The sequence below is a fragment of the Dendrobates tinctorius genome, unplaced genomic scaffold (genome assembly GCF_039654945.1).
Source record: "Dendrobates tinctorius isolate UK_male_01 unplaced genomic scaffold, ASM3965494v1 ptg000007l, whole genome shotgun sequence".
Classification (NCBI taxonomy): domain Eukaryota; kingdom Metazoa; phylum Chordata; class Amphibia; order Anura; family Dendrobatidae; genus Dendrobates; species Dendrobates tinctorius.
Window position 1 is genome coordinate 7,815,372 of NW_027361675.1, and position 72,089 is coordinate 7,887,460.

Consider the following 72,089-nt stretch of genomic DNA (forward strand, 5'->3'; position numbering starts at 1 on the left):
TTTAAAATTTTTGTGAAATTATTACGAATAAATATATTGATTTGATAGAATATATAAAAATATACAAAAATATTCAACCTAACAAAAATATTCAACCTCTCACTCTCTTCCAGTATCTTTCCTTCCTCATTTAAGCATGCCATTTAAAAAACCATCCCTCAACCAAAACTGTGCAGCCAACTATAGACCTGTCTCTAATCTTCCCTTCATCTCTAAACTCCTGGAACGCCAGGTCCACATCTGTCTTATCCACTATCTTTCAGATAACTCTCTCCTCAACCCTCTACAATCCAGTTTCCACTCTCTAAACTCTACTGAAACTGCCCTCACTAAAGTCTCTTATGATCTTCTAACAGCTAAATATACTGGTGACTACTCCATGCTAATTCTCTTGGATTTCTCCGCAGTTTTCGACACTGTGGATCATCAGCCTCTCCTCACTATGCTCAGTTCCATTGGCCTCCAGGACACCGTTCTCTCTTGGTTCTTCTCCTATCTCTCTGACTGCTCCTTTACTGTATCTTTTGCTGGTTCCTCCTCCTCTCATCTTCCCCTTACTGTTGGGGTTCCTCAAGGATCAGTCCTAGGCCCCCTCCTCTTCTCTTTGCATACTGCCCCTATTGGTCAAGCAATCAGTAGATTTGGGTTCCAGTACCATCTCTATGCTGATGACACTCAATTATACACTTCTCCTGATATCACGCCTACCTTTTTGGAAAACACCAGTGATTGTCTTACCACTGTCTCTAACATCATGTCCTCCCTCTATCTGAAACTGAACCTGTCAAAAACCGAACTCCTTGTGTTTCCTCCCTCTACTAACCTACCTATGCCCGACATTGCCATTTCCGTGTGTGGTTCCACCATTACTCCCCAGCAACATGCCGGCTGTCTTGGGGTCATACTTGATTCAGAGCTTTTATTCACCCCCACACATCCGATCATTGGCTTGCTCTTGTTATCTGCACCTCAAAAACATTTCTAGAATTCGACCCTTTCTTACTTTCGACTCTGCAAAAACTCTTACTGTTTCTCTTATTCATTCTTGTCTTGACTATTGTAACTCTTTACTAATCAGTCTCCCTCTTACCAAACTCTCCTCTCTCCAATCGGTCCTGAATGCTGCGGTTAGGATCATATTTCTCACCAATCGTTATACTGATGCCTCTACCTTGTGCCAGTCCTTAGACTGGCTACCCATCCACTTCAGAATTCAGTATAAACTTATTACCCACAAAGCTCTCCATGGCTCAGCATCACCCTACAGCTCCTCCCTCATCTCAGCCTACCTTCCTATCCATGCCCTCCGCTCTGCTAATGACCTGAGGTTAACATCCTCATTAATCAGAACCTCCCACTCCTATCTCCAAGGCTTTTCACGTGCCTTGCCAATTCTTTGGAATGCACTACCCAGGCTAATACAATTAATCCCTAATCCCCACAGTTTTAAGTGTGCCTTAAAAACGCATTTGTTCAGACTGGCTTATCGCCTCAACGCATTAACCTAAATATTCCTGTGTGGCTCATTTCAACATTTTTTTACCATAACCAGGTTCCTTGCATCATGTTCTCACATGCTTTTTGTATTTAATAGCCCTCTGTGTCTGTACTTTTACATATTTAGACTGTTAACTGGTTCATGCAGCAACGGAACACCTGATTCTTACACTAGGGATGGTCCAAACAATAAAAGCAATAAAAGCAATTGTTACCATCCACCTTTCGTGTCTCCCCTTTTTCCTTATAGATTGTAAGCTTGCGAGCAGGGCCTGTTGTGAGTTCATTTTCCCCTTCACCGTCGATGTCTGATGAACTCCCTCTTCTGGTGAAGGAAGGTAGTGAGGCTGATTACCAAACACCTGATCTGGTAGATGATGACTGGGTTACAGGAACTGCTGACTGGATATAAGGCAGCCGACGCCCTTCTGAGTCACTGGTGATTTCTCTGCTGGATTCTTGGAGACCAGCCTGATTCCTGCTTCCCAAAGATAAGTTTTTGCTCTGCTATTGAACTTATTAGTTTTGTTTTGTTTACCTTGTTTTTTGGAGTTCAGCCATCCCCGGTCAGGGGTGTGCTGAGTTCCATTTTTGTCTCTGATCAGTTTGTCTCTTTGCTCTGTCTTCAGAATTTACCTGAGTGCTGATATAGTCTTTTTTGAAGTCCTAGCGACTTCAGGGCCTGTTTTTCCTATCAGACGGTTGGGACATTTTTTGGTAGGGTTTTTTGCGGATTGCAGACAGCAGCTTTTCTATCCTGTCCTTTTTAGTTAGCTTGGGCCCCATCGTTTGCTCAACCTACCTTTCTATCTGTGTTAGTGTTTTCATCTTGCTTCACCGTCATTATATGTTGGGGGCTGCCTATTGCTTTGGGGTCTGCTCTGGGGCAGTTTAGATTTCCCCTTTCTTTCTTTAGGCCTATTTAGTTCTCCGGCTGTGATCGAGGGGTCTAGGGCATCGTAGGAACCCCCCACGGCTACTGTTAGTTGTTGTGGATAGGATCAGGGGTTTGCAATCCAATAGCTATCAACCTCTCTGGTTTTCAGGGCTTAGCTTGTAATTTTGTTTTTTCCTCCTTCGGTGACTCATTCATAACAAGGGCCCTCATTCCTCTTGGTATCTGTTAATCTATGTGTTTATTGTTATGCAGTAATGTCTATTGTCTGTACACGTCTCCTCTATAATGTAAAGTGCTACAGAAAATGTTGGCGCCATAGAAATAAAATTATTATTATTATTAATATACAATGTTATTATGAAATAGATTATAGTAATAATTCCATTTGTGTACATTTAAAAGCTTTGAACATATAAAATGCTAACATTAATATCTAGGTTGCAGTGCACTACTGAATTACTACAGTATTTTCTTTAGAAATGTCATCTACACATTTGTTTCCTCACATGAGTGGTTAAACCGGATTTATCGAAAGAGCCAAGCAGTCGTCTTGTTACACATGCTCCACAAGCTTCCCTTTGGGGCACCTGTCTTATTTAAATCATCCATACTCATTTAATGTCACTAGCGGAGGTCACATTGGGGCTAATGTCACAGCATTCCATTACTGTCATTCAGAAAGCATGGGGCAATTTTGGTGCAAAGGGAGTAACCTCTAAAAGGTCTCGAGTTGTGACAAAGGAAACAGATATCGTATTGATGTTCCCATTACAAGCTACAATAAACCTGTGAAGACTCAGAGAAATGGGAGAGAATGAGGTCAGAGGTGAAGCACACAGAAAGGTAGGATATGATATACATTAATATTGGAACTTGATGGCAGTGTGATGATGCTATTAATTCACTATGATCTTCTGTGTCCGTGACAGTTATGTCCTAGTTCGGCTCATAAACAAAATCAGAGCTGTGTCAGAAAAAGAAAATCATTTAATATTATTACATATGTGACATGTTTTTTTTCCCAGCATGATGATCTTGGAAGGTTTGCAGTATTTTACTTTGCATATGTATTAATTTATATCAGTTTCCTCATTTATAGTAATCCAAGAACTGGTAAATACTAACTTGTCCAACACCCTTCATTTCTCCCACTTTAGTGGTTTATCATCGATTGCTCCTTTTTGCTGCCATCTATATGAAATGTCAGAATTAATAAATAATGACTGCTATTAACTAGTACACTTACTCACTCGACATGTCTGTAGACTTCACTTCCTCATTATAGATCCTCTATCCCCTCCACCTCCTTCTCTCTTCCTATGCCTATAGTTTTGATCGTGTCCTGAAATAAGCTGCGTAGGAGGCAACGGAGTGATACAGTGAGATGCTGTCAAATATTTCACTTTAAACCTTCCCTCCTGCTGCTCCTCGAGTTTTACTTTGAATTCTGGAACTTCTAAATGCTGAAAAATAAATCATTTGTTAGAGCACTTTGCTACAGTGTGACATCCTATGTGAAATTTATATGCAGTCTCTTTACAGCCAAGTAAAAATGCATGACCCCAACCTGTCCCACTGTGACTTCTGCAACCTAATGCTTGCTGCCCTCTAGGCACTCCAGTTATCTACTCCAAAATATGCTCGGGATCATTATTGTACTTGCTGATGGGTACCATTCATCTTCAGATATAAGGAAGTTAAGCACACCATCCCCTTTGTTTTCCCACTGTGTCCTACTAAGCAATAAATAAATTAACAGCAAGCACGCATCAGCTTGTAGCTTGTTTATGCTCTGATAAAAGTCTCCATTTTCCATCTAACATGGCAAGCTTGGAGAAAGAAATTCTGCACTTAGCCGGCTGGAAAAAAAGAATATAGTCTGCTACAGACTACTACTGATATGCTAAAAGTAAGAAAAGTATTGGGAAACTATTTTTTTGCAAGCCCTTATTTACATTTGAAGTAGTTTACATTGATACATAATTTATGTTATGTTCGAGTCAAGGGAAGTGAGAAATCTGCAATATTTATATGTATGTGTGGAAATATATACGCTTATGTGATATGTGTAGACAGGGCCGGACTGGCCATCTGGCAATTCTGGCAAATGCCAGAAGGGCCTGTCTGGTTATGGGCCACCCTGTCTGCTATGTTGTTAACCGAATTGGTGTTCTCAAGACACCCATATTGTTAAGAGTTTGATGGAGCACAAAGTTGCTGACTCCAATACTTACACCAGCATTCCACAGGTATCACCAGAAATATTGGTCTTGTAATAAATCTTGCTTTCCTCCATCCAAGGTAATAGTAATATATCCCCATCTGGTGCTTGGAGATGGGGTCAGCATAGGCCCATGTGATTGCAAATGCCAGGGCTGAATTTCAGTCCCAGTCCATACCTGTGTGTAGATATCGATGTGTACTAAATGTACGAATGTACAGAATACAGTTATTTGTCCTCATGTCCTTGCAGCTAACATTTTACGCCACCTGGAAGATGTTCGTTTAGTTCTTGCTTGTTCAACTTACCTCAGTGAATTCCAATGGTATTCCTACATTTGTCCCAGGAAGAAGGATGGTCAGATAATGATGGTATTAGGGATTTATATGTAGGGACATTATGCCAATGACTTACAACACAACCAGCAAATTGTTAGGCCTGTTTCACACTTCCGTTTTTGACCATCAGTCAAAATCCGCCGTTTTTGCAAAAAAACGGATCCGCCATTTTTTTGGCGGATCCATTTTTTTCCCCATTGACTTGCATTACCGGCGGATCTTGACAGATGGCCATCCGTTGGATCTGTTTTTGTGCGGATCCGTCAATTTTTTTGCGTCCACCGAGATGCCTGGACAGACCATGTAACGCTTTTTTACTGCAGGATCCGCATTTTTATACAGCGCATGCCCGGAGGAATGAAGTCAGGAGGAAATTTAACCCTGAAATCATTTCTGGCGGACAGAGAAAAAAGTCTCTCTCTCCTTCTCCTTCCCGGACAGCGGTTCCTTTAAAATTCTTCATTCAGCTGATCCGTCAAAAAAAACGGATCCGGTGGCATCCGTTCACATCAGTTAGGAACGGATTCGCTTTCCGCCTTTTTGGCGGATTTTAACTGAAACAAAAAACTGAAGTGTGAAACAGGCCTTAGATCCACAGCTAGATAGTTTCATCACAGCCCTCGGAAGTAAAGATACCTATCAGATAGCTGCGATGGAATATACAGTGGGGGAAATAAGTATTTGATCCCTTGCTGATTTTGTAAGTTTGCCCACTGACAAATACATGAGCAGTCTATAATTTTTAGTAAGTTCATTTTAACACTGAGAGCTAGAATATCAAAAATAACATCCAGAAAATCACATTGTATAAATTATATAAATGTATTTGCATTTTGCAGTGAGAAATAAGTATTTGATCCCTCTCACAAACAAGACTTAATACTTGGTGGCAAAACCATTGTTGGCAAGCACAGCAGTCAAACGTCTTTTGTAGTTGATGATGAGGTTTGCGCACATGTCAGGAGGAATTTTGGCCCACTCCTCTTTGCAGATCATCTCTAAATCATTAAGATTTTGAGGCTGTTACTTGGCAACTCGGAGCTTCAACTCTCTCCACAAGTTTTCAATAGGATTAAAGTCTGAAGACTGGCTAGGTCACTCCATGACCTTAATGTGCTTCTTTTTGAGCCACTCCTTTGTTGTCTTAGTTGTATGTTTTGGGTCATTTTCTTGCTGGAAGACCCAGCCTCGACCCTTTTTTAACTTCCAGGTGGAGGGAAGGAGGTTGTCACTCAGGATTATACGGTACATGGCTATGTGGGGAGGTTGAGCTGATGGATAGATCTGTCTGTAGCAAGAGACAGAGCGCTAATGAAAAGAGTGTCATGTGGCAGTTTGACCATTAGAGGGCAGTGGGGAGTATAGGAGAGGGTGATTGTGTAACTGCCCTGGGTCAAGGTAACTGCCATTGGTCAAAGGTAACTGTCAGGTGATTGTGGGCAGGGCTACAGGGACTGGGAGTATAAGTGGTCAGGGAAGATCTGGAAAGTCCAGTCAGCCAAGGGAGCTCACTAGAGAGGAGGACCTGCTGTAGGGAGGAAGGTGGAAAAAAACTACAGATAGTAACTGACATTGGAGACGGTCACGGGGGGTGACCCAAAAGGACAGTAGCCGCGGACAGAGATGGTCTGTGAGTACCAAGTGTTCAGTGTACTTTGAAGGGTGAAACGCCGTGGTGAATGTGCCTGGGGCAGCCACGGTGGGAAGAGCCACGAAGGACACCATGACGGTGATGATCAAGAAGTGAAGGTACCCGGGTCTGTGAGCAAGAGAACAGTGGAAAATTCCTGTGAAAAATTGTGCTGGTCGTCAGAAAGGCGGCCAATAAAAGCAGAACCTGTTGAATATAACTCTTGTCTCTGTCTCGTGTCTGTCGGCGCCAAGAAGTGGGTCACCCCCCATTCCTGTTGGATCAGCACCCCCCTCGCCTATCCTACAGCTACATCCATTCTCCCATTGATACAGTGAAGTAGTCCTGTGCCCTTAGCAAAAACACACCTCCAAAACATGATGTTTCCACCTCCATGCTTGACAGTGGGGACAGTGTTCTTTAGATCATAGGCAACATTTCTCTTCCTCCAAACACTGCGAGTTGAGTTAATGCCAAAGAGCTCAATTTTTGTCTCATCTGACCACAGCACCTTTCCCAGTCACTCACAGAATCATCCAGGTGTTCACTGGCAAACTTCAGATGGGCCTGCACATGTGCCTTCTTGAGCAGGGGGAACCTTGCGGGCACTGCAAGATTTTAAACCTTTATGGCGTAATGTGTTACCAATGGTTTTCTTGGTGACTGTGGTCCCTGCTGCCTTGAGATTATTAATAAGTTCCCCCCATGTAGTTTTAGGTTGATCTCTCGCCTTGCTCATGATCAAGGATACCCCATGAGGTGAGATTTTGCATGGTGCCCCAGATCGATGTCGATTGACAGTCATTTTCTATTTCTTCCATTTTCTTACTATTGCATCAACAGTTGTCTCCTTCTCACCCAGCATCTTACTTAACGTTTTGTAGCCCATTCCAGCTTTGTGCAGGTCTATGATTTTGTCCCTGACAAACTTATAAAACTCTGTGGTCTTGCCCATGTTGTAGAGGTTAGAGTCTGACTGATTAATTGAGTCTGTGGACTGGAGTCTTTTATAAAGGTGACAGTGTAAGACAGCTGTCTTTAATGCAGGTAAAGAGTGGATTAGGAGCGTCTAACTGGTCTGTTGGAGCGAGTACTCTAAATGTTTGGTAGGGGATCAAATACTTATTTCTTACTGCAAGAGGCAAAAAAAAAATATATAATTTGTACAATGTGATTTTCTGGATTTTATTTTTGATATTCTATCACTCAATGTTAAAATTAATCTACCCTTAAAATTTTAGACTGTTCATTTCTTTGTCAGTGAGCAAACTTACAAAATCAGCAAGGGATCAAATACTTATTTCCTCCACTGTAGAAAGAGATGATCATTGACATTCACAAAACCCGTTTTTTGTATACCCATATCATAACGGATGGTAGCGGCCTGGGGACAGCCATAAATGCTTGAATACAATGATGGCATATTACAATTTTCCTTATTTGGAAATACACAAAGCCATTTCATCAGAATTAGGTGAGGACTAGAGATGAGCGACTTTGCCTTTTTTTGGGTCGAGTCGGGTTTCATGAAACCCGACTTTCTCAAAAGTTGAGTCGAACGAAATCGGCCAATTATCATGAAAAGTCGAAGGCCGACTGAAACACGAAACCCAATGCAAGTCAATGGGGAAGAAAAGTTGGCATTGAGTGGAGGACAGGAAACACAACTACAGCGCCCATTTTAATGCCAAAAACATCAATTCTTATTACTTAGGCTTGTCAACCTTAATTTACTTTATAATAATAGTTAGGCAATGAAAACTGGGGGTTATTTGGCTAAAGTTGTGGGGGGGGGGTAGGGCTGGCTCCAGAATTTCGTGGGCTCAGGGCCAAAGAGTGTCAATGGGCTCCTTTAACACATGCCACAATTCATGATCCTCTGATACGGCAGAGAAATAGCGGTATAGTACAATGAAAAATACTTCACTTCTTACATCTCATGACTGATATCCATTTTAAATTCTCCAATAGCTCCAAAAACGGACAGTATATTACTCCATACAGTATTATGGCCACCGCATAGTGCGCTATACAGAGTAATAAGGTCCATATATTTCGCCATACAGAATCATTGGTCCCATATAATGTTTGAAGCAGTATATGATGAGCTCCACATAATGCTACAGTATATGTTGGTCCCCATGGATGAAGCTCCACTGTGTTATGGGCCCAAATAATGCTCCATATATAATGGACCCAATTTCTAATGCTCCAGTGCATAATGGGCTCTGTAAATGCTGCTCCAGTGTCTGATGTCCACCTTTGGAATGTTCCAGTGTATGGTGGGCCTCATATATCATTCTCCAGAGTATAGTGCTCCCCAAAAATAGCTGTCCCAACACTGAAAACAATTAAATAAGTTTCCTCGCTAGGGAATCCCTATAGTAGTCTGGACTCCTCGTCATCCCCATCTTCCATCTCACTGCATTTGGACTGTTTAGGCAGTGGGTGTACAGACGTGATGTCATCGCGCTCTCTGACCAGAATGTCACTGTCAGGAAACACGGAAGGCGTCACGGCAGTGGAGCGGGGAGAGGTAAGTATTTCAACTTTGCAAGTGCTGTGATCCTGAGCAAGCAGGGGAGGCTCACTCGTTGGCGACGGCACTGGCACAGGGCCCCTCATAGTACGCTGGTGTGTCTGATGGCGGGTGTGCACCCCCACCGTCAGAGACACTTGATTCTACTATGAGGGACCTTGTGCCAGTGCCGTTCCCAAACAGTGTGCCCACCCACCTGTCCAGGACAGCGGCACTCGCACGGGTGCGTGCACCAGGTGGTGACCCCGGCCCTGTGGGGGAGGCAGCCCAGTTAGGGAGGTGGAAAAAATGGCATATGTTGATGTTGGACATTCAGCAGCTGCAAATGGAGTAATTGGAGTAGTCTGCGGAAGAGGAGGACAAAAGCAAGCCATTTTTCTGGCAACCTACATGTCAGCAGGGGAGGGTGGGACAAAATCCTTTGAAACCCCCTGCATGGTTCATTTTAATGAAGGTTAAATCATCAACATTTTGGGTCGACAGACGGGTCCTTTTTTCTGTCAGGATTGATCCAGCAGCACTGAAGACTCAATCAGATGACACACTAGCAGCAGGGCAAGCGAGCTCCTGTAAGGCATATTGTGCCAATTCAGGCCAGGTGTCAAGCTTACTGGCCCAATAGTCAAAGGGGAATGACCGGTGAGGGAGAACATCGATATGGGAGGAGAAGTAGTTTGTTACCATAGTTGACAACTGCTGTCTCCTGTCACTTTCGAACGATGCAGTATTACCAGTCGTGTGAGCGGTACTTGAAAAATCAGTCCACAACATGGTCATGAAACCCCTGTGTCCAACGCCACTTCGGCTGTGTGCACCACAAACACCTCTTTCATGTTGCCACCTACGGCTTGTTGGAAAAACATCACTGCCGCTGTGTGCTGGGAATGCCTCAAACAAACGGTTTACCAGAGTTGCTTGGTTGTTAGCCAATATTAGCTCTAGGTTCTCCTGTGGCATGATGTTTTGGAATTTGTCTTTATAGCGTGGATCCAGGATGCTGGCCAACCAGTAGTCGTCATTGTTCATCATTTTGGCAATGTGGGGGTCCCTTTTTAGGATCTGCAAGGCATAATCACACATGTGGGCCAATGTTCCAGGTGTCAATGATGCACTGCGAGTGCTGGGTGGAGGAGCACTTTCTGGCAAATCCACATCCCTCCAGTCACACACAGACCCTGTACCTGATCTTGCCACGCCAACATTTTTTCTTGACCCCTGAGAAGCATCCTCCTACCCAAAATAATCATCCCCATCATCCTCCTCTTCCTCCGCCTCATCCATGAGACTTCCCTGACCAGAAAATGGCTGACTGTCATCAAGGCTTCCCTCCTCCTTTTCCTCCTCGGCTGCAGACGCCTGCTCCTTAATGTGCGTCAAAGTTTGCATGAGTAGACGCATAAGTGGGATGCTCATGCTTATGATGGCGTCGTCTGCGCTTACCAGCCGAGTGTATTCCTCAATAGAGTTGAGCGAAACTGGTCGAAAAAATTCAAAAGTCGCCGACTTTTGGCAAAGTCGGGTTTCATGAAACGAAACCCGACCCTAGGATGAGGTCGGCAACGAGGTCGGCGACTTACGCGCCAAAGTCGCGTTTCAAAAGTTTGTTTTGCGCTCTTTTTCAGCCAATCAGGATCCACGGACACTGTGGGCAACGTGATGACATAGGCACGGGTCACCACCATCTTTCAGAAGGGCATGCAAGTGATTGGCTTGCTTTGGTGGGCGTCACAGGGGGTATAAAAGGGCGTGCACGCCGACCGCCATCTTACTTCTGCCGATCTTAGTATAGGGAGAGGTTGCTGCTGATTCTGTAGGGAGAGCGTTAGGCAGGGAAGAAGACAAAAAAACTGCTTCTGCTGCTAGCGATTTGGCCTGCACAACACACAAGTCACTGTGAGTGCAGTGCAAGGGGAGGCTATATTGTGGTGTATCAGTGGTGTTGGTTGTTGGGCTGCCTTTTAAGGCTTCCTGACACGCTGGCATTGCTGTTTACCCACTGCTCCGCAAACTGCTTTTTTAAAAGCAATCCAATTTCCCTTATCCTCTCGTCACTTTGGTCACAGGCAGCTGTGCCATCGAGCGTGTCACATAGCGCTCAGATATCAGTGGGCCGCACACAATCCACAAGTGTCCACTGTCCACAAGTGTACGCAGAGATTCAAAATCTCCATTATCCTCTCGTCACTTTGGTCACAGGCAGCTGTGCCATCGAGCGTGTCACATAGCGCTCAGATATCAGTGGGCCGCACACAATCCACAAGTGTCCAGTGTCCAAAAGTGTACGCAGAGATTCAAAATCTCCATTATCCTCTCGTCACTTTGGTCACAGGCAGCTGTGCCATTGAGCGTGTCACAAAGCGCTCAGATATCAGTGGGCCGCACACAATCCACAAGTGTCCAGTGTCCAAAAGTGTACGCAGAGATTCAAAATCTCCATTATCCTCTCGTCACTTTGGTCACAGGCAGCTGTGCCATCGAGCGTGTCACATAGCGCTCAGATATCAGTGGGCCGCACACAATCCACAAGTGTCCACTGTCCACAAGTGTACGCAGAGATTCAAAATCTCCATTATCCTCTCGTCACTTTGGTCACAGGCAGCTGTGCCATCGAGCGTGTCACATAGCGCTCAGATATCAGTGGGCCGCACACAATCCACAAGTGTCCAGTGTCCAAAAGTGTACGCAGAGATTCAAAATCTCCATTATCCTCTCGTCACTTTGGTCACAGGCAGCTGTGCCATCGAGCGTGTCACATAGCGCTCAGATATCAGTGGGCCGCACACAATCCACAAGTGTCCACTGTCCACAAGTGTACGCAGAGATTCAAAATCTCCATTATCCTCTCGTCACTTTGGTCACAGGCAGCTGTGCCATCGAGCGTGTCACATAGCGCTCAGATATCAGTGGGCCGCACACAATCCACAAGTGTCCACTGTCCAAAAGTGTACGCAGAGATTCAAAATCTCCATTATCCTCTCGTCACTTTGGTCACAGGCAGCTGTGCCATCGAGCGTGTCACATAGCGCTCAGATATCAGTGGGCCGCACACAATCCACAAGTGTCCACTGTCCAAAAGTGTACGCAGAGATTCAAAATCTCCATTATCCTCTCGTCACTTTGGTCACAGGCAGCTGTGCCATCGAGCGTGTCACATAGCGCTCAGATATCAGTGGGCCGCACAAAATCCACAAGTGTCCACTGTCCACAAGTGTACGCAGAGATTCAAAATCTCCATTATCCTCTCGTCACTTTGGTCACAGGCAGCTGTGCCATCGAGCGTGTCACATAGCGCTCAGATATCAGTGGGCCGCACACAATCCACAAGTGTCCAGTGTCCAAAAGTGTACGCAGAGATTCAAAATCTCCATTATCCTCTCGTCACTTTGGTCACAGGCAGCTGTGCCATCGAGCGTGTCACATAGCGCTCAGATATCAGTGGGCCGCACACAATCCACAAGTGTCCAGTGTCCAAAAGTGTACGCAGAGATTCAAAATCTCCATTATCCTCTCGTCACTTTGGTCACAGGCAGCTGTGCCATCGAGCGTGTCACATAGCGCTCAGATATCAGTGGGCCGCACACAATCCACAAGTGTCCACTGTCCAAAAGTGTACGCAGAGATTCAAAATCTCCATTATCCTCTCGTCACTTTGGTCACAGGCAGCTGTGCCATCGAGCGTGTCACATAGCGCTCAGATATCAGTGGGCCGCACACAATCCACAAGTGTCCAGTGTCCAAAAGTGTACGCAGAGATTCAAAATCTCCATTATCCTCTCGTCACTTTGGTCACAGGCAGCTGTGCCATCGAGCGTGTCACATAGCGCTCAGATATCAGTGGGCCGCACACAATCCACAAGTGTACAGTGTCCAAAAGTGTACGCAGAGATTCAAAATCTCCATTATCCTCTCGTCACTTTGGTCACAGGCAGCTGTGCCATCGAGCGTGTCACATAGCGCTCAGATATCAGTGGGCCGCACACAATCCACAAGTGTCCACTGTCCACAAGTGTACGCAGAGATTCAAAATCTCCATTATCCTCTCGTCACTTTGGTCACAGGCAGCTGTGCCATCGAGCGTGTCACATAGCGCTCAGATATCAGTGGGCCGCACACAATCCACAAGTGTCCAGTGTCCAAAAGTGTACGCAGAGATTCAAAATCTCCATTATCCTCTCGTCACTTTGGTCACAGGCAGCTGTGCCATCGAGCGTGTCACATAGCGCTCAGATATCAGTGGGCCGCACACAATCCACAAGTGTCCACTGTCCACAAGTGTACGCAGAGATTCAAAATCTCCATTATCCTCTCGTCACTTTGGTCACAGGCAGCTGTGCCATCGAGCGTGTCACATAGCGCTCAGATATCAGTGGGCCGCACACAATCCACAAGTGTCCAGTGTCCAAAAGTGTACGCAGAGATTCAAAATCTCCATTATCCTCTCGTCACTTTGGTCACAGGCAGCTGTGCCATCGAGCGTGTCACATAGCGCTCAGATATCAGTGGGCCGCACACAATCCACAAGTGTCCACTGTCCAAAACTGTACGCAGAGATTCAAAATCTCCATTATCCTTTCGTCACTTTGGTCACAGGCAGCTGTGCCATCGAGCGTGTCACATAGCGCTCAGATATCAGTGGGCCGCACACAATCCACAAGTGTCCACTGTCCACAAGTGTACGCAGAGATTCAAAATCTCCATTATCCTCTCGTCACTTTGGTCACAGGCAGCTGTGCCATCGAGCGTGTCACATAGCGCTCAGATATCAGTGGGCCGCACACAATCCACAAGTGTCCACTGTCCACAAGTGTACGCAGAGATTCAAAATCTCCATTATCCTCTCGTCACTTTGGTCACAGGCAGCTGTGCCATCGAGTGTGTCACATAGCGCTCAGATATCAGTGGGCCGCAAACAATCCACAAGTGTCCAGTGTCCAAAAGTGTACGCAGAGATTCAAAATCTCCATTATCCTCTCGTCACTTTGGTCACAGGCAGCTGTGCCATCGAGCGTGTCACATAGCGCTCAGATATCAGTGGGCCGCACACAATCCACAAGTGTCCAGTGTCCAAAAGTGTACGCAGAGATTCAAAATCTCCATTATCCTCTCGTCACTTTGGTCACAGGCAGCTGTGCCATCGAGCGTGTCACATAGCGCTCAGATATCAGTGGGCCGCACACAATCCACAAGTGTCCAGTGTCCAAAAGTGTACGCAGAGATTCAAAATCTCCATTATTCTCTCGTCACTTTGGTCACAGGCAGCTGTGCCATCGAGCGTGTCACATAGCGCTCAGATATCAGTGGGCCGCACACAATCCACAAGTGTCCAGTGTCCAAAAGTGTACGCAGAGATTCAAAATCTCCATTATCCTCTCGTCACTTTGGTCACAGGCAGCTGTGCCATCGAGCGTGTCACATAGCGCTCAGATATCAGTGGGCCGCACACAATCCACAAGTGTCCAGTGTCCAAAAGTGTACGCAGAGATTCAAAATCTCCATTATCCTCTCGTCACTTTGGTCACAGGCAGCTGTGCCATCGAGCGTGTCACATAGCGCTCAGATATCAGTGGGCCGCACACAATCCACAAGTGTCCAGTGTCCAAAAGTGTACGCAGAGATTCAAAATCTCCATTATCCTCTCGTCACTTTGGTCACAGGCAGCTGTGCCATCGAGCGTGTCACATAGCGCTCAGATATCAGTGGGCCGCACACAATCCACAAGTGTCCACTGTCCACAAGTGTACGCAGAGATTCAAAATCTCCATTATCCTCTCGTCACTTTGGTCACAGGCAGCTGTGCCATCGAGCGTGTCACATAGCGCTCAGATATCAGTGGGCCGCACACAATCCACAAGTGTCCACTGTCCAAAAGTGTACGCAGAGATTCAAAATCTCCATTATCCTCTCGTCACTTTGGTCACAGGCAGCTGTGCCATCGAGCGTGTCGCATAGCGCTCAGATATCAGTGGGCCGCACACAATCCACAAGTGTCCAGTGTCCAAAAGTGTACGCAGAGATTCAAAATCTCCATTATCCTCTCGTCACTTTGGTCACAGGCAGCTGTGCCATCGAGCGTGTCACATAGCGCTCAGATATCAGTGGGCCGCACACAATCCACAAGTGTCCACTGTCCACAAGTGTACGCAGAGATTCAAAATCTCCATTATCCTCTCGTCACTTTGGTCACAGGCAGCTGTGCCATCGAGCGTGTCACATAGCGCTCAGATATCAGTGGGCCGCACACAATCCACAAGTGTCCACTGTCCAAAAGTGTACGCAGAGATTCAAAATCTCCATTATCCTCTCGTCACTTTGGTCACAGGCAGCTGTGCCATCGAGCGTGTCACATAGCGCTCAGATATCAGTGGGCCGCACACAATCCACAAGTGTCCACTGTCCACAAGTGTACGCAGAGATTCAAAATCTCCATTATCCTCTCGTCACTTTGGTCACAGGCAGCTGTGCCATCGAGCGTGTCACATAGCGCTCAGATATCAGTGGGCCGCACACAATCCACAAGTGTCCAGTGTTCACAAGTGTGTGCAGAAATTCTAAAACTCCCCTGTCCTATAGACACCTTGTACCTTGTTTTACATTACTATATAGTTTGTTGGATTTTGTCTACATTTCTACCAAAAATGAGGAAGGCTGGTGGAAGAGGCCGTGGAATTGGGTGGGGGTTGGCAGCTGGTAATGATGGTGTTGGTGGTGGATCTGATGGTAGTGGCAAGAGCAAAATAGGACCGAATGCAGGAGGTGCTGACCCTGCGTCATCGTCTGGCTACATAAGGCCTCGAACGCTTAGTTTTCTAGGAGTTGGCAAACCGCTTTTAAAGGCAGAGCATCAGGAAAAAGTTTTGTCTTACATTGCTGACTCAGCCTCCAGCTCTATCGCCTCCTCTTCTTCAGTTGTAAAAAGTAAAAGCACTGAGTCGTCATTGGAGGCTCATGTTCATGAACCACACCTTTCCTTGTGTCCTTCACCCCAACCAAGATTGAAGGATGACGCAGGCCATACTACTGATTACTCCATGGATCTGTTTTCACATACCATGCCTGGATTATCAAGTCAAATGGTGAATTACCCAGGCCAAGATGAATCTGACATGGAGTGCACTGATGCACAGCCGCTGATGGATGATTCTGCTGGTATATTCACTCAGAGCACTACATTGTCCTCGCAGTGTACAGAGCCAGATTTTGACCCTGATGAGACTCAGGTGCCCCTTCCCGCACACTATACCACCATACACGGTGACACAGAGAAAGGTGCACATGACATAGAAGAGGAGGTGATGGATGACCCAATTGTTGACCCAGATTGGCATCCATTGGGGGAAGAGGGTGCTGCTTCCAATAGCTCAGATGAGGAGCATCCACAGCAGACATCAACATCGCAACAGCTGTTATCTGGCAGGCCCAGAGCACTCCAAAGACAGGTTCCAAACATCAAAAGAGTTGCTGGACAGCTTGTCCAGAGGGTCAAAAGATCACAGCGTGCTAGGCCGCAAAATGTCTGCCAAAGTAGGAAGAGTGCAGTGTGGCACTTTTTTGAACAAAATCCTCATGATCAGGCCAAGGTTATCTGTAAGAAGTGCGCAAAGACCTTTAGCCGAGGGAAAAATCTGAAAAATTTGAATACCAGTTGCATGCTTAGACATTTAACCAGCATGCACTTGCAAGCGTGGACACAACACCAAACCTCAAGTGCCACATGTGCAACTGATCACAACGAAGGTAGTCAGCAACGCTACATTGTTTCCCCCACTGTAAGCCCACCGGTTAGCACAGCAGCAAATGTTGAGGTGTCGTTGCAAGGCCACAGCAGTCAGGGAATCCCACTGTTATATCAACGAAAGACTGATTCTAGGCCATCAGAAAGAACACCAACTCCATCGCCATCATCAACCCTCTGTCAGTCCGCCCTGTCCACCGCTACTCCCACCATATGCAGCTCTCAAGTCCAGCTCACCCTCCCAGACACTATGAGTAGGTCAAGAAAGTACTCAGTCTCTCATCCGCGTACACTGGGTTTGAACGCCCACATTGCCAAACTAATCTCGTTTGAGATGATGCCCTTTCGGTTGGTGGAAAGCACAGCTTTCCGCGAACTCATGGCCTATGCAGTACCACGCTATGACCTACCCAGTCGCCACTTCTTCTCTCGCAAAGCCATCCCAGCCCTCCACCATCATGTGAAAGACCGCATTGTCCATGCACTCAAGCAGTCAGTGAGCGGAAAGGTGCACCTCACAACTGATGCATGGTCCAGTCGGCATGGCCAGGGCCGTTACGTGTCCATCACTGTGCACTGGGTTAATGTGGTGGATGCAGGGTCCACAGGGGACAGCGGTGGTGGGACAGTGCTGCCTAGCCCACGGTATAGGAAACAGTTGGCTGTAGGCGTTCGACCCTCCTCCTCCTCCTCCTCCTCCAGAAGCGACAGCTCGTCCACAGAGCACAGTCGTACGAGCACTCCATCTGCAGCTGCCACTGTTGCACACGATGTGTCCCCCTATCGAGCAGCTAGTGGGAAGCGTCAGCAGGCTGTGTTGCAGATGATGTGTTTGGGCGACAGACACACCGCCGAGGTGCTGGCCGAGTACTTGAAGCGACAAACTGAGTCATGGCTGGGCAGTGTACATCTTGAGGCAGGCAAGGTAGTTAGTGATAACGGCCGTAATTTTGTGGCAGCCATAGCCCTTTCAAAACTCAGCCACATACCTTGCTTGGCTCACACCTTGAACCTGGTGGTGCAGTGCTTCCTCAAAAATTATCCGGAGTTAACAGCCCTGCTCCAGAAGGTGCGAAGACTGTGCGCGCACATCCGCCGGTCGCCTGTACACTCCGTTCGTATGCAGAAGCTGCAGCGATTGCTCCACCTTCCCAACCACCGCCTCATTATCGACATTGCAACAAGGTGGAACTCCACCCTGCACATGGTGGAGCGGCTGTGCGAGCAGAGGCAGGCCATAATGCATTTGTGGGAGGATACACGGCCAGGCACTTTGAGAGCAGACATGGAGTTGACAGGCGTGCAGTGGTCGAAGCTGAAAGACCTTTGTAAAGTCCTTCAGTGTTTTGAGGAATGCACACGGCTGGTAAGCGCAGACGACGCCATCCTAAGCATGAGCATCCCACTTATGCGTCTGCTCATGCAAACTTTGACGCACCTTAAGGAGCAGGCGTCTGCAGCCAATGTTGATGAGGAGGAAGAGGAGGAGGGAATCCTTGATGACATTCAGCCATTGTCTGCTCAGGGACCTCTCCTGGACGAGGTGGAGGAAGAAGAGGAGGAGGAGGAGGAGGATGATGGGGATGATTACTTAGGGGAGGAGGATGCATCTCGTGGGGCAAGTGAAAATGTTGGCGTGGCAAGGTCTGGTACAGGGTTTGTGCGTGACTGGAGGGATGTGGATTTGCCAGAAAGTGCTCCTCCACCCAGCACTCGCAGTGCATCATTGACACCGGGAACATTGGCCCACATGTCAGATTATGCCTTGCGGATCCTAAAAAGGGACCCCCGCATTGCCAAAATGATGAACGATGACGACTACTGGTTGGCCAGCATCCTGGATCCACGCTATAAAGGCAAATTACAAAACATCATGCCACAGGAGAACCTTGCCCTAATATTGGCTAATAAACAAGCAACTCTGGTAAATCGGTTGCTTGAGGTATTCCCAGCACACAGCAGCGGTGATGGTTCTCACACGAGCCGTACGGGCCGGGGGCAGCTTGGCAGAGGTGTTCGTGGTGCACACAGCAGAAGTGGCGTTGGAGACAGGGGTTTCATGACAATGTTGTGGACTGATTTTTCAAATACCGCTCACACAACTGGTAATACTGCATCGATGGAAAGTGACAGGAGACAGCAGTTGTCAACTATGGTTACAAACTACTTTTCCTCCCATATCGATGTTCTCCCACACAGGTCATTCCCCTTTGACTATTGGGCCGCTAAACTGGACACCTGGCCTGAATTGGCACAATATGCCTTACAGGAGCTCGCTTGCCCAGCTGCAAGTGTGCTATCGGAAAGAGTCTTCAGTGCAGCTGGATCAATCCTGACAGAAAAAAGGACCCGTCTGTCAACCCAAAATGTGGATGATCTAACCTTCATTAAAATGAACCACGCATGGGTTTCCAAGGATTTTGTCCCACCTTCCCCTGATGACACATAGGGTGACAGAAAAATGGCTTGCTTTGGTCCACCTCTTCCTGGTACTTCACCTGTTTCACCTTTTGCATCAGTTGAATGTCCAACATCAACATATGCCACTTTCTAAAACTCCCTAACTGTGCTGCCTCCCCCCCATGGCTGGGGTCACCACCTAGCGCACGACACCGTGCGAGTGCCGTTGCCCTGGACAGGTGGGTAGGCCGACTCTTGGGCGCGGGCACTGGCACAGGGTCCCTCATAGTGCAATCAAGTGTCTCTGACGGTGGTGGTGCACACCCGCCGTCAGACACACCGCTGTACTATGAGGGGCCCAGTGCCAGTACTGACGCCCACGAGTGGGCCCCCCTTGCTTGGCCAGGGCCCCAGCATTTGCAATCTTTACCTCTCCCTGCTCCTCCGCTGTGTAATCTGGGCCGTCAAATCCATACTGTGCCTGACACCGTCTGAGCCTGCCTCCTGAGACATATATTTTGAATGTGTACGCTATCCATACATGTTATCCGGGGATACGGTACCCTTTCTAACCTTTGTGCAATGACGTGCAATCCATACTGGGCCTAACACCGTCTGAGCCTGCCTCATGCTGTATAGACATATATTTTGAATGTGTACGCTATCCATACATGTTATCCGGGGATACGGTAGCCCTTCTAACCTTTGTGCAATGACGTGCAATCCATACTGGGCCTAACACCGTCTGAGCCTGCCTCATGCTGTATAGACATATATTTTGAATGTGTACGCTATCCATACATGTTATCCGGGGATACGGTACCCCTTCTAACCTTTGTGCAATCACGTGCAATCCATACTGGGCCTAACACCGTCTGAGCCTGCCTCATGCTGTATAGACATATATTTTGAATGTGTACGCTATCCATACATGTTATCCGGGGATACGGTACCCCTTCTAACCTTTGTGCAATGACGTGCAATCCATACTGGGCCTAACACCGTCTGAGCCTGCCTCATGCTGTATAGACATATATTTTGAATGTGTACGCTATCCATACATGTTATCCGGGGATACGGTACCCCTTCTAACCTTTGTGCAATGACGTGCAATCCATACTGGGCCTAACACCGTCTGAGCCTGCCTCATGCTGTATAGACATATATTTTGAATGTGTACGCTATCCATACATGTTATCCGGGGATACGGTACCCCTTCTAACCTTTGTGCAATCACGTGCAATCCATACTGGGCCTAACACCGTCTGAGCCTGCCTCATGCTGTATAGACATATATTTTGAATGTGTACGCTATCCATACATGTTATCCGGGGATACGGTACCCCTTCTAACCTTTGTGCAATGATGTGCAATCCATACTGGGCCTAACACCGTCTGAGCCTGCCTCATGCTGTATAGACATATATTTTGAATGTGTACGCTATCCATACATGTTATCCGGGGATACGGTACCCCTTCTAACCTTTGTGCAATGACGTGCAATCCATACTGGGCCTAACACCGTCTGAGCCTGCCTCATGCTGTATAGACATATATTTTGAATGTGTACGCTATCCATGCATGTTATCCGGGGATACGGTACCCCTTCTAACCTTTGTGCAATGACGTGCAATCCATACTGGGCCTAACACCGTCTGAGCCTGCCTCATGCTGTATAGACATATATTTTGAATGTGTACGCTATCCATACATGTTATCCGGGGATACGGTACCCCTTCTAACCTTTGTGCAATGACGTGCAATCCATACTGGGCCTAACACCGTCTGAGCCTGCCTCATGCTGTATAGACATATATTTTGAATGTGTACGCTATCCATACATGTTATCCGGGGATACGGTACCCCTTCTAACCTTTGTGCAATCACGTGCAATCCATACTGGGCCTAACACCGTCTGAGCCTGCCTCATGCTGTATAGACATATATTTTGAATGTGTACGCTATCCATACATGTTATCCGGGGATACGGGACCCCTTCTAACCTTTGTGCAATGATGTGCAATCCATACTGGGCCTAACACCGTCTGAGCCTGCCTCATGCTGTATAGACATATATTTTGAATGTGTACGCTATCCATACATGTTATCCGGGGATACGGTACCCCTTCTAACCTTTGTGCAATGACGTGCAATCCATACTGGGCCTAACACCATCTGAGCCTGCCTCATGCTGTATAGACATATATTTTGAATGTGTACGCTATCCATGCATGTTATCCGGGGATACGGTACCCCTTCTAACCTTTGTGCAATGACGTGCAATCCATACTGGGCCTAACACCGTCTGAGCCTGCCTCATGCTGTATAGACATATATTTTGAATGTGTACGCTATCCATACATGTTATCCGGGGATACGGTACCCCTTCTAACCTTTGTGCAATGACGTGCAATCCATACTGGGCCTAACACCGTCTGAGCCTGCCTCATGCTGAATAGACATATATTTTGAATGTGTACGCTATCCATACATGTTATCCGGGGATACGGTACCCCTTCTAACCTTTGTGCAATCACGTGCAATCCATACTGGGCCTAACACCGTCTGAGCCTGCCTCATGCTGTATAGACATATATTTTGAATGTGTACGCTATCCATACATGTTATCCGCAAATACGGTACCCCTTCTAACCTTTGTGCAATGACGTGCAATCCATACTGGGCCTAACACCGTCTGAGCCTGCCTCATGCTGTATAGACATATATTTTGAATGTGTACGCTATCCATACATGTTATCCGGGGATACGGTACCCTTTCTAACCTTTGTGCAATCACGTGCAATCCATACTGGGCGTGAGAACGGCTGGCGAGCTGTTAAGCAAGCAACAGCACCTGTCCAGACAAGTACAGGGATTCCCTAGCGAGGAGACTTATTTGATTGTTTTCTATTTTGGGACAGCAATTTTTGGGGAGCTCTATACTCTGGAGAATGATAGATGGGGCCCACCATACACTGGAACATTCCAAAGGTGGACATCAGACACTGGAGCAGCATTTACAGGGCCCATTATACACTAGAGCAGTAGAAATGGGGCCCATTATGTTTGGAGCATTATTTGGGCCCATAAGACAGTGGAGCTTCATCCATGGGGACCAACATATACTGTAGCATTATGTGGAGCTCATCATATACTGTTTCAAACATTATATGGGACCAATGATTTTGTATGGAGAAATAGATGGGCCTCGTCATGAGATGTAAAAAGTGAGGTATTTTTCATTGTACTATACCGCTATTTCTCTGCCGTATCGGAGCATGATGAGTTGTGGTATGTGTTAAAGGGGCGCTCTTTCGCCCAGGGCACATGAAAACCTGCAGCCAGCCCTTCCCCCCCACAAATTTAGCCAAATAACCCCCATTTTTCAGTGCGTAACTTGTATTATGAAGTTAATTAAGGTTGACAAGCTTAAGTAAGAAGAATTGATGCTTTTGGCATTCAAATGGGCACTGTAGGTGTGTTTCCTGTCCTCCTCTCACTGCTGACTTTTATTTCCCATTGACTTACATTGGGTTTCGTGTTTCGGGACGACCCCGACTTTTCCCTATAATCGGACGATCTTGCTCGACCCGACTTTTGGAAAAGTCGGGTTTCACGAAACGAAACGCGACCCTAAAAAAGCGAAAGTCGCTCAACTCTATTCCTCAAAACACTGAAAGAATTTACAGAGGTCTTTCAGCTTCGACCACTGCACACCAGACAACTCCATGTCTGCCTGCAAACTACCTGCCCGTGTATCCTCCCACAAATGAATTACAGACTGCCTCTGTTCGCACAGCCTCTGAACCATGTGCAGGCTGGAGTTCCACCTTGTTGCAACGTAGATAATTAGGCGGTGCTTGGGAAGGTGGAGCAATTGCTGAAGCTTCTGCACACGACTGGAGTGCACGGGCGACCGGCGGATGTGCGAGCATAAAAATTTAAGAGCATAAAAATTCAAAGTTGGAAAACAGCGAAATTTTCACAATTTTTGTCAAATTTCTGTTTTTTTCACAAATAAACACAAGTTATTTGAATGAAATTTTACCACTAACTTGAAGTACAATATGTCACGAGAAAACAATGTCAGAATCATCAAGATCCATGGAAGCGTTTCAGAGTTATTACCTCATAAAGGGACATTGGTCAGAATTGTAAAAATTGGCCCGGGAGTTAACGTGCAAACCACCCTTGGTAGTGAAAGGGTCAATGAGTCATTCACAGGCACATGCATTCATCATCATTCACACAGATAGCAATTAGAGTGTATACTAGCGCATGGCCGAGCGGACCTTTTATAGCCGTGCACCTCCGGGACCTTCCAGATCTCTGAGATGGACCAATGATATCAGGAGAAGGACCTGAGCACGTGACTCTCGATCTCCAAATGGAGATCGTCTCGTGAGCATGCCCAGTAGAGCTATGGAGGGGCTTAGCCTCTGGAGTGATTTGCTGCTGAGCAGCCTGCATTGCCATTGCTGACCCAAAGGTGGCAGCAGCAACCAGACCCACAGAGCAGGTCTGGGCAGAGCGGCTGGAATGCTGGGATTGCTGTGTAGGCTCCAGAGCGGTGGATGGAGAATGGGAGACCGCTGGATGCAAGGCTCTGGATTCCTGCTGTGCAGTTGCAGGAACCTGACGCCTAATATTTGAATTGTGCCTCAAAATTAGTTTTTGACTACAAACATATGCTACCATTCATTTTTTCCTATTATCCCTTTTGAAAATTGAAAATTGAAAATTTAAGGCCAAGGCAACATTTTAGTGGAACAATGTGAAAATGGATCCTGCCACACACTAGGGTGTTGATAAAAATCTTTAATTTGGCTTTATTTGGTGACCAGTGTACAAGAACCTTTTTGTTCGAAACACGTATGGTTGTTTTCATACATCACCCATTTTATATTTGCAATGTTGTCTGAGATGTCCCAATTGATGTTGCATCATTTTAAAAATAATTCTTCCAAATAAAGCCGATTGAAAGATTTTTATCAACACCCTGTTGTGTGAGCTGGATCCATATTCACATTGTTCAGGTTGTTCAGTGCTGTGCAGCAGCAGGATTCCTGTGCTCCTATCCTGTATTAATAAGAAAAAAAAAGTTTGTTCCAGCTCCGTTAAAAAATTTAATCCTTTAATGATTCCAAAAAAGTTTTCACACGATTAAAAACTCCACAGACAGTGTGCAAATATGAGTGCAAGCGATATGTTTCGATCTATTACAGAGCTTTCTCAAAGGTCTGCACTTACTGACAAACAGACACATTTAAACCCTGCACTTGCAAATCAGGAAGAGCTCAACAGCATTACAATTATTCTACAGGTGTGTGGTTTCGCTGACTCTGACTAATAATAGGTTCCTGACCTGCTTTGGTAGTAGTGTTTTAAGACAGATAAAATATATAACAACAATATATACATAATAAAATATCTCCTATTAGCTTTAATAGTGAAACATTATTTCGTTGCGCTTATTCATGCCTCTGGGCGATCTGGTGTTCAGATAGTAGATCCAGAAGGCTTCATGTGTGAGGAGATGTCTTTTGTCATCTCCTCCAAGTTCAGACCTCTGGATCTGTTCTATGCCACTGATTTGGAATGATGCCAGATTGCCTCCATGTGCTGAGATAACGTGCCTTGCCACTCCTGATATATTGCGGTTTAGAGTGTTTTTATTGATATCCCTAAGATTCTATATAATGCGCGTTTTTATCTTTCTCATGGTGCAGCCTATATATACCCTCCACAGGTAGGGCTATTAGTCCCAGGGCAGAGTAGATGAGGTTGACAAATGAGGAGATAGTGAGGAGAAGTAGATGGTGCAGTGTCTGGCACAGAGATGTAGCAGTGCTGAGTGGGTTGGCACAGGAAAAAGGTAATGAGACAGCTGAGTACAGTTCCAGTTCTTTTACTAACATTCTTGGCACAGACAGGTGCCCGCTTCAATGCTGCGGTCTCCAGATCAGGGGCTCAGCCAACTCCCAGGCAGATGGAATTAACCTCTCCAGCTCTCCCTTTCGTGTGCCTGTTCTGAACGTCTCCTCACTAGCGCTTATACTGAAGTACTTGTAGTTGTGTGTTAAACCCAAGTTCCTCCTTCTTGATGTTACTTAGAACTCTACTTGTACGGCAGACAGCTGTAGCCTGCTTCCGGGACTCCTTGCTATCAAGTCCCGGCTCACTTACGTTGCTGTTGTGCCCCCAAGTCTTATGTGGGAATAAAGTGGTGACAACTTCTATTCCTCCGGTGTCTGAAGCAGGAACATCAGTATCCATACAACCTCGGGGACCGGACCCTGGCCATGCGCTTAGAACTTGAGGAAGGGCTCCACTCTGACCCTTGTCCTTAGTTCTCTTCTTCTCCTTACGTTCTGCACTAATCTTTCTTCCTTCTGGAGAATCAGGTTTTCTATTTCTCTTTCCCGTGCCAGCAGCTTCAGGTCACTGAAGTCTGCTGCAGCACCTCCTTCACTCCATCCCTCTCATGGGAGCTTCTCTTACAGACTGACCTTTTCCTAATATTCTCCCGCTCTCTTGTGCAGTATAAGCTCCACCCACCTCCCAGCACTCTTTGTGTTCCAAGCAGGGAGCCACCAATTGTGCTTTGCTACACTACTATGTTGTGTGGGATGCAGGTGTTGGAGCCCGGTAAGGTGTTACCATCTTACCTGGAGAGTGGGATACCACACCTCAGGAGAAGGTGCAGTACCTCTGTGGCGACTGAACCCTCAGGGGCGCCACACTTGTGTCTGTGTATGTGTCTTTATAAGTGGGTGAAGGTACTTTTACTGGAATTTTCATATATTACAATTGTGCATAATTTAGTATATAGATGTCATTCTGATTCATATATGTTTTGACATATGCTCATATTAAACTGTTTTATTGTGATTTCTTATCAGCAAATAAACTTATACTTTATTATTATAACAAAGTGCTGTGAATTAGCAATCACATGTGCACGTATAACAAGTGCACAGTAACAGAAATATTTTAGGACAAGACAGAAAGCTGGGACCATGAATAAAGGGAGAATATTACGTTATAATATTGATAATAACAGTTTGCAAAACAGTATAGGGTAGAAACAACCATTCATACTTTTGTTAGTAACCATGATAGCCATAGTCCACAGTTCTTTCTCAGAGAGGAGATGTATGTAGGACTGAAGATAGAGAGGAAACGATGTTAAAACAAGCTTCGTGTTATTTGCACATTTTATCCATCGACTGAAAGTAATCAACTTGTACACTCAAATATAATTTTCTGAATTGCCCTGAGCCCTGCTGAAGTGGATAAAAGTATGATGCCTATCATCACCAGCTAAATTACCTATCGCTCTGCCCAGGACTTGCATCTCAGCACACAGAGTTTGCTAAATTGACATTTGATTCATCAGGCATGCGACTATTATGTCACGTGTTAAATGAACAGCATTTCTGGAACAGCGAACCAGATAAGTATAATTCACTATACACTGTATGTAAATCTCAGCACCTTACAAAACTAAATCACCAGCTTCTTAAAACAGCTCGAAAAATTGCCTGATGTCGAGGTCTTTTCACCGTACTTCATGCATTTACTGTTCCAGCTGTTGTTTTTTGCCCAGATGCTAAGAACACTGCATCAGGATTGCTAACTTGATGCTTTATTTTTTCAGGACAGCTCAAGAAAAAATAGAGATATATGTCTAGAGCCCACAATTATAATATGAAAAGATGAGCTGCATTCACTGTCAATTAGAAAGTTATGCGAATTGCAGTGATAATAATCTGTATAAGTTTTTACAGTTTCAAAAACTTACAAACACACCAATTTTTTTTTTTTTTTTAAACAGGATCAGAAATCACCGAAAACTGAGAGAAAATTAGTTTAGGTACCGGATAGCTGCCATGTTGAGAGAGTTTGTGCAACTGGAAATAGCCTGACTTTGAAAGTGACTGTTTTTAAGTAGCAAGGTATAACAGCATTGTTTTCCTTACTGCTAAAGATACTTAGGCCTCTTTCACACTTCAGTTTTTTGCATCAGTCAAAATCTGCCAAAAGGACGGATGTCGGATCCGTTTTAGTACTGATGAGAACGGATGGCACCCGTCCGTTTTTTTGACGGATCCGACAAATGAAGAGAGAGAGAGAGAGAATTTTTTTTTGTCCGGCACCCAGAAAGAATTTCGGGTTAAATGAGTGTCTGGAGGATCCGCCACAGAAAAAAACGTTGCAAGCTCCGTTTTGAAATCTTTGAGGATGGTGACGGACAGGAACTTTTGGCGGATCCGCAAAAAAACGGATGCAACGGACGGCAATCCGCCAATAATGGAAGTCAATGGGGAAAAAAAACGGATCCTCAAAAGAAAATTGCGGATCCGTTTTTTTCAAAACCTGGCGGATTGTGACTGATTGTAAGAAACTGAAGTGTGAAAGAGGCCTTACCTTCATCTTATTTTAACAGCATTGTTATCCCTACGGCTAAAGATACTTACCTTCATCATATTTTTGTTTGTTTTTGCTTCTTTTATATTAACAAATCTTTACATTTGTTGCATTTGGTTCTATAATCATTCTGTCTGTTTTAGCTTTACTCATGGCATGGTGCTGCATCTTTGTTTCTGGTGCCTCCGGACAACAGTACAGAAGTTTTTATGGTTATTTTGGTACTAGTGGTGCCATCCAGATAGGGTGCTTAGAGTTAACTCCTAAATTGTCAAATTAGCTCCCTTTGGTAAGAGCTTATACCCTTAACTTTCATCATCAGTTGCCAAATCTAGTTTCACATGTGATGTTACCACTTGGTTTTCTAGTGCTTTTCCTGATTATTGACCCCCACCCGTATTCTACTGTAACTATCCTTTTACCTGACGTTTTTGCTCATGTGTAGGACCTCTTGCTATTTACGTGGCTTCCTGTCCATCCCCTTTTTACCTGGTCATCCAACCATCAGCCTGTAGAGATCTTCTAGGTTACCACAGTTACAGTTGTGGCCAAAAGTATTGACACCCCTGAAATTCTGTCAGATAATACTCAGTTTCTTCCTGAAAATGATTGCAAACACAAATTCTTTGTTATTATTATCTTCATTTAATTTGTCTTAAATGAAAAAACACAAACAGAATTGTCCTAAAGTCAAATTGGATATAATTCCACACCAAACATAAAAAAGAGGGTGGACAAAAGTATTGGCACTGTTTGAAAAATCATGTGATGCTTCTCTAATTTGAGTAATTAACAGCACCTGTAACTTACCTATGGCAGCTAACAGGTGTTGGCAATAACTAAATCACACTTGCAGCCAGTTGACATGGATTAAAGATGTGGACGGAAAAGAAAAATTGATAAGAGATTTCAACGCAAGATTGTGCAGATGTTGGATAAAGAACCTCGACTAACATCCAAACAAGTTCAAGCTGCCCTGCAGTCCAAGAGTACAACAGTGTCAACCCGTACTATCCGTCGGCGTCTGAATGAAAAGGGACTGTATCGTAGGAGACCCAGGAAGACCCCACTTCTTACCCCAAGACATTAAAAAGCCAGGCTGGAGTTTGCCAAAACTTACCTGAAAAAGCCTAAAACGTTTTGGAAGAATGTTCTCTGGTCAGATGAGACAAAATTAGAGCTTTTTGGGCAAAGGCATCAACATAGAGTTTACAGGAGAAAAAAAGAGGCATTCAAAGAAAAAACCACGGTCCCTACAGTCAAACATGGCTGAGGTTCCCTCATGTTTTGGGGTTGCTTTGCTGCCTCTGGCACTGGACTGCTTGACCGTGTGCATGGCATTATGAAGTCTGAAGACTACCAACAAATTTTGCAGCATAATGTAGGGCCCAGTGTGAGAAAGCTGGGTCTCCCTCAGAGGTCATGGGTCTTCCAGCAGGACAATGACCCAAAACACACTTCTAAAAGCACTAGAAAATGGTTTGAGAGAAAGCACTGGAGACTTCTAAGGTGGCCAGCAATGAGTCCAGACCTGAATTCCATAGAACACCTGTGGAGAGATCTAAAAATGGCAGTTTGGAGAAGGCACCCTTCAAATATCAGGGACTTGGAGCAGTTTGCCAAAGAATAATGGTCTAAAATTCCAGCAGAGCATTGTAAGAAACTCATTGATGGTTACCGGAAGCGGTTGGTCGCAGTTATTTTGGCTAAAGGTTGTGCAACCAAGTATTAGGCTGAGGGTGCCAATACTTTTGTCTGGCCCATTTTTGGAGTTTTTTGTGAAATGATCAATGTTTTGCTTTTTGCTTCATTCTCTTTTGTGTTTTTTCATTTAAGACAAATTAAATGAAGATAATAATACCAAAGAATTTGTGATTGCAATCATTTTCAGGAAGAAACTGAGTATTATCTGACAGAATTGCAGGGGTGTCAATACTTTTGGCCACAACTGTACAGAGACTTCATGTCAGCCTTCATCTCAGTATTACCTTTAAGCTTTGCACCTCATAATGAGCAATGAATAAGAATTAGGGAACAAATCTGCTTGTGATAAATAAAGAATAGTTTTCGTTATGCATAAATCTTTGTGGTTGTAGTGCATTTATACAAAATAATAAAGCACACGTGCCCCTCACCACCACAGAAATCAGAATGATATCTAAATAATTCTCTGGTCATATTCTAAGGCCTCTTTCACACATCAGTTTTTTGCCTTCAGGCGCGATCCGGCTTTTTTTTGTAAAACCGGATCCGGCAAAATGCAATGCCGGATCCAGTTTTTCCCCATTGACTTGCATTAGCGCTGGATCGTGCCGGATGGCATTGCGTTTCATCCGTTTTTTGCCGGATCCGGCAACTTGTCTCATTCCGGCGTCTGGAAAAAACGGCTACTGTAACTTTTTTTGTCTCCGGCGAAAAAGCCGGAAGCGCCGGATCCGGCGCTTCCAGCTTTTTGCTACAATGAAAGTCTATGGGCGCCGGAATGCGCCGGATCCAGAAAAAGACGGATCCAGCCACCGGATCCGGTTTTTTTAAGTCTGCGCATGCTCAGATCCAATTGGCCAGCCCCCAGGAACAGATATAACCTGCTAGACGGATCCAGCAAAAAAACGGATCCGTTTCTACAGTTCTCCAAAATTTATGCCGGATCCGTTTTTTCTAAAAATAGCCGGATCCTGCCTGACGGCAAAAAACTGATGTGTGAAAGTAGCCTAACAATGTGAAATATTGAAATATAGGGATTGGGAACAGCTATACAGCTTTTCAAAAAATGTCAGTATTTCTTTAAACAACATAGCATTTGATTATATAAAAAAAAGCCGACATCAGTATCACAATGGTAATAAAGCACAGAAGCTATGTTTAATGAAGAATTAGTGGCCAGGTGTGACCTGCTGAGCTTCGAATGTAGCTCAGCTAGAGCTACAGAAATGTGCGAGGTTCCAGCCATTATTAATCACAGCTGCTTGACAAAAAGCCTTCTCTGCAAGGAAGCTCCTAAAATTCCCACAGTCAAGTGTCTTAAATAAAGGAAGTTCTTAACTGTATAGTGTAGATGAGTTCATGTTCCCTTGTATTCTCTATAGATCCTATAAAATGATCCTATAAAATGTGAATGATTTTGAAAAACTGCTTCTAGAAGATGGCAAAAGGGTTCTACTATCTCTAGTGACAGCAAGACAAACATTTGAAACTTAACCTTGTCGAACTGCAATTTGCAAAGATTTTGGCTCACGTAACTCATGAGTTGAAGTTATATGAAAAGTAATACACGATTGATAGTGTAATCTTCCAGGACTTCTAGGGCAGGTCACAAGAATCAGGTTGGTCATCCTAATCAAGCCTAAAGTAATGTCATTGTCTTTAGCACTTTTAGGTGTATATCTTTTCTAAAGGAAAATAGATATCCAATACCCATCTTGTAAGTTTTTATATAGAAATAATAATGTGATACATGCATTGGTCATACTGTCCTGGTCCTGAGTTACAGATTTTGCTTAACTTTATTCACTTGTGTATTTGGCTTATTATCAGATAAATGTATAACAATTTTGTAAAAACTACAATAACGCCAGAGCAAGTTCTGAGCGCACAGTACATTTAGAGAGAATCAGCTCTGAACTATTCTAAAAGTTGTAACCCAGGATCATTGTGAGTAATTCAATGTATTTGAAAAGGTTTTTATTATACTTGGCACTATTTATAAAGGAAACTGTATGCTTGAAAAGTCGCTACTTCTATAAATGTGACCCAGGGATTAACGTGACTGGGTAACAGCAATGGTTTCACTCTGCCGCTCCATATTCAACCAATCTGTATTTGACTGTAGCCTCATAAACACAGATTTTAGATTTCAGTGATGTCTTCAATTTTTTTTTAATACTATGTGATGTGTCCTAAAAAAGTTATGAATGTTCAGTTATACCTGAATTCGGAGATGCTGCAAGTCATGTTTAGGCCACGTAGGCTGCTCAGAGCACCATGCACAACAAGTGATCTGGTGTTGTTATGTTGAAGAAAAAAGCTCCTGGACATTTTGGAGTAATGGCAAGACCACTAGGTTCACTATTGGTCCATTCTTTACTCCAAGCAGAGCAGCTAACAGAAGATGAGGTTTTAATACTAGAAGATAGGACCCTCCTGATTGTGTGCCCATTGTCACGGTTGGATGGTTTTTACACTTTTTTTTAGTTAAAATAGTGTAAAGTACCCTATGTTATTTACATGCACTATTACTATTTACCGTATATACTCACGTATAAGCTGAGACTTTCAGCCCATTTTTTGGGGCTGAAAGTCCCTCTCTCGGCTTATACGTGAATCATATCCCGGGGGTCAGCGGGGGAGGAGGAGCGGGAGTGTCAGATCATACTGACCCCCCTGGTGCAACATGGCAGCTCCCCTGCTTGTCCCATGGTCTCTGGCACCTTCCTTCAGCGGTCACGTGGTACCGCTCATTAAAGTCATCAATATGCGCATATTCATGACTTTAATGAGAGGAACAACATGACCGCTGAAGGAAGGAAGCGCTGCCGGAGACCGTGAAGAAGCAGGGCTGCAGAGACCGTGCCAGGAGGGGGGTAAGTATATGCGATATTTACCTGACCCCTTTCCACCGCTGCTCACCACTGTCTGCCGGGTCCTCTGTCAGTGACATTCAGGCAGCAGAGGGCGCGATGACGTAGTCAGTGCGTGCCCTCTGCTGAACATCACTGCAGAGGACCCGGCAGACAGTGGTGAGCAGCGATGGACCTGTGAATATCGCAGGTGAGGGGTCCTGAGCCAGTGGCGACACTGGCACCTGGCCCCCATAGCACGCCGGTGTCTCCGCCTGCTCAGTACCCAGCACTTGGCCCCCAGCGATGAGAGATGAGTATGTCATTTTTTTTATTTACAGCAGTGCCAGCAGCATATGGGGGCATAATCTATGGAGCATAATCTATGGAGCATTTTATGGAGCTTCTTATGGTGGCATAATCTATGTAGCATCTTAAGGAGACATAATCTATGGAGCATCTTATAGGTGCATAATCTAAGGAGCATCTTATGGGGGCATAATCTATGGATCATCTTATGGGGGCATAATCTATAGGGCATTTTATGGGAGCATAATCTATGGAGCATCTTATTGGGGCATAATCTATGGAGTATTTTATCGAGCAGCATATGGGGGCATAATCTATGGAGCATCTTATGGGGGCATAATCTATGGAGTATTTTATGGAGCAGCATATGGGGGCATAATCTATGGAGCATCTTATGGGGGCATAATCTATGGAGCATCTTATGGAGCAGCACATGGGGCATAATCTATGGAGCATTTTATGGAGCATTTTATGGGGGCATAATCTATGGAGCATTTTATGGGGCAGCATATGGGGCATAATCTATGGAGCATTTTATGGGGCCATAACCTTTGTGCAGCATTATATGTGGTATATTTTGTATGGAGCATCTTATGGGGCCATCATGAACTGTATGGAGCATTATATGGGGCTCCTGATTCAATATGGATGTTCAAAAACATTTACCCTACTGATGTCTCAATTAATTTTACTTTCATTGGTTTCTACTTTGATTTTTGAAATTTACCAATAGCTGCTGCATTTTCCACACCAGGCTTATACGCGAGTGTAACGAATGGAAGCAGAGGCAGAGATGGTGAAGTTCACATTTGTTTTTTATTTTTAAAGTGGAACCTCGGGACCACGGTCCGGGGGGCTCCGAAGGGGGCGCACCTAGTGAGCCCCAGGTACCCGAAGTAAAGCCCCTCAGACAGGACCAGAATGGAATACCCGGAGGACACAGGTGCTACCTCCAGTTAGACCCCGGACACGTGGCAGCTGTCCCAGCGGGACCAAAAGGGATAACAGAAATGACAGCAGAGTTCGTAATGAGACGGGTCCTGGATCTGGGGTAGATGGTGTGTAGCTGGCTCCTGTAACCTTTACTCAGTTCTTGGACTCGGATGGCTGTTGGCAGAACGAGATGGCTTTCGCCCAGATGATTGCAGGTATAACCAGGGTTATCAGGATTCAGATATTTCTGTGGAGACAGACAGCATAAGAAAATGCACAGAGACTGCTACGCAGCGCAGACAGGTTAGCAACAGAACCGGATGGAGCAATGATTGATACTCGTTGCTCCGGCGCTCTCCCTATGGAGGAGAGGCCAGAAATAGCAGTCAGTGCGCTGCCATTGGATAATTGCTTATTTTGAAAAATGCACGCTGTCCCTTTAAGAAGCCAGGGAGGCATGCGTGCGTGCCCTAATAGCTCTGGCTGAAGACCTGCCGACAGGACGCCAGGAGGTGGGGGAAGGGGAGAGAACTGAACGCTGAGAAGCAGGATGGGACACACAGGGAGCCGGCTGCTACACAGGCACAGCGTGCAAAGCACGAGGTGAGTGCCCTGAATGGGGAGCAGCGGCAGACCGAGGTTCAGAGCCAGGGCAGGGACCGGGTGTAACAGACTCCCCCTCTTTATGCCCCCTCTTTTTCAAGCCTGAGTGAAATCTTTTAAGAAGATGAGGAGCCTGGATGTTCTCCCTAGGCTCCCAAGATCTCTCCTCAGGACCAAAGCCCTTCCAGTCCACCAGGTAATAGGTCTACCCCTTACTTTCTTAATGGCCAGGATATGTTTTACCTCAAAAACATCATCCTTTGAGACAGGGTCAGGAGTGGTATCTGGATCCTTAAAGAAGGTCTCAAAACTACTGGTTTGAGGAGAGAAACATGAAAGGAGTTAGGCACACGTAAAGAAGAAGGCAACTTCAGCTTATAAGAGACTGGATTGATTTATTTCAAGACTTCAAATGGTCCAATGAACCTGGTGCCCAATTTGTAAGATGGCAACTTCAGACGGATATACTAGGAGAAGAGCTATACCTTGTCTCCGGGGCGAAAGGTAAGTGCATCCAAACGTCTCTTGTCCGCGTGCCTCTTCATGCGCTTGGAGGCTTTCTCCAGAGCAGTTTTGCTGTCCCTCCAAACCTTAGAAAAATATTCAGAGAAAGAATCGGCAGCCGGAACTCCAGATGATCCGGAGATGGGAAGAGTGTGATGAAGGAGCAGCCGCCATCTTGGATATGGGGCATAATGCTCGCCTCATGTCTGAGCTTGGCCTGTCCCAGTGACACCATTTTGGTCTGAGTTCACAAGAATTACAGGCAACTAACTGCTCCTACCCCCCCAGGGCCTGTAAGCATATTGAAGAAAACAGGATTTAGAGCTGCAATGTTGAATAGCAAGACCTTTTAGTATGATAATGAGATAAGGCCAAAACAGAACTTCAAAGCTTGAGTAGGAGCCATGCCAGCATGGGGCATGAAGGTGCCTGGGGGCTTCAATTAGAATATAACAGCCAGCTGGACACAGAAATACACATCCATTGGCTCTCCCAGCTGCTTCGACTCCATCCTAGGATCATGGATTATGAGCACACCTTTCGAGTTATAGACTCATAAAAAATATCCGCGTGACCCTGAGGAAATCGAGCATCTGGCAGTGCGACTCCTGAGTCAGTGAGGGCTCTGGGACCTGAGATATAGAGATTGCCCTCCACAGCAACCCAATGGGGCCATGTTTGCTCTCCACACGACAGGCAAAACAAACCGCATTCACTGGTACCTCTCGTGTCCTAATCCGATCATCCTGGAGGAAGTTACCCCCTTTCTTAGATATTGGGAACAAGTTCTGCAGGGAGCTAAAGGGTGGAGATTATTAGCCCACCCTCTGACACAGGGGGAGGAACCCAGCATGCTTACGAACTGGGAGCACATGGCAGACAGTCTCTCTCTCACAGAAGAACCAGATGATGAACTAAGAAGGAACTGGGGACAGATCTGCCAAGGGAGCAGCAGCATGCACTTTGGGGTATGTCCGGCAACTAAGATTCTTGTACCTGTGGACTGCAGAGCTCCCGGCATCCACATGCAACCTACAACCTGGTAAATTGACCTCCAGCTTAATATCTAAGTCTTGTAAAGGCCTTCTTGAGCGAAACAAAAGCCTCCTCTGCATCAGGAGGCCAATCCTTGGGATTTGCACCTTTCCAGGTCAGGGCTGAGATGGGCGCCACTCGGGTGGAAAAATTAGGAATGAATTGTCTGTAGTAGTTGGCAAAGCCCAAAAATTGCTGTATGGCCTTCAGTTTCCTGTGGAGGAAACAATGTAACTCTGGAAAGGCAAAGAGGACTGTTCAAAGAGGCATTTCTCAAACTTGGCATACAGTCTGTTTTTTCTGAGCCTCGGTAAGACTAGGCGTACTTGCCTCCAGTGCGTGGTCAAGTTAGTGGAAAAAATCAGAATGTCATCCAGGTAGACAACAACACAGTTATAGAGCATTAGACCTACCCGGAGTTCCACTGGCTCAGTCTGGAACTGGACAGGTTCGGTCAGTGGCTTGCCATCGACAGCGGTCAACCGCAACAGATTGGGAAGAGCCTGGACTGGTAAGCGGTAATGATCCACAAGCGTCTGCTGGATAAAATTCCCGGCGGCTCCGGAATCCAACAGACAGAGTCCAGAAAATGTTATTGCCCTGCAGGACACGGAGACCAAGATCTGCAAGAAGGAGAGAAATGTTCTCTACCTAGGGAGGCCTCTCCTACTGAGCCTGGGGACTGGAGTTTCCCGACTTCTTTGGACAGGAGCCGATCAGGTGTTCGGAACTACCAAAATATAGACAGCTTCCAATCCTTTTGACGCGCCTCCTGGCGGCGGCTGGCCAAACTTACTCGGTCAACCTCCATAGCTTCAGGAGAAGTAGGTGAGGTAGTCATTTTGGAAGAACTAGAGTCCGGGTGGTAGGACCTCCTGTCTCGCTTGATCTCCATGGAACGCTCCTGAAAGTGCTGGTCAATCCAGGTTGCCAAGGATATCAGATCATCCAAGGTGGTAGGCCTGTCCCATCCCGCCAGCTCATCCTTGATTTTTCCAGATAGGCCCTCCCAGAAGGTAGCCAGCAAGACCTCATTGTTCCAGGATAACTCAGACGAGAGGGTGTAGAACTGAACAGCATACTGAGCCACCGTGAGGTTTCCTTGGCGTAAGCGAAGCAGGGAAAAAGCTGTCGACGTGACCCGGCCAAGTTCATCGAAGGTCCTGCAGAGCCAGGACAGAGACCAGGTGTAACAGCAAGTCAATAAGTTTTCCCAGTTTTTTGTGGCAAAATTAGGGGGGTCGGCTTATACACGAGTGTATACGGTACTTATTTACTTAGTAGGGTATATGCTCATTTTCCTATCTTTTAATATGTCAATAGAGGCTGGAATGGAAGTCTATCCTCTTTAATGATGAGTTCCAGTGGCATGGCCATTTCTCTAAAATGTCACTTGAGCCATTTTAAACACAACAGCTGGTCACATGTTGCTCATGCTACTGTTAGCAGTCGGCATAGCCTTAACCCCTTAATTACCACCGATATGCCTTTTAATGATTGCATAAGGGTACTTACTCCTCAGTGTTGCTTTTTAATGGAGCTGAGAAATAAGGGTGTAGCACTACCCAGCCGGAGAACATTCTTCTTGTCGGTTTTCACCGACCACAGTGTGGCGATCACCATTATTCATGGAATAACGGCGATTGCAAAAATAAATTGATTTCCCATTTAATTTCTCTCTCCTCTGATGTGATCTAGCACAACAGAGGAGAGAGAAATGGGGTCTCCGGTACCTCTGATGTCCCTGGACTCTCCTCCATCCCCCGATGATGTCCCGTGGCCGTCGGAATCTTTTTTTCAGGAAGAAAATGGCAGATGCATGCGCAGTGCAAAAATTTTCCCTATTGGTTCATTTTGATCACTGTGATAGACCCTATCACAGTGATCAAAATAAAAAAATAGTAAATCAACCCCCCAACCTTTATCACCTCTTTAGTTAGGTAAAAATAATAAAATAAAAAAAGTGTATTTATTTCCATTTTTTATTAGGGTTAGAGTTGGGGCTATTGTTAGGGCTGGGTTTAGAGCTATGGTTAGGTTTGGGGTTATAGTTGGGATTATAGCTAGGGATAGGATATGGTTGGGGTTATATCTAGGATTAGGGTTGTGCTAGGTTTAGGGTTAAGGTTGGGGCTAGGGTTGGGGTTAGGGTGGCGTTGGAGTTAAGGTTGTGGTGTTGTGGTTAGGGTTGTGGTTAGGGCTATGTTAGGGTTGGGATAACGGTTAGGGTTGGGGTTAGGGCTGTGTTGGGGTTAGGGTTGTGTTGGGGCTAAGGTTGTGGTGTTGGGGTTAGGGTTGTGGATAGAGTTATGGTTAGGGTTGGGATTAGGGTTAGGGTTGGGGGTTAGGGCTGTGTTAGGGTTGGAGTTAGGGTTGGAGTTAGAATTTAGGGGTTTCCACTGTTTAGGTACATCAGGGAGTCTCCAAACGCGACATGGCAAGCCGCCATTGATTCAAGCCAATTTTGTGTTCAAAAAGTCAAACAGTGTTTCCTCTCTTCTGAGCTCTGCCATGCGCCGAAACAGTAGTTTTCCCCACATATGGAGTATCGGCATACTCAGGAGAAATTGCACAAGAAATTATGTGGTCCATTTTCTTGTGAAAATAAAAAAGTTTGGTTACAAAGTAAAATGTTCATTTTTTCCTTCCACATTGCTTTCGTTCCCGTGAAGCAACTGAAGGGTTAAGAAACTTCTTCAATGTGGTTTTGCATACCTTGAGGGGTACAGTTTTTAGAATGGTGTCACTTTTGGGTATTTTCTGTCATAATGACCCCTCAATCTCACTTCAAATGTGAGGTGGTCCCTAAAAAATGGTTTTGTAAATTTTGATGGAAAAATTAGAAATCGCTAGTCAACTCTTAACCCTTATAATGTTCTAACAAAAAAATGTTTAAAAAAAATTGTACTGATGCAAAGTAGACATGTGGGAAATGTTATTTATTAACTATTTTGTGTGACATATCTCTCTGATTTAAGGGCACTAAAAGTAAAACTTTGAAAATTGCTAAATTATCAAAATTTTTGCCAAATTTCCATTTTTTTTTATAAATAAACGCAAGTCATATTGAAGAAATTTTACCACTAACATGAAGTAGTAGTACAATATGTCTCAGAATCAGTGGGATCCGTTGAAGTGTTCCAGAGCTATAACCTCATAAAGTGACAGTGGTCAGAACTGTAAAAATTGGCCTGGTCATTAAGTATCAAATTGGCTCTGTCACTTAAGGGTTAACATGCTATTATGACCTGCAAACATCTCAGGAGTTGTCTCTGATTCAGCATGCTTGGTATGTCATTGGTAGGAATTTGCAAAGAGCACTGCCAGGAGCAAGTCTTTATAATTTAGTGGGCAAGTACATTCAACGTGGCAGAACATTCCTCAGACAACCATTAATATCCTAATTAATAGCAAAAGTAAGTGTGTGTATTTATGTGCATGACTCTCGTGTATGAAATTGAATAAATCAAGATGTTTCGAAAATTTTGTTTCCATTTTTTCTTAATTTGTATAGCATTAACATTTATCAATCATGTGATCGCCATAATTCCCTGACATTTTCAACTTGGTGCTGCAATTCTAATACTGAGGAGTGAATATTTCCTTATATATTGACACTAACCCAGACTAGGGCAGTAAGAAAGAAACTGTGTGTTGCAGTCAGGTTGACAAATAAACTCATTTGTGGAATTCCTTGTTCATCATCTCTGACTCACTCTCTCAGGGACATCAACTTAGCTATAGGGGAAGCCCTAGGACACAGTTCTTAGCGTAGACCATTGTTTTCATAATCACATGGGAACCAAGGTGCATACTCCATTGCCAGGGAGCAGACACAAGCATTATTGGAGAATAAAGCAAAGAAAAAAATCAAGCAAAGAAAGCAACCTAACTAAAACAATATACCAAGAGATGACATGGGCCAGACATCAGCTATGAAGCCAAATATCAAGTAAAACTACATAGTTTACTATGATAGCATGACTCAAAGTTGGTCACAAAGACTTAAGGCAAGAATCATAAAATTTACCTTTTCCAATCTAGTGATCATGGAGCTCAACTCATTGGCAATGTAAGTAAACATGTATTAAGTATCAGTTTTCCAGAAAAACTGCTCTTCAGAAGATCAATATCAATGCAATTATTTATAAACTATACATTATTGGTATAAAATTATTTTAGGTAAAATTGTGATTTAAATACCGTATTTTTCAGACCATAAGACGCACTTTTTTCCCCAAAAAATTTTGGGGGAAAGTGTGGGGTGCATCTTATGGTCGCAATATACTCACATTGGTGCGGCGTGGCTCTGTGGTGTGGTGGTGGCGGCGGGCTGTGCTCCGGTGCAGGGGCAGCGGCTCTCTGTTCTCCATGGGGGGCTTGGCCAGCGCCGGCATTTCCTCAAAGCCCGGAGGCCCCCGCACATCCGCATGCTCAGGTACAAATCTTGTCCCGAGATCTCAGGAGACGAGATTCAAATCTTGGCAACGAGATCTCATCTCCCGAGATCTCGGGATGAGATCTGAACCTGAGCATGTGCAGTACCAGGACCGGCGGCCATCTTCCCGGTGTCCATGTTCCCAAAGGCCACCGCAACATGGCAGCAACGGATGTGCGGGGGCCTCCGGGCTTTGAGGAAATGCCAGCGGAGCCTCCACCCCTGTAATGGAGCTGCTGCCCCTGCACCTGAGCACAGCACCTATGCACCTGAGCACAGCACCCCTGCACAGTGCCCCCAGCACAGCACAGTGCCCGCAGCACAGCCCCACAGCACAGTGCCCCCAGCACAAGCACAGTGCCCCAGCACAGGCAGAGTGCCCTAGCACAGCACGGTTTCCCCAGCACAGCCCCACAGCACAGTGCCCCAGCACAGCACGGTGCCCCAGCTCAGCAAGGTAACCCAGCATAGCCCCACAGCACAGTGTCCCCAGCACAAGCACAGTGCCCCCAGCACAGCACAGTGCCCCAGCACAAGCAGCGTGCCCCCAGCACAGCACGGTGCCCACAGCACAGTGCCCACAGCATGGTGCCCCCAGCATGGCATGATGCCCCAGTACAAGCACAGTGCTTTGAGGAAATACCGGCAGAGCCTCCACCCCTGTACCAGAGCCGCTGCCCCTGCACCTGAGCAGAGCATCCCTGCACCTGAGCACAGCGCCCCTGCACAGTGCCCCCAGCACAGCACGGTGCCCCCAGCACAGCCCCACAGCACAGTGCCCCCATCACAAGCACAGTGCCCCAGCACAAGCAGAGTGCCCCAGCACAGCACGGTGCCCCCCGCACGGCCTCACAGCACAGTGCCCCCAGCACAGCAAGGTGCCCCAGCATAGCCCCACAGCACAGTGTCCCCAGTACAAGCACTGTGCCCCCAGCACAGCACAGTGCCCCAGCACAGCACGGTGCCCACAGCACAGTGCCCACAGCATGGTGCCCCCAGCACAGCACGATGCCCCCAGCACAAGCACAGTGCCCCCAGCACAGCACAGTCCCCACAGCACAGTGCCCACAGCACAGCGCCACAGCACAGTGCCCCCAGCACAAGCACAGTGCCCCCAGCACAAGCACAGCACCCCTGCCCCAGCACAGAGCAGCTACCGCACCAGCTTGGGATTGGATTTCCTAGAGGCCACCGCACCAGCCTGGAACACCGAACGACACTTGTGACCACTTCTCCACCTGTGCCGGATTCCTTCCCTGGTAAGCTGAATTCGGACTGTAAGACGGACCCCCATTTGACAGATTATTATTTTTTTCCCTATTTTCCTTCTGAAAATTTGGGGTGCGTCTTATGGTCCGGTGCATCTTTTAGTCCGAAAAATACGGTAAACATTTTTGTCATTTCACTTAAGACTGTTTCCCACTCATTGTAAGATTCAGTATAAAAGGGAAAAGATAGCCAGCTCACCTGTTGGCATGTGTTGTGGGAAGCATGGACCACGTGCAGTCATCACGTAGTAGTCAGAGCTCTGAAAAAGAACAAGGTTTTTGTTCGAAACGCGGAGCCTATTTGTTACTCATGTAAATTTTACTGTTTCTGGGCTATATTTTATACAATAAATTGGACTTTTTGTGAAGCTGGACCTTTTTTCCACATTGTTCTTTCATTGTAAAATTGTTAGAAGGATTCCTTTACAATAAGATGAATACAAGGTATCCCCCTGTTGGGACCCTTTCAATCAGCTAGTAGCCTTGATTAAAGTTGTCTATAGGTGTATTATTTTCTTGCAGTGCTACAACAGAGAAAAATATAGAATTATACAGTGCCCATTCTGTGCAATGCAGTAAAAGACACCAAGAGAGGCTCTTTGTAACATCCTCTCTTCTGGCCAAGAAATGACAGAGCACGCCCCTTAATTAACTCCTAATTGGGTATATAATAATGAATTTTTGAATGAGCCAACCTCTTTAATACCATTAGTGAATAGAACTGCCTCCAGCAGGTCCATATATTTCTTAGCTATTTCAATATATGTAAATGCAATTAATGTTCTATAAATGATTGCTGCGTTAATATGAATTTGTGAATCAAATAGATATTTTGTTATGATGTTTCCAGGAAACAGTTTAGCATTTGGTCTGCTTTGTAAACTCTAAGCATTATTTTTAGATTTGTATTAAGTGGTCACTAATTGACCTCCAGTAAAGCATAGTGACAGATTGGAGAGACTTGCTGTCCATGGTCCTGATGCAGTCAGCTTGTTATATACACTGCTTTGAAAGCCAAACTATTCAACAATCAGCTTCTAATTATCTTTAACATGGAGACCCATCAATGTAACCACAAAGCTTATTTTATCACTTAACCAGTGCAGCTGCTTGAAAAGAAGTTGGTTTTATACCAGACAACACCAGGCGATAGTAGCATTTTATGCAGGAAATTTTCTCCTGTAAGAAATTTCAGCTACAGAGCACGGTGCTGGAATATCAAGTAAATCTATGAAGCTGCAGCCACTACTTACTAAAAATTCTTGCTAGATGCATCAGCATTGAGTAAAAACATCATCTTGAGCTATTGCAGCACTGAATTTGCAATTTTTCATAGCTAATAATCATGATATTCAGATGGTAAGAATGATTTACTGTTTTGGTATGTTAGTGTTATACTGTAGTGCATTTATGAAGTTTGAAGGTTATGGAAGTCATATACAACTTTGTCCTCTGCAAATTCCTATTTAACTGCTACTTTACCCTAATATCATAGCCAACCACACAAACTAATGAGAGAATTGAATCAAAGAAATGGATTTATTCCATGTTATTTTTATATTCCATGTTTAGTTATTCAGCTTTTGGAATGAAATCATGTTGATGGCACTGTTGAGATACTCATTCTCTCCTTGACTTAATGTCCTTGAACTGATAGAATTACAATCAGTGAAATTTCATTTTATTATTTACTGCAGCACTTTTTTCATATTTTTGCAGAGACTTTAGTATCAAGGAGCAATTTATCAATATTTAAACCCAAGGAGAAAAATAAAATGAGCAGTACATTAAGCAATACATGTAAATAACAGTTTTTTTCTCTGCTGTTTTGATCAAAAATAGATATAACTACATACCCTATGCTATTTACTTGTTATAGTGTATATGACCACTTTGTTTTATTCTTGGGTTTTGTCTGTGAAATGGCCACAGTGTGAATGTGCTCTTACACATTGCACGTATACCAACTTCGGCTCATTATTTTTTATTTTTTAAATTTTTCTGTACTTTGTACAAATAGATGCGTGGCCCCCTTTCTGAGCCCGACATTTCATCTACGTAGCTTCCTATTGCCAGGTGTCTGAACTAGTTGGGCCCCTGCCCTGCTCTGGCCTTATTCAAATTAATGTCTATTGACACATGGTAAAGTTTTTATACTAGACTAGACTGTGTACATCTTTTTGCAGTGGAATGGCTTTTGTGCTATGTCGGCGTTCCGTTGGTCCTGGTGGAGATGAGGCAGTTGTAGTCAATTTGCAAAGATAGGGAGCATCCTCCCAAGTAACAAGTTCCCCGCGCACTCGAGTCTGCAACATGTAGCGGTATGCTCTGGCCAGTGCCGCAGACATGCAGTGGCGTGGGGAGCGAGGGGCGTGACTAGTGGTGACATCACCTGTCCGGTACAATGGACTCGTGTAGGGGCCAATTTCCAACGCATTTCGAGGGACACAGTTCTTCTTTCTCAAGTGTCATTTCAACCTACAGACTGCAGGGGACATCTCAACTCTCTGGCAACGGGATCCTGGTGTATGCTGCAGGAGTTTACATCTTTATATTTTCTTTATTTTTTTTATATAGCGCTAACATATTCCGCAGCGCTTTACAGTTTGCACATATTTTCATCACTGTCCCTGATGGGGTTCACAATCTAAATTCCCTATTAGTATGTCTTTGGAGTGTGGGAGGAAACCGGAGTGCCCAGAGGAAACCCACGTAAACACAGGGAGAACATACAAACTGTCATGTCGGACACTGTTCGCACCAGGGTGTCCGGCAGATAGCAGTAATACCCCATCCTACCACATGGTTCTCAGCGGCGCTGGTTGGTCTTCCGATCCAGCTTGGATTGGGTTAACCAGGTTGTCATTCTGGCTGAGGGCTTAGCCACGCCCTCTGTCTTTAAATTGCCCTGTGTGACTATGGGCGTCGCCGACTATAGCTCTTGCCTTGTGCTAAGCGATACCCATCTGGAGTGGTGGTCTAAGGAGCATACGGTTGCTGGTGTAGTATATTCCATTGTTGCCATTTTGCCTCCCTATGTTGTATTATTTGGTTTCCCTTGCACATTACTGTATTCCCCTGTGTGTACGCGGTGTGGTGCATTTCTGTTATCCCTGTCCATACTTATTTGTGGGGTCTGGTGTTTGGTCTCCTCACTGGGTGGAGGGTGGTGGGTTCAGCTTAGGGCTGGACAGGAGACAAGGACAGGGTGGAGGCCCAGGCAGGCACACCTTCAGTGTAAACCCTGGGTTGAGGGACAGACAGGGTTTCCCCTAGTCTGAGGGACACCGCAGGGGCCCCAGGGTTTCAGTCTAAAGTTACCTAGGCTTCCCATGACATTATAGTCGGCCCAAAAAGAGAAAGGAAAAAAAAAATAGGAATTATTTACCATGGATCCTATAGTCTCCATAACCAAGCAGCTGGAGGCTCTGTCCATTCAGGTCACTGAACTGAGGGGGGCGGTCCAGCAACAAGGCCTCTCAGTTCCTGCTGTGCAAACTGAGGCAGCAGTCAGAGCAGCTGAACCTAAGTTACCTCTCCCTGAACGATTTTCTGGTGATCGCTGTAAGTTCGTTGTATTTCGTGAATCCTGCAAATTGTATTTTCGCATGCGTCCTCTCTCCTCAGGAAATGAGGCTCAGCGTGTGGGCTTGGTAATTTCCTTGCTGAGTGGTGACCCACAAGCATGGGCATTTTCACTACCTTCTGATTCACCTGCATTTGAGTCCGTAGACTTTTTTTTTTCTGCTCTGGGTTTAATCTATGACGATCCTGACAGACTGGCATTAGCAGAGTCTAAAATACGCTCTCTACTCCAGGGTGAGCGACTGGCGGAGGATTATTGTACGGAATTTCGTCGCTGGGCTGTGGACACGCAATGGAATGACCCTGCACTAAGGAGTCAATTTTTGCATGGGGTTTCTGGAAGGGTTAAACAAGCTCTGCTAATGTATGAGACTCCCGCCTCTCTGGAGGCTGCTATAGTGCTTGTAGTACGCATTGATCGCCGTTTTCGTCAGAGGTCGCAGGAGACATTGCCGGTGGGGGGAGGGGCAGTCTCTGGTGAGGTCGCCTCAGGTGAATCCGTGGAACCTATGCAGATCGCTGGTATATCACATACACATAATAACAAGCATAAATGTCCCTTGCCCAGAAAGCAAGGGGTCTGTTTTTTTTGTGGTAAAAAAGGACATTTTATTAATGCTTGCCCCCTGGTACCTAAGAAAGACATGCCGGTGGAAAACTGCTAGGCTCAGAGGGTTTGGAGGAGTCTAGTCTGAGCCTTTGCATATCCTCCGTGGTGGTCTCCCAGTGTATGCTCCCTGCCAAGATAGTTATCGGGGGCCAAGAGCTGTCGATTGCTGTATTTGTAGGTAGTGGTTCAGCCGCTAATCTCATTGATGAAAAGTTTGCGTGTACTGCGGGATTTAAGGTGGAGACGCTGCCTAATCCTATCCGGGTGGTTACCATCAATGCCTCCCCTCTCTCACAAGGGGAGATTAAAGAGTTTGTGGCTGATGTAAAACTCCACATTGGGGTCCTACACTCTGAGCGGGTAACATGTAAGGTGCTCAGTAATTTACCTGCTTAGATAGTTCTGGAGTTTCCATGGTTGTCTATGCACAATCCGGTGATTGATTGGAAAACCCAGGACATAATTCAGTGGAGCAGATACTGCCAGGAGAGTTGTCTGGCCACGTGTATCTCCGCTGTGACTCCCAGCATCCCGGAGCCACTGCTGGACTTTGCTGATGTATTTTCTGAAAGAGGTTGTTCAGAGCTGCCACCGCACCGACCCTATGACTGTGCTATTAGGTTAAAACCGGGGGCCAAGTTACCAAAACCTAGGATGTTTAATATCTCAGGTCCTGAGAGGCAAGCTCTCAAAGAATACATTGCAGAAAGTCTAAGCAAAGGGCACATCAGGCCTTCATCATCTCCATTGGCGGCGGGGTTCTTCTTTGTCAAGAAGAAAGATGGCGGATTACGCCCGTGTCTGGATTTCAGGGAACTCAACCAGATTACGGTTCATGACCCCTACCCGATGCCACTGATACCCAATTTGTTCAACCAGGTGTCGGATGCCAAATGGTTTTCCAAGCTTGACCTCAGGGGGGCGTACAATCTCATAAGAGTCTGTCAAGGGGATGAATGGAAGACGGCATTTAATACCCCTGAGGGTCATTTTGAGAATTTGGTGATGCCATTTGGGTTGATGAGCGCGCCAGCAGTATTTCAACATTTCATAAATGATGTCTTTTCTCATCTCTTGGGGAAATTTGTTATTATATACCTTGATGACATTCTTATTTACTCACGCGACCGTGATGCACACATAGAGCATGTTAGGCAGGTGTTGCAGTTGCTCAGGGAAAACAAGCTCTATGCCAAGCTTGAGAAATGCGTATTTGTCGTCCAAGAATTACCTTTTTTGGGTTACCGTATATACTCGAGTATAAGTCGATCCGAGTATAAGTCGACCCCCCTAATTTTGCCACAAAAAACTGGGAGAACTTATTGACTCGAGTATAAGTCTAGGGTGGGAAATGCTCCATAGATTATTCCCCCATATGGTGTCCTCAGAAGAAGCTCCATAGATTATTCCCCCATATGCTTCCCCCCTAAGAAGCTCCATAGATTGTTCCCCCATATGCTGCCCCCACAAGAAGCTCCATAGATTGTTCCCCCATATGCTGCCCCCACAATAAGCTCCATAGATTGTTCCCTCATATGCTGCCCCCATGCTGCTGCTGCATGTAAAAATAAAAAAAATGACATACTCACCTCTCCGTCGCTGGGTGTCAGATTCTCACCTGTCCTGCGTCCATGGCTGCTCACCGCTATTTGCCACGTCATCAGTCAGTGATGTTCAGACTGCAGGGGGCGTGGCGCGCACTAGCCACGTCACCGCACCCTCTGCTGTCTGAAGTCACTGACCGATGACAGACAGCAGCAAGCAGCCATGGACGCAGGACAGGTGAGTATCGCTATACTTACCTGTCCTGACGCTGTCTCTTGAGCCCCCAGCTTCTCCGCGCTCTCTCTTCCTGCCTTCAACGGTCATGTGGTACCGCTCATTAAAACTCATGAATATGCGCATATTCATGAGTTTTAATGAGTGGCACCACGTGACCGCTGAAGGCAGGAAGAGAGCGCGTGGAGAAGCTGGGGGCTCAAGAGACAGCGTCAGGACGGGTAAGTATGACCTGACACATCCGCCCCCTCCGACCCCCTTTGTATGTGACTCGAATATAAGACGAGAGGGGGACTTTCAGCCCAATTTTTTGGGCTGAAAATCTCGACTTATATTCAAGTATATACGGTATGTAATTTCCGCCTCAGGGTTTAAAATGGACACCGCTAAGGTGCAAGCGGTGCTGCAGTGGGATCGCCCTGATAATCTCAAGGCGCTTCAGCGATTCCTGGGCTTTTCAAACTATTATAGGAAATTTATTAAGAATTTTTCTATGATTGCTAAGCCGCTCACCGACATGACTAAAAAAGGTACCAATTTTTCTGACTGGTCTGAGGCTGCTGTGCGCGCTTGAATTCCTCAAAAACAGTTTTGCTTCAGCTCCCATCCTGGTTCAGCCCGATGTCTCCCTACCATTTACCGTGGAGGTGGATGCATCTGAGGTTGGAGTGGGGGCGGTACTGTCTCAGGGTCCATCCTTGGGCGAATTGCATCAGTGTGCCTACTTCTCCAAGAAACTGTCGCCGGCCGAGCGTAATTACGATATTGGTAACAGGGAATTGTTGGCCATCAAGTTGGCATTTGAGGAATGGCGACACTTCTTGGAGGGGTCTGTCCATCAGATTACTGTTATAACAGACCATAAGAATCTGCTTTATTTAGAGTCTGCTAAACGCCTGTCCCCCAGACAGGCTCGCTGGGCGTTATTCTTCACCCGGTTCAATTTTTTTGTGACATACCGACCAGGTTCTAAGAATACTAAGGCGGACGCCTTGTCCAGATGTTTTCCGGGTGGAGAGCCACGTGAGGATCCGGTGCCTATCCTCCAAAAGGGAGTTGTGGTCTCGGCTCTCACGACAGAGGTTGAGGCAGAGATTGCTGATGCTCAGGAGGAGGTACCGCCAGATCTGCCTCCTAATAAATCGTTTGTGCCACTACACCTACGCTTAAAAGTGTTAGGGGAACATCACGATACTGTCCTGGCGGGTCACCCAGGAGTTAAGGGCACTCTGGAACTTGTATCACGTCGTTTTTGGTGGCCCAAAATCCGGCAGGACGTGGCCTCATATGTGTCAGCCTGTACCACGTGCGCACGGGCCAAGACACCAAGCACCCGTCCTGCTGGCACATTGCATCCTCTCTGTGTGCCCAGTAAGCCATGGACTGAGATTTCCATGGATTTCATTACGGATTTGCCCTCCTCGGCTGGGAACACGGTCATTCTGGTAATAGTTGATCGGTTCTCTAAAATGTCGCATTTCGTTGCTTTGCCATCTTTGCCCAATGCGAAGACCCTTGCTCAGGTATTTATTCGCGAGGTGGTCAGACTTCATGGTGTCCCGTCTGACATTGTATCTGATAGAGGTACACAATTTGTGGCAAAATTTTGGAGAGCTTTTTGTTCACGCCTAGGGATTAAATTGTCTCATTCATCGGCTTTACATCCTCAGTCGAATGGGCAGACTGAGCGTATGAACCAAAACCTGAAACAATACTTACGCTGTTTTGTGTCTGACAATCAGGAAGAGTGGTCGGCGTTTCTTCCTCTGGCTGAATTCGCGATAATCAATCATTATCAGGAATCGTCTGGGGAATCTCCTTTCTTTTGTGTTTATGGTCAACATCCCCAATTCTGTACCTTGTGCCAAGGGAGCTCTGCGGGCGTCCCTGAGGAGGACCAGTTGGGAGCACAATTGTCATCCGTTTGGAGGAGAGTAAAGCAACGCTTGCTGAATGTAGGTTCTAGGTACAAACGTGTGGCTGACGGTAGACGTGTGCCTGGTCCGGACCTGTGTGTGGGTGATTGGGTGTGGTTGTCTACAAGGAACATCAAACTCAAAATACCATCGCTTAAGTTGGGGCCCAGGTTCATTGGTCCATTTAGGATCTCCGCAATTATCAACCCTGTGGCATTTCGTTTAGAGTTACCTGCCGTATACAAGATACATAATGTGTTTCACAAGGCGTTACTTAAGAAAGTCGTGGGTGCTGTTGATGTTTCTCCCATGCCACCACCTCCCGTCTTGGTGGATGGCACGTTGGAGTTTGAGGTGTCCAAGGTGGTTGACTCTCGGGTAGTGCGTCGCACTCTACAGTACCTGGTCCACTGGCATGGCTATGGTCCTAGGACATGTATGCGGACCGACTGATTACAGTGTTTCATCGCCGCCATCCGGACAAGCCGGGTCCTCGACATTGTGAGGTTCCTGGGGTCCCTTGTAGAAGACGGGGTACTGTCATGTCGGACACTGTTCGCACCAGGGTGTCCGGCAGACAGCGGTAATACCCCATCCTACCACATAGTTCTCAGCGGCGCTGGTTGGTCTTCCGATCCGGCTTGGATTGGGTTAACCAGGTTGTCATTCTGGCTGAGGGCTTAGCCACGCCCTCTGTCTTTAAATTGCCCTGTGTGACTATGGGCGTCGCCGACTATAGCTCTTGCCTTGTGCTAAGCGATACCGGTCTGGAGTGGTGGTCTAAGGAGCATACGGTTGCTGGTGTAGTATATTCCATTGTTGCCATTTTGCCTCCCTGTGTTGTATTATTTGGTTGCCCTTGCACATTACTGTATTCCCCGGTGTGTGTGCGGTGTGGTGCATTTCCATTATCCCTGTCCATACTTATTTGTGGGGTCTGGTGTTTGGTCTCCTCACTGGGTGGAGGGTGGTGGGTTCAGCTTAGGGCTGGACAGGAGACAAGGACAGGGTGGAGGCCCAGGCAGGCACACCTTCAGTGTAAACCCTGGGTTGAGGGACAGACAGGGTTTCCCCTAGTCTGAGGGACACCGCAGGGGCCCCAGGGTTTCAGCCTAAAGTTACCTAGGCTTCCCATGACACAAACTCCTTGCAGATGTTGTCCTTGGTGGGATTCGAACCCAGGACTAACCACTGAGCCACCATGCTGCCCGTTAACATGCTAATAGCGTGGCAGCCCCCCTTCCTTTTTTATACATGCATTAACAGTTTCATTTCAGGCAGGGTTACACACAGAACCTTCCCGGGTGCCAACAACTTTTAGTAATACCAATTGGGTTAGCGCCAGTGTGCTTGTGTATTTGTATAAACAGCTTTTATGTTATTTTGTGCTATCACTTTAATTATGTGCTATAGGGTATATGCTCATTTTGCTTTCTTCTTGGGTTCTGTCTGTGTAATGGCAATAGTGTGAACATACTCTTACACTTTGCACATGTTCCAACATTTTTTCAAGCTCATTTTTTTTGTTTTGTTTTAGTTTTTTGTACTTTGTACAAAATGTGGCATGCCCCCTTTCTGAGCTAGGCATTTCATCTATATAGCATCTTATGGCCACGTGTTTGAACAACTCGAGCTCCTGTCCAGCTCTGCCCTAATTCATATTGAGGTCAGCTGAAACATGGTACATACACTTTGCACATGTACCAACTTATGCGCAAGCTAATTTTTTGGTTTAGTTTATCAATAAGTTGCTCATGTCTAGCAATATATCTAAAGGATTGAATAATCCATTGCTACTAGAACTAAGCACTGGCTGAGAACATAATTATGTTGTATTGTGTCTATAAAAATAGGGCAAACAAAAATAATGTGCTTTCATCTGTAGAGAGGCATGTATAGGATTTTTCAAAGATAGAGGATTAATTAATACTCAAATGTGACACACATACAAATGTGAATATACTGACAAGGTGGTCACTCTACATGCAAAAATAATGTCAAACTGTACACAAAAGTACACAAATAACATACAATCAAGGTAGCCCTGATGGCAGCATCTTCAAAATTCTCCCATTTATAACAGTACCAAAGCCAATGCTCTCATTAACAGTGCCAAATGAGTGCCCCATGTACACAGCAAGTCCCCCTTATAAGTAATAATGCCAGCTTATTTCTTGTCGGAACAAGTTTTCCAGCAAACTGTACAGGTCTACTAAAATAAATATATGTATAAGGTACAAAACTCTTTCCAAATTCTGTCTTTCCTTTACACGACCAGAAACATTTTTTAAAAAGGTATGCGCCTACATCGGATTGTTTTTTCTACCGTAATGCAAAACTGATTTTGTCAGATGGATGAGAACCGCAATAGTGGAAAAACATTTTATCACACGGTGAGTTCAATGTGTCTGCATTAATGTAAGGCTTTACAAGAACAGCAAGGCAGTCTAAGTGTATGTTACAGAGATGGAAAAACAAACAAATCAGAAAAACATTGATTAAACTGAAAAACAGGGGTACAGTATTATATGCTTGGATTTAGAGAATATTGATTACTCTGCACGTTGTCCACTGGATTAGGGTATGCTCACTGACGCATGTAGCAACAGTTGCCAGGTCCTGCTGTCCGGCAGTTGTTATGATCCACTTCTTGGCTTTCTCTTCTCTATCTAAAATAGTAATCTATATCTTGCAGGCACAGCCTGTCTCCACTTACTGATTAATGAATTTTGCTTAGCTCCTGATACATGACTTCTTTACCCTCAAGCTACAATTAAAATTATTAATTGCTTCCTGATTCTGTGTCGATAGCAGCTTCTTTGTCAATGTAGTCTTAGTTGAGGAAACGAAGATCCAGGAAGGCTGTCATTGAGAAAATGCCATCTCACATTTGATTCACGTTCCTGATATATATATACCTTTTAGGCTATACTTTATGTCTGTATATATTCTGTACTAATTTACATTTTTTTTTCACCTGACAATGTAATGGTTTTTCAAATGTATTAGTGAATTCTTGAGGGAGCTCTAAAATGGCAATTTTTAAGTCAAACCCTGTATTACTAAATATAAGGTTTAATTATAGTTTTTAACAAAGGGAGCACATAGGTCTGCATAGAATTGTATACACAAAACAGAATAAAATTTCTAGTCAAGTCACAAGGCAAAGGTACCGTAACATCCATGTCAGTAGTTGTTCCCTGTTTCCATTTCTATCACCGAGTCATGCCACACCATCATTCTGAGCAACACAAGGCAACAAGTCAACAATGTGGAAGTTTAATCTTTAGGACTTATGATAGAAAAAATTTTCAGAATTGAGAGTCCTCAGTGGTTGATACCTTTTAATGGCTAACTGAAAAGATGGTAACACATTGCAAGCTTTCGAAACTACTCAGGTCTCTTCATCAGGCATTGACTAATACAACATCTGTAGAATCACATATATATGCACAACACACCACAGAAGAAATGCAATAGATAAGACAAGTGACGTGAAGCAGAATTATCATTATGGGATAGGGAGAAACATAAATATTGGACTAATTCATAGATAAGGAGTCTGGATGTTTTATTGTCCTCTGATTGGGGTCTCCTAATGTGTTGTGATGCCCCCACAAGGTCTTAGGAGCTTAGGACTTATGATGTCATCTAGATGGTTGGTTTGGGAGTTAATACTTATTTTGTCTCGTATTAACTACTCTCTATGAGCCCCAGGTGCAACTGCTCACTATGAAAACGTTAATTTTTTGCTCTTGAGAACATGTTTGTGATTGTGGTCTTGGTAATGCATTGGTTTCCTAAACATAACCAGATTATTGACTGACACCAGGGTGATATTGTATGCTGGAACCCAGAGTATCAGACCAGATGTATGTCTATATTTGTAAATTAGGCCAAACTTTATCCAGTGGATTACCGGAAACATTTTGAAATTTTGGTGATGATTTTTCTGTGTTTGAAACTGAAATATTACATCCACAAAAAATGTATAACTGTCACATTGATCTGATAGCAAACTAATGGCTCCTCAAAGGTGGAATACCTAATCTTTTTGGCCGAGAATGTCAGGTCATAAAGCATCATATAGCAGCCACTAGGCAAGAATGGTTCATCAGTAGTAATAAGCAAGTATACTCGTTACTCGGGTTTTCCCGAACATGCTCGGGTTGTCTCCCGAACATGCTCGGGTTGTCTCCGAGTATTTTGGTATGCTCGGAGAATTTGTTTGTGTCACCGCAGCTGCACGATTAGCGGCAGCTAGACAGCCTGAATACATGTGGGAATTCCCTAACAAACAGGCAACGCCTACATATATTCAGCCTGACTAGCAGCCGCAAATCATTCAGCTGTGGCAACACAAACCAAATCTCCGAGCATGCCAAAATACTCGGAGACCACCCGAGCATGCTCGGGGAAACCCGAGTAACGAGTATACTCGCTCATCACTATTCATCAGATATTCCACATCACTAGCTAGGACAAGAATATTTTTTGCTGGTAATAAAGATGGTGGTCTAAGACCTTGTATTGATTACTGATAACTTAGCAAGGTTACTTTGAAGAATCAGTACGTAGAGATGAGTGAGCATTAAAATGCTCAGGTGTTTGTTACTCAAACCGAACAATTTCTAAGGCTTGGATGCTCATTTGGAATAATGCGTATGATGGGAGTCAATGAGATATCAGAGCATTTTTACGGCAGGAGGTCTGGGAGGCAGTGAAAATATTGAAATGGATGGAAAAAGTGCTGAATGGAAGGAGAACAGCATAGGTAAAATCTCTGGAAGCAGCTCGGACTTCCAGATAGCTTCTGTAAACAATGGTGTCACAGTTTTACTCCACTTTAAGAACTGACAATAAAACATTTAAAATTGACAATAAATTGACGTTTACAGAAAAAAGGTTAAGAAACAATGGATTTTAAAAAAAGAATAATTTAAATAAACAAAAATTGAATTTTTTATTAAAAAATTGGAAACCTCAGTATAATGTATGAAGAAGGCAAGAAGTGCCAAAAAGTAGGGAGTCAGAGGGACACACTGTATTAGACATAAAGGAGAGTCTCATATAAATTCTATTGAAATTGTCATGTAGTGGTACTCCTAGACTCGCAAAGGTTATGCACAAACTGCAAAGCATCACAAAAATTACCAGCAGGTACATCCATGTACCCTTAAAGGCTTACACCCTTAACTGTAGTGACTAAAAAAAAAAACATAAGAGAGTGTAGTTGTGGTACTTTTGCAATCATAAAATCTCGGCAAAGAGTGCAAAGTCTGCCAATAAATCCCAGCAGGGTCATCCATACACCCATGAAGGCATCAACTCTAGTGCCTCATGAAAAATTTAAGAAAGTGTAGTTGTGGTGCTTTTACCCTCATAAGGAACAAAGTGCAAAGCCAGGAAAAAATGATAAGTAGGGTCATCCAGTCATCCCTAGATCCTAGAAAGCCACAAATGGCTGGTCTCACTGAAATATTGAACATTAAAAACACTTTATATGCTGCAGTCATCTGGTGTTGTGAAAATCTCGGGTCTATTCCAGGCTTTATTTTCATTTTTATCAGAGTGAGCCTGTCATCACTTTCTGATGATAGGTGAAAGCGTCTGTCTGTTATTACCCTCCCTGCATCACTAAAAACTCATTCAGACAAGATGCAGGGCAGCACAACACGTCAAAGACTTAGTGGGACAGCTCATGCCATGTGTCAAACTTTGAGACCCAATAGCTGAAAGTCGCAGAGGAATTAGGGAATACACTGGCTTTGGCAATCAGGTATTGTTTGAAAATCTTTAAAAACTTTTCCCTCCTTGTTAAAAATACTCGGTAATAAGGGCACAGATGCTGGGAAATTGGCCCAGGCCTTTGACAGTGTACCCTGTCTTTGCAGTACCTGGTGTGTGTTTTCCTCACTTCTCCTCCTTGGTTAGGCAAGGGAAGCTCCCTGTCGCTAGCATTGCCTGATGGGAATTTTTTCCACATATTTTCCACAATGGCCTTCTGGTATAACACCATGTTTGAATGTCAGCAGTGACTATTTTAGTAGGCAAGATCATTGCGCTGATGATGGCGTCATTGCCTCTCACCATCTTTGCGGAGTCCACAAAGTCTTGGAGAACCGCACAAATGTCAAACATCTATACCCACTATATAGTTATTATGTGTGGAGGCGTACCAGAATACCAACAGGTGTGTCGTAGCTGGTATTTCCAAACTGGCCGCTGTTGCTCAGAAAACCTTGTCAGGATGTGCAGTGTGGAGTTCCAGCGCATGGTCATGTCACACACCTTGTCGGTAAGCTGGCACTTGCATATGCTGCTGCAGCACCACCAGAACGGCGGCAGTTGTAGCTAACTTGCGGAAATGGGCATTGACATGGTATAACTTGACCAGAAGTTCTGTCAAATCTGAGTAGGTTTTCATAAACTGCTGAACTATCAAGTTGAGCATGTGGGCAAAGTATGGTACATGTGTGAGCTTACCAAGCTTCACAGCCGCCACCAAGTTGTGGCAATTGGTCTGTTATTCCTTTCAATAACTCTGCTGCGGTGTGCGATTTGTGAGCTAGACAATTTGCTTCACCAGAACCTGTTGCCTCGTCGCTGAGGCAGTGCTGCAGAGCTTCCAGCTTCTGGCTGTTGTGGATGATGGGCTCTGAGATAGCACATCGTAGATGGAGGATGAAGAGGAGCAGGGGGGTGCGTGAACTGGCGTAGGAAGTGGAGAAAACCCTTATAGAAATAGGGCCAGCAATCCTGAGTAGGCAACACATATGTCGTGCCAAGGTGGGACTTGGCCCCAGCCTCCATAATGTTCAGCCAGTGTGCCAATAGGGAAATTTTGCATCACTGACTACAAGCCCTTGTCTACGTGTCGGTCGTTAAGTGGACAATCCCAGTAACCGCATTGGTAAGGGCTAGAGTTGAGCGACTTTTGTTTTTTTAGGGTCGAGTTTCGTTTCATGAAACCCGACTTTTCCAAAAGTCGGGTCGAGCAAAATCGGTCGACTATAGGGAAAAGTCGGGGGTCCGACCGAAACACGAAACCCAATGTAAGTCAATGGGGAATTAAAGTCGGCAGTGAGAGGAGGACAGGAAACACACCTACAGTGCCCATTTGAATGCCAAAAGCATCAATTCTTATTACTTAAGCTTGTCAACCTTAATTTACTTCATAATACTAGTTACGCACTGAAAAATGGGGGTTATTTGGCTACAGTTGTGGGGGGGTAGGGCTGGCTCCAGGTTTTCATGGGCCCAGGGCCAAAGAGCGCCCCTTAACACATACCACAACTCATGATGCTCCGATACGGCAGAGAAATAGCAGTATAGTACAATGAAAAAAACTTCACTTCTTGCATCTCATGACTGATATCCATTTTAAATTCTCCAATACCTCCAAAAACAGACAGTATATAACTCCATACAGTATTATGGCCAGCGCTTAGTGCGCTATACAGAGTAATGAGGCCCATATATTTCTCCATATGGAATCATTGATCCCATATAATGTTTCAAACCGTATATGATGAGCTCCACATAATGCTATAGTATATGTTGGTCCCAATGGATGAAGCTCCACTGTCTTATGGGCCCAAATAATGCTCCATGTATAATGGGCCCCATTTCTACTGCTCTAGTGTATAATGGGCCCTGTAAATACTGCTCCTGTGTCTGATGTCCACCTTTGGAATGCTCCAGTGTATGGTGGGCCCCATATATCATTCACCAGAGTATAGTGCTCCCCAAAAATTGCTGTCCCAACATTGAAAACAATTACATAAGTCTCCTTGCTAGGGAATCCCAGCACTACTCTGAACTCCTTGTCGTCCCAATCTTCCATCTCACTGCACTTGGCTGTTTAGGCCCTCCCACCGGCAGAGACACTTTTGCATACTATGCGGTGCCCTGTGCCAGTGCCATCGCCCATGAGTATGCCCCCCCATCTGCTCAAGGAACCTGCACTTTCATCTGCACCTTCCTCTTTGTCACAGTGTAAGGTGGTATAGTATGTGGGAAGGGGAACCTGAGTTTCCTCTGGGTCAGATTCTGGCAGTGTAAAGTGCGAGGGGAATGTAGTGGTCTGGGTCAATGTGCCAGCAGCATCAACCAGCAGTGGCTGGGCCTCAGTGCACTTGTGGTGTCCCCAAGAGTACGGTCGCCACTGTGGCGTTACCTTCCTCCTAGGGAGTGTGTTGTCAAGCTTGGGAGCAACGAAGGATCTCTCTAGCAGTGAAACCAACACACAACACATTTCCCACTCCAGGCTAGCAGGGAGACCTCTGAACCTGACTGCTGAGGAGCTGCTCTCTGTGGTCGGGAGGAGGTAAGTTAGGGCACTCTGTGCAGGGAAGGGGAAGTGTGTGGACGTGAGAAGAGGAGCTGGAGGATGAGCAGTTTTAAGGCTCACTCCTAGCTGGAGCGCATGGTCCCAATTCCGGTCTCTGAGTTTGTAGGGACACTGACGTTCCTGCAGCAGAAACCGGGGGAAGTAGCAGCTATAAATGCTCTGTACCCAACTAAGGCTCAGAGGCCCCAGCATCGACGTGTGGGAGCCAGAAGGAAAAGGCTACAGCTGTCTGTCATACAAGTAAAGTCTGAGGAACATCTGTTAGACAGGAGGCGCTTCAGTGAACCACGGTCCTGTGAGTGCTTCCCCCACAAGCGCTAGAAAGGAGACGTTCAGGAAGGTACATGTTGGCGGAGTGTTGGAAGGGAGCTTTCCATTTTGGTCCCGGAGGTTGGCTGAGGTCCTGACCCGGAGGACACATCTCGGAGGCAGGCATCTGTGTAACCTGCAGACTGTGAGTAAAGCTTTTGAACTACACGCTCTGGTGTCCTACAGTTATTCCAGCACCGCTACATCTGGGTACCAGCACCTACACCGCCTGTGCCTTTCCCCCATCACTACATCTACACTTCCCTGGGACTCCAGCTCCACCTGTGGGGAGCTTCACCATCTTTGCTGCACAACACTATCAGTCCCAGAGGATCTGCATGCAGCGTCGGCCTTATATCTATGCTGCCGAACACCACAGGTGGCGTCAAACTATCTATATAAACTCTTTACCATTATACCACACCATTTACATGGGCGCCCAGGGCCACCGTCCGGGTCACCGCTGCTGTGACACATCCCACTGACACCGGCCCGGTACCGAGTACCCCACAGCCCTAGGAGGGCGACCCATATGCCGACTGCTGATCGGGCGGCGTTATTCCCACAAACCTCCAAACAGCGTCCATGAAGGCAAAGTTTTTGGTTTCTGGGTGCAGTATGATTGCAAAGCTGAACCTTAAAGGAATGTCCAAAAGGGCACCACCAGGAGTGGAGCCTGTGGCTTAATTGGACTCCACCCGGGAAACCACAACCATGCCACCTAAAGAAAAGATGCACACTTTGAAAGCTTTGTCGATTCTGTGTGTGGTGTGGTATGTGTGTTTGTAGTTGTGCTAGCGATTTCTCAGCTTTATTCCGTTAACAACCGAGACTCCGGCATGCCCCACAGTATGCGTCAAGCTTACTAGAGGGATAAGCGAGGCTCTGGCACGTGAGATCGAGCATTAACAGGTCTAGCATTCCCGTACATGTCCAGGGCTGCATGCACGCTACACTGAAAGGACCAGCTTTTGTCTCTTACAGGTGCAGATAACCTGCTGAACTCCGTTAGTGATGGGGATCTGGGATTCAGATTATTCCCCGCGAACGATGATTTCCCAGTAAGTTCAGGTCAACCGCAATTCCGGAGTTAGGCCTAACCGTCATTCCTGAAAAAATTACGTGTCCAAACCACAGGTGCTGCAGCTTGCTTAACAGCTCGGCAGTCATTCTCAGGTCCAGTATGGATTCAACAACATTGTAGAAAGTTGATAAAGGGTACAGTTTCACTGGATAACATGTATATATGTAGCCTAGTTTACACATTAAAAATATATGTCTATAGATCAGGAGGCAGACTCAGATGTTCTCAGGCCCAGTATGGATTTGACCAGATTGTACAAAGTTGAGAAAAGGTACTTTATCACTGGATAGCAGGTATATATAGCATAGTTTAAACATGTAAAATCTCCGTGTTCTCAGTATGGATTACACAGCAATCTAAAAAGCGGAAAAAAGGAAATGCATTTGAGGCGTACACAACTATATACTTTTGGTGTTATTTTTAAATCTTCATATATATTTCTGTCTCAGTAATATAGTCCAGCCTCTCCGCAATAGGAAATGAGATGCATACAATTACTGACATAAAGGCTAGTGATTGCAGAAATCTAGGAATTACTATTCACGGGAAAAACTTCCATCACAATTCTCATAGGCGATGCTGACCCTCAATTAATTTGTGTGTTGAGACAGTGAAAACATTTTTTTGTGAATAAAGTCTTGCTGTATCGCACTTCTGTTGATTCCATCACTGTTACTCATCTCAATCAAATTTTTATCACAGGGAGCGATGTAAACATGGTGCTCACTGGCTATCATGATCTGTCACATAACTTTGGAGTGCAAAAGACAGAAGCCACAGGCCGTAGGTGATTCTATTTGATTGGCATGAGAGGGCACATTTTAAAATGTGCGCCGGAATGTCACACGTTTGTGAGTAGGAAAACTGTGAAAGCTGATGATAAACCACCACTGCATGTCATTGTGAGTCGACGTCCATAAGAAATGGAAGCCATTGATCATCTGGAGCTAGAGCCCGGCCAGCAGGACAGGGCATAGCTACATCTTAACCATCATCTTTCAGTTCAATCAATTTGTAGTGGCACTCCCAGTGAAGGATTTGACAGCCCAGACTACACAGCAGAGGAGCAGGGAGAGGTAAACATTGCAAATGCTGGGGCCCTGCCCAAGCAAGGGGGGCACACTTGTGGGCGTCGGTACTGGCACTGGGCCCCTCATAGTACGGCGGTGTGTCTGACGGCGGGTGTGCACCACCACCGTCAGAGACACTTGATTGCGCTATGAGGGACCCTGTGCCAGTGCCCGCACCCAAGAGTCGGCCTACCCACCTGTCCAGGGCAACGGCACTTGCACGGTTTCGTGCGCTAGGTGGTGACCCCGGCCATGGGGGGGGGCAGCCCAGGTAGGGCGGTTTACAAAGTGGCATATGTTGATGTGGGACATTCAGCTGCTGCAAAAGGCGAAATAGGTCAAGTTCGCGGAATAGGAGGAGGACCAAAGCAAGCCATTTTTCTGGCAACCTATGTGTCATCAAGGGAAGGTGGGACAAAATCCTTGGAAACCCATGCATGGTTCATTTTAATGAAGGTTAGATCATCCACATTTTGGGTTGACAGACGGTTCCTTTTTTCTGTCAGGATTGATCCAGCTGCACTGAAGACTCTTTCCGATAGCACACTTGCAGCTGGGCAAGCGAGCTCCTGTAAGGCATATTGTGCCAATTCAGGCCAGGTGTCCAGTTTAGCGGCCCAATAGTCAAAGGGGAATGACCTGTGGGGGAGAACATCGATATGGGAGGAAAAGTAGTTTGTGTCATGATCCAGTGTTGGATCTGGCGGTATTAAAATCACTGGGTGAACTTTTTTTACTTTGGAAAGTTCCAAGGTGTCTTGACTGTCCCCGGTGGTGGTTTTGATATTGCACTTTAGGTTTTTGTGCACTTAATCATGTATCTGGTGTGACACCCTATAAAGGTGTGCTAGGGGGGTGCAATCACTGTTGGTGATAGTTGTTCATTTGCAACCAACCTTGGTGGTGGAAGGAGCTGGAGAGATTGCTCAGCTCAGTCTGAGTCCTGGTGTGGAAGGAGTCACAGAAGGGAGTTCTTTGCAGCGCTGACTGAACTTGGTGGCATATATTCAGGAGGAAGGCTGCAGTCGGTTGCTGGACTCTGTGCTGGAGCATTTGCACAGGGAGAGCTAAGTTTTCTATTTCCCCTGTTTGTGACTTTCCTTATGTGTGATCTAGTGCAGTGGTGGGATTAGTTTCCGCACCGGCCAATGCCCTAGCGAGGGACTAGATTCAGGGCGAGTCAGGGCATAAGGTTCGCGTGCGGCGACAGGTGAGGAGCCGGTATAGGGAACGTAAGGAGTGTAGGGACGCTGCCTCAGGGGAGCTCAGGAGGTCTCCACGTCCCTATTTCCTATTACAGGGCCCACCACTGTAATTGTTCCTGTGTTTCCCCTTATTATTTAAATTCGTCAGCTGGAGGCGGGGTATCCAGTTTTACATGTACTTTTTAAATTCGCCAGCTGGAGGCGGTGTGTCCGGCTGCACGTCCCGGTATTATTTAAGTTCGCACCGCTGGAGGCGCTGTATCCAGGGTCACGTGTGTCATAAATTCATCCTGCTGGAGGCGCTGTGTCCAGTCACACGTTGACCATTACAGTTTGTAACCATAGTTGACAACTGCTGTCTCCTGTCACTTTCCATCGATGCAGTATTACCAGTTGTGTGAGCGGTACTTGAAAAATCAGTCCACAACATTGTCATGAAACCCCTGTCTCCAACGCCACTTCTGCTGTGTGCACCACGAACACCTCTGCCAAGCTGCCCCCGTCCCGTGCGGCTCGTGTGAGAACCATCACCGCTGCTGTGTGCTGGGAATGCCTCAAGCAACCGATTTACCAGAGTTGCTTGTTTATTAGCCAATATTAGGTCAAGGTTCTCCTGTGGCATGATGTTTTGTAATTTGCCTTTATAGCGTGGATCCAGGATGCTGGCCAACCAGTAGTCGTCATCGTTCATCATTTTGGCAATGCGGGGGTCCCTTTTTAGGATCTGCAAGGCATAATCTGACATGTGGGCCAATGTTCCCGGTGTCAATGATGCACTGCGAGTGCTGGTTGGAGGAGCACTTTCTGGCAAATCCACATCCCTCCAGTCACACACAAACCCTGTACCAGACCTTGCCACGCCAACATTTTCACTTCCCCCACGAGATGCATCCTCCTCCCCTAAGTAATCATCCCCATCATCATCCTCCTCCTCCTCTTCTTCCTCCACCTCGTCCAGGAGAGGTCCCTGAGCAGACAATGGCTGAATGTCATCAAGGATTCCCTCCTCCTCTTCCTCTTCGTCAACATTGTCTGCAGACGCCTGCTCCTTAAGGTGCGTCAAAGTTTGCATGAGCAGACGCATAAGTGGGATGCTCATGCTTAGGATGGCGTCGTCTGCGCTTACCAGCCGTGTGCATTCCTCAAAACACTGAAGGACTTTACAGAGGTCTTTCAGCTTCGACCACTGCACACCTGTCAACTCCATGTCTGCTCTCAAAGTGCCTGGCCGTGTATCCTCCCACAAATGCATTATGGCCTGCCTCTGTTCGCACAGCCGCTCAACCATGTGCAGGGTGGAGTTCCACCTTGTTGCAATGTCGATAATGAGGCGGTGGTTGGGAAGGTGGAGTAATCGCTGCAGCTTCTGCATACGAATGGAGTGTACAGGCGACCGGCGGATGTGCGCGCAGTCTTCGCACCTTCTGGAGCAGGGCTGTTAACTCCGGATAATTGTTGAGGAAGCACTGCACCACCAGGTTCAAGGTGTGAGCCAAGCAAGGTATGTGGCTGAGTTTTGAAAGGGCTATGGCTGCCACAAAATTACGGCCGTTATCGATAACTACCTTGCCTGCCTCAAGATGTATACTGCCCAGCCATGACTCAGTTTGTCGCTGAAAGTACTCGGCCAGCACCTCCGCGGTGTGTCTGTCGCCGAAACACATCATCTGCAACACAGCCTGCTGACGCTTTCCACTAGCTGCTCGATAGGGGGACACCTCGTGTGCAACAGTGGCAGCTGCAGATGGAGTGCTCGCACGGCTGCGTTCTGTGGACGAGCTTTCGCTTCTGGAGGAGGAGGGTCGAACGCCTACAGCCAACTGTTTCCTATACCGTGGGCTAGGCAGCACTGTCCCACCACTGCTGTCCCCTGTGGACTCTGCATCCACCAAATTAACCCAGTGCGCAGTGATGGACACGTAACGGCCCTGGCCATGCCGACTGGACCATACCTCTGTTGTGAGGTGCACTTTTCCACTCACTGACTGCTTGAGTGCATGAACAATGCGGTCTTTCACATGATGGTGGAGGGCTGGGATGGCTTTGCGAGAGAAGAAGTGGCGACTGGGTAGGTCATAGCGTGGTACTGCATAGGCCATGAGTTCGCGGAAAGCTGCGCTTTCCACCAATCGATAGGGCATCATCTCTAACGAGATTAGTTTGGCAATGTGGGCGTTCAAACCCAGTGTACGCGGATGAGAGACTGAGTACTTTCTTGACCTACTCATAGTCTCTGGGAGGGTGAGCTGGACTTGAGAGCTGCATTTGGTGGAACTAGCGGTGGACAGGGCGGACTGAGAGAGGGTTGATGATGGTGATGGAGTTGGTGTTCTTTCTGATGGCCTAGATTCAGTCTTTCGTTGATATAACAGTGGGATTCCCTGACTGCTTTTGCCTTGCAATGACACCTCAACATTTGCTGCTGTGCTAACCGGTGGGCTTACAGTGGGGGAAACAATGTAGCATTGCTGACTACCTTCTTTGTGATTAGTTGCACATGTGGTACTTGAGGTTTGGTGTTGTGTCCACGCTTGCAAGTGCATGCTGGTTAAATGTCTAAGCATGCAACTGGTATTCAAATTTTTCAGATTTTTCCCTCGGCTAAAGGTCTTTGCGCACTTCTTACAGATAACCATGGCCTGATCATGAGGATTTTGTTAAAAAAAGTGCCACACTGCACTCTTCCTACTTTGGAAGACATTTTGCGGCCTAACACGCTGTGCTATTTTGACCGTCTGGACAAGCTGTCCAGCAACTCTTTTGATTTTTGGAACCTGTCTTTGGAGTGCTCCAGGCCTGCCAGATAACAGCTGTTGCGATGTCGATGTCTGCTGTGGATGCTCCTCCTCCTCATCTGAGCTATTGGAAGCAGCACCCTTTTCCCCAATGGATGCCAATCTGAGTCAACAACTGGGTCATCCATCACCTCCTCTTCAATGTCATGTGCACCTTCCTCTGTGTCACCGTGTATGGTGGTATAGTATGCGGGAAGGGGCACCTGAGTCTCATCAGGGTCAGAATCTGGCTCATTACACTGCGAGGACAATGTAGTGCTCTGAGTGAATGTACCAGCAGAATCCTCTATCAGTGGCTGTGCATCAGTGCACTCCATGTCAGATTCATCTTGGCCTGGGTAATTCACCATTTCACTTGATAACCCAGGCATGGTATGTGAAAACAGCTCCATGGTGTAATCAGTTGTATGGCCTGCGTCATCCTTCAATCTTGGTTGGGGTGAAGGACACAAGGAAAGGTGTGGTTCATGAACATGAGCCTCCAATGACGACTCAGTGCTTTTATTTTTTACAACTTCAGAAGAGGAGGCGATAGAGCTGGAGGCTGAGTCAGCAATGTAAGCCAAAACTTTTTCCTGAAGCTCTGGCTTTAAAAGCGGTTTGCCAACTCCTAGAAAACTAAGCCTTCGAGGCCTTGTGGAGCCAGACGATGACGCAGGCTCAACACCTCCTGCATTCGGTACCTATTTTGCTTTTGCCACTACCATCAGATCCACCACCAACACCATCATTACCAGCTGGCAACCCCCGCCCAATTCCACGGCCTCTTCCACCAGCCTTCCTCATTTTTGGTAAAAATGTACACAAAATCCCACAAACTATATAGTAATGTAAAACAAGGTACAAGGTGTATATAGGACAGGGGAGATGTAGAATTTCTGAACACACTTGTGGACACTGTTGTATTGTGTGAGGCCCAGTGAATATCACACCGCTATGTCACAGTCTCAATGTTGCAGGTGTGAAAAATGTCACTATAGGACAGGGGAGATGTAGAATTTCTGAACACACTTGTGGACACTGTTGGATTGTGTGAGGCCCAGTGAATATCACACCGCTATGTCACAGGCTCAATGTCGCAGTTGTGAAAAATGTCACTATAGGACAGGGGAGATGTAGAATTTCTGAACACACTTGTGGACACTGTTGGATTGTGTGAGCCCCAGTGAATATCACACCGCTATGTCACAGGCAGAAATTGGCTAGTGTATGACAAACTACAAGGTGTATATAGAATTGGGCAGAATAGGAATCTCCCTAGAGTGTAGGTCTGTAAGAACGGAACAAGTCCTCGACTTATCCTTACAGAGTCACACACAGATAGCTTCACTGTTGCCGTGATAACAGCCGTTACACGGTACTGAGAGAGGAGCGTGCACGTACACCGCTGTCCGGTGTCCGTAAAATTGTCAAGCTCCGTGTTTTTTAAGTATATGGACTGACACACGCTTTCTCTCTATAGTTTTGAATGTGATCAAACAGCAAATATACTTAACTGTTTGAAAACCAGACAAAACTAGAAGGTGGAGGTCTGTAAGAACGGAACAGGTCCTCGACTTATCCTTACAGAGTCATACACAGATAGCTTCACTGTGGCCGTGATAACAGCCGTTACACGGTACTGTGTGAGGAGCGTACACCGCTGTATGGTGTGAAAAAATGCACGCTCAGTACCTCACCAGGACAAAAAAAATTTGGATTGCTTTTAAAAAAGCAGTTTGCAGAGCAGTGGGAAAACAGCAATGCAGCTATCCGGAAGCCTTATAAGGCAGCCTAACAACCAACACCGCTGATCCAGCAAAATATAGCCTCCACTTGCACTGCACACACAGTGACTGGTGTGTTGTACAGGCAAAATCGCTAGCAGCAAAAGCAGTTTTTGGTGTCTTCTTCCCTGCCTAACGCTCTCCCTACAGAATCAGCAGCAGCTCTCCCTATTCTGAGATTAGCATGAGTAACATGGCGGTCGGCGTGCATGCCCTTTTATACCCCCTGTGACGCCCCCCAAAGCAAGCCAATCACTTGCATGCCCTTCTCAAAGATGGTGGTGACCCCTGCCTATGTCATCACGTTGCCCACAGTGTCCGTGGATCCTGATTGGCTGAAAAAGGGCGGAAAACAAACTTTTGAAACGCGACTTTGGCGCTAAAGTCGCCGAGCTCGTGGCCGACCTCACCCTAGGGTCGGGTTTCGTTTCATGAAACCCGACTTTACCAAAAGTCGGCGACTTTTGAAATTTTTCGACTCGTTTCGCTCAACTCTAGTAAGGGCATTGGTGATGTTCCTGGACACGAGCTGGTACAAGGCTCAGATGCCGCAATGGGAGAAATAGTGGTGGCTGAGGACTCAGTACCGAGGGACCAAATTTGTACTTCTTTAGCAGGACAATTTTGTTTCTTATTTCAAACCAACAAAATTTTACACAAATCATGTTCAACATTATATATGACGATATTCAAAACATGTTAAACTGTATGGATGACTACTTGAATCCAGAAAAATTTATTGATGTACTTCTACACTCCGAAAGTGCAAAGCCATGAAAACATTATAAGGATGGTAAAACAGTAATCTTCTTCAGGTGTCTGCTTCTACTTTTCCATCTTCTGGAGGCTGGAGAGACTTCCACTAATTGCTTCCTGGTCCCCGATTCCCAGGTGCCTGGGCTCTAAGTGACCCGGCTTCGGGAAGTTCGGTAGCCACCCACATGTAAAAATCGGTGACAGCCCTCTGTGACACCTGCACCATTATCTGCTCCCACATCAGAGGTGGGGAACCCCAAGGACAATATGATCTTTGGGGGGTGGTAGCCATATCTCAAGCCACCTTGAGAAGCCTCTCCGAGTCCCGTTAATTTATCAAGAAGGATTCAACCTGCTCCCTTCCTTCTCAAATCACACCCACCGTATACCAGCGATGTTGACCCTCCTTTTGAGGAAGGTGACCCTGGTCATTACCTTGTGCGGGCCCACTAGCATTTCTCCAGCCTTGGTCCCGGATCACCTCCTTCTCTGTTCCGACAAGCCTAGGCCATTCAGTCCACTCACTAGTGTCTGGATCCTGTCTCTCCCATTTACAGTCTGCAAGAACAAAGGCTGCAAAGGCTGTGGCCTGGGCTCTGGCCCTGGTGGTTCTGGAAAAGCAGTCGATTCCGGATCACAGGCTATTGTCCCCTCCGCTGTCACACAAGCTTGGTTTGGCTCCGGTATTCCTCCGGTCATTTCTGGCGCCCCTGAGGCTTCAGTCGCCACAGAGGTACTGCACCTTCTCCTAAGGTGTAGTGCCCCACCATCCAGGTAAGGTGGGAACTCCTGACCTCACTCCACACCTGCATTCCACACACAGGATAGTTCAGTGGGGCCACCTAACAGCTTCAGGCTGGTGGTTAGCAGAACACCTCTCGTGGAACCCTGCTTCGTAACACGTGATGTGCTGGGTGGCGGGTGGAGTGAGATGATATAAAAGAGTGGGAAGAGTGAGAGTTAGGGGTTAGTTGGTTGGTTGGTTAGTTGGAGAGAGAGAGAGAAGAGAGAAGATGGGTGTCTGAAGGACATGCTGCAGCAGGTCCCAGTGATCTGGGCTGCTGGCACGAGAAAGACCAGAGAAAGAGACTGAAAAGATTGATAACCTAACCTTCCATAAGAGAGATAGAACAGATTGGAACGAAGGAGAATAGAAGGACGGTGGGAAGCTGGTTGAAGAAAGATAGAGAACCCTTCCAGTCCAGAGCGCAAAGGCCGGGGCCCGGTCCCTGAGGTTGATTGGATCTTTATGTCCGGCAACAGACACCGGAGGAGTAGTGAGCCTCTAACGCCTTGCTCCCATCATAGACTTGGGACACAACAGCAACTGAATAGAGAGCCGGGATGCAGTGAGGAGTCCCCGAAGCAGGCTACAGCTGTCTGTCATACAAGTAGAGCCTAGGAACACCTAGAGAGAGGCATTCCAGGGTAACTAAGTACTGGAGTGCTTCGCACCTAAAGGCGCATTGGAGGAGTCGTTCAGTGAAGGTACATATTGGCGGAGTGTGGAAGGGAGAACCCTATCTGGCCTGGAGGTTGGCTGGAGCCCTGTCCTGGAGAACACAGTACGAAGGCAGGCGTGTGAGTGAACTGCAAACAGTGAGTAAAGCCTTGGAACCGCACACCCTGGTGTCCTCCAGTTATTCCAGCACCGCTACACCTGAGTAACAACATCTATACCATTCTGCGCCTCTCCTCATCCATTGCACCTACACTGCCCTGGGACTACAGCTCCACCTGTGGGGAGCTACACCATCTTTGCTGCACCAAATCATCAGTCCCAGCGGATCTGCATGCAGCGTTGGCTCAACATCTTACTTGCCAAACACCACGGGTGGTGTCACGAACTATCCAAATAAACTATTACACCATTAACATCACCGCCATTGATATTGGGCGCCCAGGGCCACGGACCGGGTCACCGCTGCTATGACACATTCCCCCCTGACACCGGCCCGGTACCGGGAACCCCGCTGCCCTGGGTGTGAGGGGTGAGTCTCACGGGATTCTGTCACCTTTTTGTCACCTTAGAATCATAGAATGGTAGAGTTGGAAGGGACCTCCTGGGTCAACTGGTCCAACCCATTGCGCAAAGCAGGATTCACTAGATCATTCCAGACAGATGTCTGTCCAGCCTCTGTTTGAAGACTTCCATTGAAGGAGAACTCATCATCTCTCATGGCAGCCTGTTCTACTCATTAATCACCCTAACTGTGAAAAAGTTTTTTCTAATATCTAATCTGTGTTTCCTCCCTTTCAGTTTCATCCCATTGCTTCTAGTCTCTCCTTGTGCAAATGAGAATAAAGATGATCCTTCTACAATGTGACAGCCCTTGAGATATTTGTAGATAGCTATTAAGTCTCCTCTCAGTCTTCGTTTTTTCAAGCTAAACATACCCACATACCCTAATCCTTTAACCATTTCTCATAGGACATGGCTTACAGACTGGTCACCATTCTAGTCTCCTCTGAACTTGCCCTAGTTTGTTGATGTCTTTTTTAAAATGCAGTGCCCAAAACTGGACACAGTATTCTAGATGCGTTTTGACCAAAAAGGAGTAGAGAGCAACAATGACTTCACATGATCTAGACTGTATGCTTCTGTTAATACATCCCAGAATTGTATTTGCCTTTTTTGCTGCTGCATCACACTGTTGATTCATGTTCAGTCTGTGATCTATTAGTGTACCCAAGTCCTTTTCACATGTGCTGTTGCTTAGCCCTATTCCTCCCATTCTGTATATGCTTTTTTCACTTTTATTGGCGCCCACTAACCATGTTACACTGTGTGGATTACTAATTCAATCCAGAAAAAAATTCAATGCTGTTTTGGAGTGTTTTATACCATTGAAATGTACCCCAGAGCACATAATACTCTGTGGATGAATAATATAATATCAAAAAAAATGTCAATGCTTTTTTTGAGTTTTACATACTAACATAATGTAACAATAACTGTGTTATTCTGTATCTATGAGTAACTTATTCATTTCTTAAGACAGGTTCATCCTGCTCCCTTCCTTCTCTGATCAAACCCACCGCATACCAGAGATGTTGCCTCTCCTTTTTAAGGAACATGACCCTGGTTCCAGCCATCAGCTCTTGCAATCTTTGAGGCAAGTGTTCCGTCTCTACTGTCTGCTGATTGAACGAGATGTGATGACGGGTCCCAAACTCTTCTATGGACCCCATCTCTGCTGCTAGTCATAAATAAACACCTACCCCTGGAATGTCAACTGTCAGTACCTTGTGGCTAGTGGGCTCACTAGCTTTTCTACAGCCCTGGTCCCAGATCACCTCCTTCTCTAGTCCACTCACTAGTGGCTAGATCCTGGCTCTCCCATCTACAGTCTGCAAGAGCCCAGTAGGTGAAGGCTGCGGTCTAGGTTCGAGCCTTGGTGGTTCTGGAAAAGTGGCTAATTCCGGATCACAGGCTACTGGCCCCTCTGCTATCGCACCAGCTTGGTTTGGCTCCGATATTTCTCCAATCATTCTCACAGGATTCTGCCATGTTTTTGTCACCTTGACGCCCACTAAGCATGTTACACTGGATTACTAATTCAATGCAGAAAAAATTCAATGCTTTTTTGGAATACATCATCGAAATGTACCCCAGATCATGTAATACTCTGTGGATGAATAATATAATACTAAAAAAAAGTCAATGCTTTTTTGTAGTTTTACATACTACCGTAATGTAGCAATAACTGTGTTAAACTGTATGAATAACTTATTCACTTTTTAAGACAGGTTCATCCTGCTCCATTCCTTCTCTGATCAAACCCACCACATACCAGAGATGCTGCCTCTAATTTTGAGGAACGTGACCCTGGTTCCAGCTATCAGCTCTTGCAGCCTTTGAGGTTCCATCTCTACTGTCCGCAGGTTGAAGGAGATGTGATGACGGGTCCCAAACTCTTCTATGGACCCTATCTCTGCTGCCAGTCATACATAAACACCAACCCCTATGATGCCAACTGTCTGTACCTTGTGGCCAGTGGGCCTGCTAGCTTTTCTACAGCCCTGGTCCCGGATCACCTCCTTCTCTGTTCCGACCAGCCTATGTCATGCAGTCCACTCACTAGTGGCTAGATCTTGGATCTCTCATCTATAGACTGCAATAGCCCAGTTGGGGAAGACTGCGGCCTGGGTTTGAGCCTTGGTTTTTCTGGAAAATCGGCTGATTCCGGATCACAGGCTACTGCCCCCTCCGCTATCGCACCAGCTTGGTTTGGCGCCGATATTTCTCCGGTCGTTTCCTCAAGAGTCTCACAGGATTCTGCCATCTTTTTTCACCTTGGCACCCACTAAGCATGTTATACTGTATGGATTTCTAATTCAATCCAGAAAATTTTTTCAATGCTTTTTTAGCGTGTTATATACCATGAAATTATACCCCAGAGCATGTAACACTCTTTGGATGAATTATATAATACCGAAAAAATTTCAATGCTTTTTTGGACTTTTACATACTACCTTAATGTAATAATAATTGTGTTAAACTGTATGGATGAGTAACTTATTCACTTCTTAAGATGGTTTCATCCTGCTCCCTTCCTTCTCTGATCACACCCACCGCATATCAGAGATGTTGCCTTTCCATTTTGGGGAACGTGACCCTGGTTTCAGCCATCAGCTCTTGCAGCCTTTGAGGCAAGTGTTCCATCTCTACTGTCCGCTGGTTGAATGAGATGTGATGATGGGTCCCAATTCCCAAACCCCTCTAATAGCTCCTCATCTCCGCTGCCGGTTGTACATAATGTCCTCCCCCTGGGATGCCAAATCTTAGTACCTTGCAACTAGCAGGCCAGCTGGTCCTGGCTCGCTTCCTTGTCTCATTTGACAAACCTAGGCAACAAAGACCTGCTCTCCAGTTCCTGGATCCTGGCTCTCTATCTGCAGTATGCAAGAACCCCAGTGGTGAAGGCTGCAGCCTGAGTTCGAGCCTGAGTTTGTGCCTTGGTGGTTCTGGGAAAGCAACCAGTTTTGGACCACAGGCTTCTGCCACCTCCACTGTCTTGCCAGCTTCCTCTGGCTTCAATATTCCGCTGGTCACATGCTAAAGAGTCTCACGTGATCCTGCCATGTTTATCTCCCAAAGAGCACATAATACTCTATGGATGAGTAATTGAATCCAGAAAAAAGGTTTTAATGTTTTTTTTGAGTGCTATATGCCACTAAAATGTGCCGCAAAGCACGTAATACGCTATGGCTGAGTAATTTAATCCAGAAAAATGTTTCAATATTTTTTTGAGTGCTATATACCACTGAAATCTAACAGAAAGCATGTAATAGTCTATGGCTGAGTAATATGAACACTTTTTTTGGAGTGTTATACACGACAGAAATGTTCACCAGAGCACATAAAGCTTTCTGGATGAGTTATTGAATGCCAAAACATTTTTCAACACTTTTTTAGAATGTTATGTACCACTAAAATTAACAGAAAGCACGTAATTCTCAATGACAGCACAGCAAACACTGCTTCTAATCGCCTAAAATCATTACAGCCAGTCAGACTATTCAACTA